Source organism: Condylostylus longicornis, unplaced genomic scaffold (assembly GCF_029603195.1).
Source record: "Condylostylus longicornis isolate FDR11 unplaced genomic scaffold, ASM2960319v2 ptg000249l, whole genome shotgun sequence".
Lineage (NCBI taxonomy): Eukaryota > Metazoa > Arthropoda > Insecta > Diptera > Dolichopodidae > Condylostylus > Condylostylus longicornis.
Genome location: NW_026578214.1, coordinates 1 through 68,787, shown reverse-complemented (window position 1 = coordinate 68,787; position 68,787 = coordinate 1). Strand labels below are relative to the sequence as shown.

Genomic DNA, 68,787 nt, shown 5'->3' with positions numbered 1-68,787 from the left:
TTATTAATAATAATAATAATAATAATAATAATAATAATAATAATAATAATAATAATAATAATAATAATAATAATAATAATAATAATAATAATAATAATAATAATAATAATAATAATAATAATAATAATAATAATAATAATAATAATAATAATAATAATAATAATAATAATAATAATAATAATAATAATAATAATAATAATAATAATAATAATAATAATAATAATAATAATAATAATAATAATAATAATAATAATAATAATAATAATAATAATAATAATAATAATAATAATAATAATAATAATAATAATAATAATAATAATAATAATAATAATAATAATAATAATAATAATAATAATAATAATAATAATAATAATAATAATAATAATAATAATAATAATAATAATAATAATAATAATAATAATAATAATAATAATAATAATAATAATAATAATAATAATAATAATAATAATAATAATAATAATAATAATAATAATAATAATAATAATAATAATAATAATAATAATAATAATAATAATAATAATAATAATAATAATAATAATAATAATAATAATAATAATAATAATAATAATAATAATAATAATAATAATAATAATAATAATAATAATAATAATAATAATAATAATAATAATAATATAATAATAATAATAATAATAATAATAATAATAATAATAATAATAATAATAATAATAATAATAATAATAATAATAATAATAATAATAATAATAATAATAATAATAATAATAATAATAATAATAATAATAATAATAATAATAATAATAATAATAATAATAATAATAATAATAATAATAATAATAATAATAATAATAATAATAATAATAATAATAATAATAATAATAATAATAATAATAATAATAATAATAATAATAATAATAATAATAATAATAATAATAATAATAATAATAATAATAATAATAATAATAATAATAATAATAATAATAATAATAATAATAATAATAATAATAATAATAATAATAATAATAATAATAATAATAATAATAATAATAATAATAATAATAATAATAATAATAATAATAATAATAATAATAATAATAATAATAATAATAATAATAATAATAATAATAATAATAATAATAATAATAATAATAATAATAATAATAATAATAATAATAATAATAATAATAATAATAATAATAATAATAATAATAATAATAATAATAATAATAATAATAATAATAATAATAATAATAATAATAATAATAATAATAATAATAATAATAATAATAATAATAATAATAATAATAATAATAATAATAATAATAATAGTAATAATAGCAATAATAGTAATAATAATAATAGTAATAATAGCAATAATAGTAATAATAATAATAATAATAAAAATAATAAATAATAATAATAATAAAAATAATATTAATAATATTACTATTATTATTATTAATAGCGAAGAAAATTTATCTATAAATTTTCTATAAAATTGTCTATAAAAATTTTCTAAATTGTCTATAGAAAATTTGTCTATAAAAATCTTCCAAAAACATACTTTTAAAATCTTTTATAATAGAATTATAACAAAATTTTTCAAACTAATTTATACAGAACATTAAAAACACGATAAAAAGCATACTTAAACCTCAATAATTAAAACAAGGGAAAGAAAAACCATCATTAAAACATTATATTTTTAGGGCAAAGAAAATAACAATTCACTTTCATTTTTCTTTGTTCTAAAATTATGAAAAACAGACTAAAAACAAATATTAAATCTAAAATTAAAATAAAAGTTTAATATAGCCAATATGAAACCATGTAGATAAAAAATGAAATATTGTAAAAATTATGGTATACGTATGTTTTCAGTTTTATACTGCATTATAGTTTAAAAAGAAACATTTAAGTAAAATTGTCATATTTTATACATATATAAAATATACATAAATATGAAAAACTAGAAACCAAATTTTTCCATTTTCAATTCGAAACTATTTTGCATGATGGCTAAAATCACCACAAATGGCACTGTAAAAACTCTTATTTGAAAAATAAGAAAAAAAGTTATTGTAACTATGACCGTTTTTTACAATTCAATATTATTTTTTTGTTATAATATGCAGAAAGTATTAATAATTTTCTAGTGTAACAATTTATTTTATGCTTAATTTATTTATTTAATTTATTTATTCAACTAATGTCTTTATATCTAACAAGTCCCAATACTCAATTTTTTTTACGAAATGTTACGAATTTTTGGCCTCGTTGTTGGTTTTTTCTTTAAATGCCACTGATCGTGTCATATTTTTTATTATTTTTTTCTTTTTTTTTACGTAAAAAAGAGATTAATATTTTAAAAAATCTCAGGATATTATACACATTTTTTAAAAAGCTTCCCATTTAAATTCTATTGCACGAAAAAGAAAGAAAGGTAGGAGGAAAGAAAAAATGAAAAAAAATTTCAAATTCATATTTCAGTATGGTTTCAAATGTTAATGAGGAAGGATGTATGATTTTTTATGCACATTTTGTATTTCCCAATAAGGTAAGTTGAGTAGTGTCGGATAACAAAAATGTTATTAAAAGTAATATAGGTTGACACATTTCAACAATTTGAATTATCTCATTTCGATTATTCATACGTTACTTATAAAATTGTTTCAAATAATTTCAGTTAGTTTTTAAATTATTAAAAATAAATATGTATGTACCTACTTCCAATAAATTTTTTTTTAAATAATTATTTTAAAACTATTTCAAACATGTTATATTGAGTGCTTCAAAAATTTTGCTGTGCTCTTTTTTCATATTTTATTAGCAGGTAAACAAGAGCAATCTATTTATAAAATGTCCCTGCATGTGTATGTATGACCTATCTTAATTTTAAACGGAAAGAATTTTAAAATACCTGAACAAAAATTTTAAAATACCTGTTATTTTACAGTCGGAATTTTTGAGTCATTTGGTAAAATACCATTTATTTCAAAAATAGAAAAATATTCAAATCCGGTCATAAAAATATATGATTGTTTTTTCCAAACATTTTAAATATTTTTTTTTTCTTAGGTAATTGATATAAATGATAGTAAGTTTTTAATATTTTTTTCAAATAAAAATAGAGGTAAAATTTTGAAGTTTATATGAAATTTGTATTTAACAAATAATATTTGATTGTATTTTAGATATTATTTTCTAATTCCCTCTTCAAATTTTTTCTTTACTATGTATTTATATCAATATTTAAGAATTATCTTTCATTAATTATATTTTCAACTTGACACCACAGGTACTTCCCATATCTTGCGTTAACTTACCCTATTAGAAAAAAAAGCTGTTCACTTAAAAATAATAAAATGCTTTCAGTAACATATAAAACGTTGAAGGTGAAGGATGTGCTTGTTGTTTTTCCGCTTTTTTTTTAAATTTTAAAATAATTATCAATGAAAATATTAATATATTTTTTTGATTTTTCAAATATATGTTCTAAATTTTACCTGCTTTATAATAAGTGTGAATTTATTTTAATATTTCTTCTCAAAAAATAGCCACTTCGATTTAAAAAAGGCCATATAAAATAAGGTGTGCTTTCAAGTTTCTCTCTGAGCATTGGGACTTGTTAGATATAAAGACATTAATTCAACTATTATGTCTAAAGAGAACGCATTTTATTGCTCTCATGTTAAGACTATCCATAAAGTGTAATGCTAATGTCTTTATATCTAACAAGTCCCAATACTCAATTTTTTTTACGAAATGTTACGAATTTTTGGCCTCGTTGTTGGTTTTTTCTTTAAATGCCACTGATCGTGTCATATTTTTTATTACTTTTTTCTTTTTTTTTACGTAAAAAAGAGATTAATATTTTAAAAAATCTCAGGATATTATACACATTTTTTAAAAAGCTTCCCATTTAAATTCTATTGCACGAAAAAGAAAGAAAGGTAGGGGGAAAGAAAAAATGAAAAAAAATTTCAAATTCATATTTCAGTATGGTTTCAAATGTTAATGAGGAAGGATGTATGATTTTTTATGCACATTTTGTATTTCCCAATAAGGTAAGTTGAGTAGTGTCGACTAACAAAAATGTTATTAAAAGTAATATAGGTTGACACATTTCAACAATTTGAATTATCTCATTTCGATTATTCATACGTTACTTATAAAATTGTTTCAAATAATTTCAGTTAGTTTTTAAATTATTAAAAATAAATATGTATGTACCTACTTCCAATAAATTTTTTTTTAAATAATTATTTTAAAACTATTTCAAACATGTTATATTGAGTGCTTCAAAAATTTTGCTGTGCTCTTTTTTCATATTTTATTAGCAGGTAAACAAGAGCAATCTATTTATAAAATGTCCCTGCATGTGTATGTATGACCTATCTTAATTCTAAACGGAAAGAATTTTAAAATACCTGAACAAAAATTTTAAAATACCTGTTATTTTACAGTCGGAATTTTCGAGTCATTTGGTAAAATACCATTTATTTCAAAAATAGAAAAATATTCAAATCCGGTCATAAAAATATATGATTGTTTTTTCCAAACATTTTAAATATTTTTTTTTTCTTAGGTAATTGATATAAATGATAGTAAGTTTTTAATATTTTTTCAAATAAAAATAGAGGTAAAATTTTGAAGTTTATATAAAATTTGTATTTAACAAATAATATTTGATTGTATTTTAGATATTATTTTCTAATTCCCTCTTCAAATTTTTTCTTTACTATGTATTTATATCAATATTTAAGAATTATCTTTCATTAATTATATTTTCAACTTGACACCACAGGTACTTCCCATATCTTGCGTTAACTTACCCTATTAGAAAAAAAAGCTGTTCACTTAAAAATAATAAAATGCTTTCAGTAACATATAAAACGTTGAAGGTGAAGGATGTGCTTGTTGTTTTTCCGCTTTTTTTTTAAATTTTAAAATAATTATCAATGAAAATATTAATATATTTTTTTGATTTTTCAAATATATGTTCTAAATTTTACCTGCTTTATAATAAGTGTGAATTTATTTTAATATTTCTTCTCAAAAAATAGCCACTTCGATTTAAAAAAGGCCATATAAAATAAGGTGTGCTTTCAAGTTTCTCTCTGAGCATTGGGACTTGTTAGATATAAAGACATTAATTCAACTATTATGTCTAAAGAGAACGCATTTTATTGCTCTCATGTTAAGACTATCCATAAAGTGTAATGCTAATGTCTTTATATCTAACAAGTCCCAATACTCAATTTTTTTTACGAAATGTTACGAATTTTTGGCCTCGTTGTTGGTTTTTTCTTTAAATGCCACTGATCGTGTCATATTTTTTATTACTTTTTTCTTTTTTTTTACGTAAAAAAGAGATTAATATTTTAAAAAATCTCAGGATATTATACACATTTTTTAAAAAGCTTCCCATTTAAATTCTATTGCACGAAAAAGAAAGAAAGGTAGGGGGAAAGAAAAAATGAAAAAAAATTTCAAATTCATATTTCAGTATGGTTTCAAATGTTAATGAGGAAGGATGTATGATTTTTTATGCACATTTTGTATTTCCCAATAAGGTAAGTTGAGTAGTGTCGACTAACAAAAATGTTATTAAAAGTAATATAGGTTGACACATTTCAACAATTTGAATTATCTCATTTCGATTATTCATACGTTACTTATAAAATTGTTTCAAATAATTTCAGTTAGTTTTTAAATTATTAAAAATAAATATGTATGTACCTACTTCCAATAAATTTTTTTTTAAATAATTATTTTAAAACTATTTCAAACATGTTATATTGAGTGCTTCAAAAATTTTGCTGTGCTCTTTTTTCATATTTTATTAGCAGGTAAACAAGAGCAATCTATTTATAAAATGTCCCTGCATGTGTATGTATGACCTATCTTAATTCTAAACGGAAAGAATTTTAAAATACCTGAACAAAAATTTTAAAATACCTGTTATTTTACAGTCGGAATTTTCGAGTCATTTGGTAAAATACCATTTATTTCAAAAATAGAAAAATATTCAAATCCGGTCATAAAAATATATGATTGTTTTTTCCAAACATTTTAAATATTTTTTTTTCTTAGGTAATTGATATAAATGATAGTAAGTTTTTAATATTTTTTCAAATAAAAATAGAGGTAAAATTTTGAAGTTTATATAAAATTTGTATTTAACAAATAATATTTGATTGTATTTTAGATATTATTTTCTAATTCCCTCTTCAATTTTTTTCTTTACTATGTATTTATATCAATATTTAAGAATTATCTTTCATTAATTATATTTTCAACTTGACACCACCGGTACTTCCCTAATCTTGCGTTAACTTACCCTATGAGAAAAAAAAGCTGTTCACTTAAAAATAATGAGATGCTTTCAGTAACAAACAAAACGTTGAAGGCGAAGGTTGCGTTTGTTGTTTTTCCGCTTTTTTTTAAATTTTAAAATAATTATCAATGAAAATATTAATATATTTTTTTGATTTTTAAAATATATGTTCTAAATTTTACCTGCTTTATAATAAGTGTGAATTTATTTTAATACTTCTTCTCAAAAAATAGCCACTTCGATTTAAAAAAGGCCATATAAAATAAGGTGTGCTTTCAAGTTTCTCTCTGAGCATTGGGACTTGTTAGATATAAAGACATTAGTAATGCTTATGTTTTTTTCTCTTTTTTTAATTTACTTTACATACATTTTCGCTCGCTTTTTCTTAGAAACCAAAAATATAGCACATCTTAGTACAGAATGTTGGTAGTTTATAAATATAGCTTATATTCTTTCTATATAAATATACGGAATATATTTTGTGTGTATGTATATATAGCCTATATATATTCATATAAGTAATAGTTAAAACATCAGTTACTACAAAATGGCTGGTAAATCGTTAACCGTCATCTGAAGTTTTTTGATATTGTTTTTCTTTTAGACCACAGGTTGTAAGAGTTCGAAATTTTTGAAGCTTTTAGACACTAATAAATAGTTTATTTCTTTGTAAGAAAAATTTTTTCCGCCTCCGTAAAATTTTAATTTTTGGCGGCTTATATTTCGTGCAAGTAAATAAGAAATAGAAACTGAAAGCTTTTCCAAATTTCTATAAGTGCAGAAAGCTAACGGTAAATGCCACTCATAACCGTTATGCATATTTTTTTTGTCTAATCTGAATTATATGCATTCTTTAAAATATTTTTTTTCCAAACACGACTCATTTGAGTACTTTGCGGCTCGGGATATTCACTAAAAATGCAAATCACTTTATCTATTGTGAAAAAATGAAGGCGAATGAAATAATTTTTTAAAAAATATTAAGTTTCTTTTTCTACGATTAAACAAAATTTTGTTCTTAATAAAAATTAATTCTTTGAATTTATAAGATTTTTATTTTGTTAGTCCTCGAAAAATTTCATGACAAAAACTGGCCCTTAATTATCAAAAACTTGGACAGCATTGATGCAGTGAAATTTTTTAAAGATGCTGTCCAGTTTTTAAAAGCAGTATTTTCCCTTGTTGAAGAGAAAAGTGCTCTATTATAAACAATTAGTTTGACCCAACTTCATTTACATTACGATGATTGTCATAATTTCGCCGGAAGCGTTAATATTAACAGTAGTATTTTTATATATTAACAGTAGAAAGTTTTTATAGATATTTTTGGTTCGACATTTGTGAGCGTTTTGACTGATTTTAAATCAATAATTGAATCAAAAATTTAACTAATAATAAATATCTTACTTTTGGTGATATTTCTCGCTAGTTGTGTTTTCTTTTTATTTTTCTTGTATTGTGATTATTGTACTTTTTTTCTGTTGTATCTTTTCACTTCGGATACTTATAGCTATATGAAACTGTAAAAATAAAAACCGTAATCTTTCTTTCAAGTTATTTAATTACATTATAGAGCTATTTTAGTACATGCTCTACTTTTGTCGAGCCATGCAAGAATTATTTACAAAATAACTTTTACTAAAATGAGTGCTATTTTTTACTGCCAAATATATTTTAGCAGTAAAACTTTTTCAATATATATATACTAAATATGTACTAAATGCAGACAGCAAGAAATATGCATATGTATATTATACAATGTATGTATTAAGATGTGTGCTATATCTTTCGCAAGATAATAAATGTAGAATTTCATCGAATTTCTGTTTGACATACATATTAATAATTATTTTTGAGTTTTCAAAATATAAGAATTCAAATTTATAATTGGCACAAAAATTTTCTTTAAATTTATATCATAATCCAAAAAAAAATTATTTTTTTTTTTTACATTAAGTTTTTATATAATATACGATAAAATTGTGATTTTAGAAATAAATTTCAGTACTTTTACTTATATTTCATAAATTTTCATTATTATGTGTATATATATTTACAAAAAATGTTCTCTTTTCATTTAAAAGTTTACTTATTCTATTTATTTGTTTTTTTTTATAATAAAATATTTAGCAATAATTTAATATTTTTTCTGCTAGAATTGATAAAATATTAAAATAAAGAGAGTTCCTTATAATACGCATATAATGCTCTCGCATATAGCTTAAAACTATAATATATATGTATATATATAATATCATACTACTATATATATATACATATGTATATTCTATAATATACAAATTATTAAAGAAATATGAAAACGAAATTAATAAATAAATTATCTCAAATGAAGTATGAAATATAATGAAAACTAACATTCATAATATTATAAAAAATATAAATTTTTTAACATTTGATGATAGTACTGCCATTTCCCTATTGTTTATAAAACATAGTTAATCACCAACTGAGAAAGAATTAAATATGAAATTCAAATTATAAAAAAATATAAAAATATGTTATAAAAATATAAAAATGACTTCAAGTAAAAAAAATCAAAATTATGTTTCATATTTTAAACATATGCAAAGTTCATATAAAAATATAAAGCATCTAATTTTGATATTTATTTCATATTTTTATATTATTCCAATATTAAATTATCAATTTTTCTTCCACAATATTTTTGCAATATTATCAAAAACTTTTGTTCATTCTATCTTTCACATTTCTCTTTCTATTTCATACTCTTTAAGCTTTTCCAATTCTTATTTATTTTCACGTTATATTTATAAATACTACTATTTATCATGAAATTTTATTGTACATAATTATATTCAATTGGTTGATTATTTTTTTTAATAACGCAATAACAGTAAAATAAATTTTCATATATATATATATATATATATATATATATATATATATATATATATATATATATATATATTTATTTATTTTTATTTTTCTTATATAATTTCATTTTACGATTCGTAATTATTATTTTATTTAACTCTTTTTATTTTGGGGGAAAAGAATAGACAAACTTTTACGTATAGTAGAAAAATTTACAAACTGGAACTCGCTAATACGGACAAATATTGTATAAATTTATAAAAAAATTAACCATAAGAAATATTTAAGAACAATATAAGGCTCGATTATACAAAAATGTTTAAAAATGCGAAACGTGGAAAAAAACATGTCTACAACAAAGCTCAACGATCTAAAACTAACTGATATACAAATTCTATACAAGCCAAATTCTAAATCACTTTAAAAGATAGAAAACAAAAGCTTTGTTAGATTTATCTTGCACAGCAGTTAAATTTATAAATTAATATGGTTCTGAAAAATTCCTAGTTTATTATACCTCCAAATATTTTTAAAATGTATGTATTTTGTGCGTAGAGATATTTATAATATCACATGTAAATTAAGTTTGTTCAGATATTAAAAAACATTCTAAAGTTCCACCTAAAATAATTCCATTTAAGATTTGAAAGTGCAATAGAACGTCCACCACATTAAGAACCTGACTTTTTTGTCCCTTAATAAAATCAATCTGCTGAAAGTAGTACTGATTTTAGTAGTATAAATCAAAATGTCAAACTAAAGTTCTATGCAAAACAAAGTGTAAACGCTTTTGTTTTTTTTCTTTCAGAAATTTGTAATTTCGGAAAAAGAGTTCACAATTTTTTATATTTCAATATGCAGTCAAACAATCAAAGCATGTCAAAAATTATTAAAACTTAAGGGTACCAAAATTATATGCAACAATCGAGATACATATGTACATATTCAGCAAACTATATGATTTGCTATACGAAGTGAAAATAATTAAATTAGTCAATTTAAATAATTAATTATAGTTTAAGTGGTTGAGAGAAAAAATTAAACTGAGCAATAAATTGATATCTGGTAAATCTATGTAAGAATGAATTCTATAAATCTACATATTCCTATTGTAACAGATTTACAAATATCTATCGCAAACTTATACTTTCACTAACGACACACACTTTTAATATTGTAAAATATCATATAACAGTGTTTATATTATATAAAATTTTAAAATTATCAAATCTTGACAAATACACAAAAATGCTAGAAAAAATATGCATTTCAGTCTTAAAATCAGTGTTAAAAATTATTTCTTTGTAAATTAATTAAATTATTTAAATTATTAACTCTGAAAATTATTTTCTATGAATTATTTAAATTATTAAATCCGTAAATTAATGTTTCTAAACATTGGGAAAAAAGGCATTCAACAAAAGTAAAACAGAGTTGCGAACAATTATCGCACCGAAAAATATATAAAAAATATACAAGAAATAAAAAAATATGAATATAATGCCATATACATATATCTATCAAGCCTCCAAGCTGAAAATATTTTCCGAAAATTTGAATCGGAAAAAAATATAAAAACAATTTTTTAAAGTTTTATGTTTTCGAACAATGCCGATTGAAATATTTTTTTTATTTTTGAGTATTCTTTATGAATCTCATTTTATTTAGTATATTTTCAAAAGCCTTCTAGATAATTATTATTTTTTTGCTTCTTCAATTTATTTTTAAATTATATTTCTTGTTCAAAAATTTTACTCTGTAATTCAGTACCCTTCCATTTGGAAGACAAAAAAGGATGTTAAAAATTGCAATTTTTTTTTTAAATGCATTTTTCAGAAGGAATTTACCAACCGATTTTTTTTAAATTTAAATCTTAAATTTCAAAAAATATGTAGAATCAGTAGAGCCAAAAGTATTGATCAATTTCCTTCACAAATAAATTCCGACACGCCTTCTTTTCACACTCATATAAATTTGGAACTTATTTTTGATTTGCTCTCTGAGCTTGATGACCTGATAGACATATATGGCATTATATGAAAATATTAAATTACCTAAAACGTATGAATTTGATTTGATTTTTTTCTACAAACCTGAAACGGCCTAGCAGACTCGCCTAATTTAATACAATACATTATTTTAAAAATAAAATCTGAAATTAAACAAGACTTTAGAGGCAAGTAAATCTGACATAATTTATGCAGTTATAAAATTTTAACAACAAACTGATAAAATTTTATGTTATTCAAAGTAAATAAAAGATTTTAAAAAAACTTGTGCAAAGAAACTAAAATAGTGGCCAATTTGGAAAATGTTAATATACCATTAATTAAAACTTACCAAAAAATTGTCTTTGAAAACAAGTTATAAAAAGTAAGAATTTCAGAATTCTAAACACAATACAAATGTTTGTATGTATGTACTTATGTACATTTCATAATTTTGCAGGAATACCATAAACAAACGAACATTCAAGTGTTGATTTCTATTTGATATTCTAAAACTGTATTTTATTGGAAATTTTTTTCAAAATTATTTAAAAAATATTATACTTTACTTAAAATAGTGAACTTATAATTTACTTAATAATACAATGACAGTATGTAATTAATATACATGCTGTCATTGTATCATTAAATAAACAAAGCGCAAATTTAAAAATTTTAACTGTAGTTGCAACAGCAGAAAAAATTTATTTGAACACGGTTTATTATTTATCAAAATTGTATTGTTAAAATTAAAAATTTAATTCGATTGCCATGAAAATCGAGCAATAATTAAAATACAAAAGCGATTAAAAATATAAAAATCAGACTTTGAAATTTTCTCAACAAAATCACATTAATTAGACTTCAGATAAATCAGAATTATTGTCATAATTATTTGTCATGGTTAATATGTAACCGAAACATTGACGTTTTGCAGTTTTTTCTAAATGCTTAATAAGCAGCAGGTTAATATTTTTTAAACTTGAGTAGTAAAAATTCGTATAGTAAATACTTATCCAAAATATAAGGCAAATTCAACTTCATTACTTTTTATCTAAAACTTTGATAATTACTTTGAATGTTAATTTATAATTTGTGAATAGCATTTATACTTTTTGGTATTTTAAAATAGATTTATTTTTTTAAAAAAATCGAAAGTATTTTTAACATATCCAAAGTATTTTTGACAACTTCTTCAAACATTTTCATTCACTTCACTTAAGAGCAAATGGAGACTCATTACAAAAAAAAAATCAAATTAAATTTTGCTTGCCAAATTTAACTTAGACAAATAAGTTACAAAAGTATTTTCATCTCAAAATATGGATTTATGCAATATGGGGTTACATGGGTTCTTCAAATTCTTTAAATTCATTAAATTTTCGTGTAGTAGAAAAATTTCACAAACTCATCAACACACATAGGTAAAATACTTGTATTAAACATAAAAAAGTGTGCTTTCAAAAATTTGTTTAGCTTCCTCATGCATCCGATTTTGTCAAATTCAACATCAATAATAATTGATCAATTGATTTCATTGTCGTCTCTAAAATTTTGATACTTAAGAATTCCAACACCAATTCATTGTGGTCATTGAATATGTAAATTTTCATATTCCTTGCACAATACTAAAAAGAAATTCAAAATCCAGCTCGAAAATTTCATCATAAGTGTATACCTTTCATAAAGATTTAAGCTAAAATTTTATTCATATTCCATATCCAATGTAAGTAAACATAATGAAATTAAAACTTAAATCTAAAATCTTACAATTATTATATAATCTTCGTTCTTCATTTTTTTTACTGTTAAGTTTCAAACTAAGTTTTATAAAACTTTTAACATTTCTATTTAGTGATAATGGCTGTTAGATAATTTATCAATTTATGTTCACTTGACACAACCGAATGCATGATCATTAACCCTTGTGTCAACAAGTGCTTGAAATGACGTAAACGAATTCGCTGTATTGTATTTAAACAAGAAATAGAAATATAGAATTATCATGTAGATTAATTCAATAATAATAGTACTTTAACATAATATACCATCGATCAAGGCATCAAAAATTAATAAAATTTTTGTTTGAAACTAGATGTCAAATCTTAACGATTTTCGAAATACGAGATTTCATAAAATTGTGATGTAGGATTTTTTGTACTCATATAAATTTGAAATGGAATTTTTTGGTCATTTCTCACTTTTAAAACAGAAGACCCACTTTTTCAACCACTTAAGGTTCCTTGGGCTAATCTTGATAAAACGCTCAGCTGCAAACACGTAGATAGTGGCGTGAGAAAAGGATGAAATTCCTCTTGGATGAGCAAATGTCTCTGCAGAAATATATGCGCTGTATTTAGGAAAATCTATGCAGGAAACAAAACTATCACAATTTTCGTAGACAATCATACTACTATATAAGTATGGAATCAGGTCGAAGTTAGTCTGAGAGGTTCTTTAGCTTATTGTAGATGGGTATGAAAAATAAAGTCGCCTTGTTGTGCATAAGACCTTCTAAGCTCCATCAAAATACGGAAGAAGTTTGTATGTCAATGGGCTTTTTGGCAGGTCACTGCAGTTTGAGCTTTCATATACACGAATTGGGACTACTGGCGGAAAAGTCTTCCAGGGCAACAATGGGGAATGGTTGTATCAGGAAAAGGTTCTGCAGCCTTCGGATCAGTGGAAAACGTCGCTTCAGCGGATAAATAATCTCTATATTTTGCTTTAGATTTTTTACCCAACTTATAGTTGCGGTTGGGTAAATTCCTTACCCAACTTGCACATACTGCAAATTTGTTGTGAAGATTATTCAGAATAGCTTTATAGAGGATGATTTAAATTTCAGTATAAAAGATCAGATTCTTTATTAAATCAATGTGTTAATATTTAAATTCGCAAACCTGAACCAATTTATTGAAATGAGGGTTAAAAAAATTATTTAGTCCAACTTAGCGAACAAACACGAAATTAGTTAAAGTTTTTTTCTTATATCCAATATTATATTTTTCATAATTTTTATTTTCTTTTCTTTCAATTTGTTTATTAATTGAATTCATTTATAATTAATATTTCTTTACTTTCTATTTTTAATTTTCATACTTTGAATATACATATGTATTGAATTTTTCATTTTAAACACTAACACTTAAAAAAAGGAACAAGTTTAACCAAAGAAAAAAAATTATATTGTAAATTTAAAATTTTTAAAACTGAAATTAAATTGAAATTAATTTTACTAATTTAAAGAAAAATAAATTTTATTGAATTTTTAAATAATTAATTTAAAAAAATTAAAAATATTCAAATTAAAATAAAACAAAAATAAATTTCATATAATAAATCCATTAAAAACTCAGAACATTTTCATTTAAAAAAACATATCACAATTCACTGCAATACATTTATTGTTCATGCTTCAACTTTTATTTTCATATTCTTATCATTGAAATTTTTTCTTCAAAAAATCATTTACAAATTATTTTCAAAATGAAATTTATTTACAAAAAAAAAGTTAAATAGTTTATTGTTCAAGTAAATGTTTAAAAAAATTTATATGAGAAACAAAACCAAAAAAAATTTTAATAAAAAAAAATTTATTAAAAATCAGTTGGACTTGGTCCTTGATCCTGAAAAAGAAGAAGGTGATCTAAGCGATTTTATAACAAATGGCGAATGGTATTTAATTGGTTAGTATATGTATAGCCTAACAATTTTCTAATTTTATATTTCTGTTATATTTGCGTGCTGTACTGTTTTGTGCTGTACTGTGTTACAAATTAAAAATTATATATATATTATATATATTATATATATATATATATATATATATATATATATATGTATAAAAATTACTCTAAAAATTATTTATATTTATTTTGTGAATTTATATTAGTCAATTAATATTAAAACTGTCACTAAATAATAACATTTTTTAAAAATTGTCCTCATATTTTCTAACTATCCCTTTTTTTATGTATACAATTAATAGTTATTTATGAATTATAAACCCATTCAAAGTAGTTTTGAAAAAGCAAGTTAATTCATTAATATAAAAAATCAATTCATTAATATATGTATCTATCATATTCAGTTTTCATATAATATGCTTTTATAACATAAAATGATTTAAAAAGAACTAAATAGTACTTTATTTACTCTGTTAAGAATTTGACTCTTTTAAAATAATTAACTTAGATTGAATATTCAATTAGAATCATATATGAAGATGCTTTGAATGGAACGAACTATACATATGTACTTCTTGTTTATTAATTAACAATTAATTTAGTTAATATTAATTTATAAAAATTGTAAAAAAAATTAATTGCACTTGCTCGTAATCACTTTCATATCGATACTAATATATACTACTCGCACCTTAATTTTTTTATTTTATTTCTGAAAAATATAAATTTCATAAAAAAAACCTTTTTTTTATAAAAATTATATAAATGAAAATGAAAAAAAAAATATATAAATAAGAAAAAAAAATATTTCTAATACACATATTAAAATATATCTATGTTTGTATAAAGCACATTGTTTAGCTACTTAAGCATATTATAATTTAATTATTAACGTGTTTTATAATCGTATGTCACATCAATGTAAGTATACTTATATATATGTCAAGACAAAAACAAGAAAACAAGAAAAAAAATTAATTTAACTTTAAAATCGGGTCCAGTAAGTAACACAGAGATTATTTTGTTTATATTTCCTTTTTCTACATAAAATTGTATTTAAATAAAAATGCCAAATTTAAGAGCAAAAATCAAATATGTAAAACACGACACATTAACAACATTGTTCTGTGCTTTAACAATTCAAAAAAGAATAGTAAATTAAATTATTTTTCTTGTATTTGTATGGACTGATCTACTGACATAACTAAATTTTTTATAAAACTGTTCAAGTTTTTATAAAAATAAAAACATGTTGTAGAAGACGTTTCGTATAAGGTGGCAAATAGTTCAGCAATGATTCTTTGATCAATTTCCATCAAAAAGTTGTATATATGGGAGGGGGGGCGGGGCTCGATGGAATGCAGATGCAGGTGCTGTAAGACAAGCAGCCCTATAATTATATGCAGCAAAAATCTGATATCTTTTTTTCAACAGGCTGTAACTCAAAACGAGTATATCTGCACGCCGCCCCCATTAGATAATTCAATTTTTTATAAACTAAAGTTTGATTGTTAAAAAGTTTTTAACATAAATGACAGTCCCCGGAAAATTGTTGCAGATAAGTTGGAAATTTCCAGGTGAATATTTGATATAAATTATAAAAGGATACAACTTTTTTTTGTTTAGAGAACAATAAACATGTTAAAAAAATTGGTATTGTGCATCAACACTTTTAAAAGCTTTAAGCAATTCTTGATCATTCTTATGTAAAGTAATTACATGTTTATACGTTAAAGTAATTACACGTTAAAACTTTCGTTACATGAATCAAAAATTTTAAATGTAAATTTAACAATGTTGCAGGTAAATTTTGAAAAACAAAAACTAAGAATTAAAATAGTTTATTTTCGAATAATTTTCACTTTTTATCAATTTTTAAGAAGCATTAAAAGAAAAGAAAATGCATTAATAAATTATCATCCAACGTAAATTGTATCTGATTTTTGCGATATCGTTTTAATTTTTATTGTAATTGCAAAAATGTTTACTGGTTTTTGTTAAACGAGAATTTTGTTTTGTATATTATATAACATAATATTTTACGCAAATATATTGAATTATGTTACATATTTATATATTTTATGTATATACATACATATATACAGCTTATGTCTGCAAACATATATAATAACATGGACATTTGCATATAGATATATGTATATATGTATATTATATAATAAATATATTTTTTTGTTATTTTATTTTCAAATATTTTATTTTCAATGCGATTGCTTTTTCACTAATTGAATATAATTTTACTTTCATATTAACGAAATAATACAAATGTATCGCATTTTAACCTGAAATGATATGAAAAATGAAAATAATGCTCAACAAAAAATATACGAACATCAAAAGGTATGCCTGGCAAAAAAAATACCATCGTTTATCAATGCTGCCCAGAACCATATGTTGATATCACGTTTACAATACAAATACGTCGAAGGACTTTATATTATTTTTTCAATTTAATAGTACCATGTGTTCTAATATCATCGATGGCTTTATTAGGATTTACCTTACCACCAGATTCCGGTGAAAAACTAACTCTAGGTATGCATAAATATATTTAAATTTATGTTATATAACGAATATCTTTTGTTACCATATTTTTTAATTATTTACAATTTATATATCTATATATAACAATTTTATAATGTTTTAATTTTAAAATAATGTAATTAAAAAAAAAAGAAATATTTCATATAATGTATATAAGTATTTATTTTCAGATAATTATTTTTTAATGAACCGGTTTTGTTTTTTTTTACATTCGTTGATTAATAATTTCAAAATTTGAGTAAGAACCACAAATCTGATAAATATGGAAAAGTGAAGCATACTCGTATTTGTTAACAATAATGTTATTAAAATAGAAACGTTAAATATCAAAATGCTAATGATTCAAAATGTTAATGATAATTAAAGCAAAAGCATCATATACGGCGGAGTTATGATAAGAGCACGTGATTATATGCAAACTGTTCAACTTAAATTTTAGCGTTCTACCGAATAGATGTGTTATACATATTACACATATATAATTGAATCACAAGAAGAATCACTAATTTGATTAATAAAAACATATATTTCAGTCTATTTAAATTCCCAATTCCAAATTTTTCTATATTTTACATAAAGAATAATTTTATATTTTATGTAAACTTACATGTTTCAAATCACATCTTTAAAATAATCGACCAGTAAATGGATTTTAATATAACAGCTTTTTCATAATGGCAATATTGTAATTATGCAAAATTTGTTAGTCATTTTAAAATTTCAAAAATATTAATAACATTTTGTTATGAAAAAACTGATACTGGTTTTCTGATACATGTATCTAAACTTGGTACATAGTTCACTTAACATAGAAATTAAAAGAAATTAAAAATATACATTAGTATAATTTACGAATAAATTTTAAATGATTTGTAAGTCTTGTATAATATATCTATAAGCTAAATTTTCTAATTGATTATTATTTATTTCAACTGATTTAATGAAAAATATGAACACATAATATTTTAGAACTAGTTTATTGAAAAAATTAATTTAATGATTTTTATAAAAAAAAACTATTTCCCTGACCTTCAAATTACAAAATTTAATTACATTGTTGTAATAATACAGCACTATTACACAATTATGCCAACAACTGCGTATAGTAATGCAGTGTTGTTGCTATCTGGATACCAGTGTTTAATATACATTTTTGATAGGAGAAATTATACTTAATAGAATCAAAACAAAAATTAATGAACCTAATGAACAGCATTTAATATATTTATATATTTTTAACACAAAATATTTCTACTATATGCCTTTATACAAATAATAAATTCATTAATGTATAATTAAGAATAATTTTTCAGGTTATTGACTTTAATTAGATTTAATGTACAACATTATATAAATAGTGGCTGAAAAATTCTTATAATTTTATATTATGTATTATTACATGCAACTTCATCGTATATAAAACAATATGAAAAATTCATGAAACGCACAGAATTTCATCATCTGTCATATAATAATAATAAAAATAATTGTTAAAAAACTGAAAATAACATTTTATATTCCAAAAAAAAAACGTTTAAACCAAAATATACAAAAATGTTAACACAAAAAAATTATGATTCTCTTCTCTAATATTTTTCAGGCGTTACTATACTTCTATCATTAACCGTTTTCCTAAATCTAGTTGCTGAATCTATGCCGACAACGTCGGATGCTGTTCCTCTTATAGGTACAAATCCAAAGATCATAAAAAGAAAACAAAAAATATAACATTGTTATAAAAATATTAGCATTTTTTTTTAATGAACATAAATTTACAAATCTATATTTATATACAAAGAGCCATATAATATTGTTAACCATGATAGAATTTAAAAAAAAAATTTGAGAGAAAAAAACGAAATATACCAACTTTTATATCTATACAAAAATAAATTTTCAAAATATAAAATAAAACAAATCTCGCAAAAGTATATACTATAAATATCTTACATATTTATATATATATATACATATGTTGCTTTATATGTACATACTATATACATATATATATATACATATGTATGGTGTAGTAATAAAGCAAAATAAGAGCAATATTTATTCTGTTTTCTTTTTGTTTTGTAATGTTTTAGTTCTTACTTTTTTTTAAATATTAAAAAATTTTATGTACTTGTTTAGTAAATATTTATTTTATATTCTTTGTCTATTGTGTTATTTTAATAAGCCCAATTAAAATTAATAAAACATAAAAAATCATATAAGCGTCAAATACTTATTCAAATTAATAAAAATTTATAATTCGCAGCAGAAAACATGATTTTCTATTTTATTGCAGCTAATACAAAAATTTATGTGTGTATTTGACACTTTGAAATTTTTTATTTTATCTTTTTCTTATTGAAATTTAATTTTAATTAACAAACCATTTTTATCTACATACATAGTTCTCGATTTTAATGGACAAATGTTTTTTTTTTTGAAAATTGTTTGTGTTAAAATAGAAAATATGTTAAATAGAAGTTTAGAAAAAATTTTGATTATGCAAAATTTAAAAAAAAATAAATGTGTATAAATTGGCATACATTTTTACTTAAAAATATTGGCATATTTGACTTAAAATTATTTTCTATAATTAAAAAAAATTAAAAATTTGCTTTAATAATTACAAAGCCATATTTATTAAAACCTAGCGAATTATTATTTGTTATGATTTAAATCGTGTGGGCGAGGGCGAGGTGACACAAAAAATAAAAACCAATCCATCGCCTGCAAAACAAGCTCCTAAGGATAACTATATTATATGGTTACGAAATTTTAACATTTATTTATATGTAAGAAAAGTCCGGTACCATTTTTTTCAACAGGCTGTAGCTCGAAAACAAGTATATCTCCACCTATTATAGTTACCTAATTGAAATAATTAATATTTACTTGTTAGCTGTAGTTCATTAACATTTTAATATATTATAAATTTATAACATATATATGTACATATACATATATTTATACTATTTACAGGAATTTGTGAAAAATATTTTATTGCTAATATTTACATATACATATGTAAGTGTTGGTATATTGCAACAAGTTTAGCAACATTTCCATGGCACATTACAAATCCATTCGTTCTCTTTTGGTAATGTTGTGATTTGAATACCGATAAGCTTGTGTCCATCGAAACATTTTATATTCAGGTACATTTTATTTTAAAAAACAAAAATAATTGTTCAAAAGAACAATTTATACACCTATAAAGTGCTATGCATTACATCACTTTTACCTTTATTTTATCCATATAATTGAAATAATTATAACCCGTTTGACTATAAGAAGAATTGAAATATGCAAACAATCTTTTCAACAATATGAAAATCAAAAAAAATTGTTCTTATTACTTTTTTACCTTGCATCTTTTCACTCCTTAAGATACAATACTCAAATTTTGTACACAATCTCAGGTAGAGAACTGAAATTCTGCAGACAAATGGATCTTACTAAGCAACACAAAACCCGTTGAAAGAAAATGGATGTTGAAATTAATCGTTATGTTAAACTTTTTTTTTCATATTTTTGACATCATTTAGCTTTTTGACGGTAATTTGTTGAAGTTTGAAGTTTTAGCAGCCTATAAACATTAATAAATGATTTTATTTTAAGAAATTTTTCAATTGGTTTCCCTTACGAGTTATTGATTCCCAAAATTAAGAAAATTTAAAATTTCAGCCTGATATTTTTTCATAAATATAACTTTTTCATAGTTCTATAAAAGCAAAATACTAACCATAAATGTCTTAAGATAAAAATATAATTATTTCTCTCAACTCACCTAATTATCTTTTTGATTTGGCCAATATTTCAACGCTTTTGAATATTGGTGCCATATATCACGTCATGTGATATATAGCACCAAATTTCACATGTCGAGTTTTCGGCGGAAGTATTTTTCTTCATGCTAAATAAAACGTAAGTTAACTTAAATAAGCCTAAATAAATTATTTTTAGAGATGTGTCTGCCGATCTGTCTGTCTGTCTGTGCAGATCAGTATCTCAAGTTCGGCAAAATAGATTTACACGAAAGTTTATATCTGAGTGTACTTCGAGGATGAGACGGTTTGATCAACTTTTGCGATATGTCAGATATCCGGAACTGGATTTTTACTACGGGCAGATTTTATTTTTTTCCTCATGTTGAGAGAAATATTCAACTAATTTATTTGAAATTTCATATTTATAATCTGGGTATTAAAAGAATGAATCAGTAAATTTTTCAGGAAAATCAAGGCTCGAAAACAGAACTTTCACTAAAAACCGATGTTATATATTTCATCATACCTCAAAAAGTAATTGGGGAAATTTCTTAAAATTTGTGTTCTTGTTGTTAACGAAGTTGACTGGGAAACCTTGCAGGAAAATTGTGTCATGGAAATGGGCCTCTACTAAGAACCAAACTACATTTTTCTGAGTAAATGAAAGTCTAATTTTCACCTTTCATAGAATTTTAAATAATTGAAAATTTGAAAGATATTTTCATAATCTAATGCCGTCGGTTATGTGCTGTTCACATCAGATTTTTTAGTTTTTGTTCTCGTCATAAAAGTACAGAATATTTTATTTATAAATTACAACATGTTTTTGATATGTTTTGGAATTATTGAGGTAAAAGATATTTTTTTTAAACAAAACATTTTAACTTTTTCAAAGCCAATTTCCTACTTGACAAATTTTTGATTTAATCTTAATTTACTGTACACTTAAATATATAATTTTTTTTTTTATAAAATTTTGCCATAAGTTTATTTATTAAATGCCATAAGTTTTATTACGAAAATATTCAATATGATTCAATATGAAAAATTTTAACAATTATTGAGTAAATAAAAAACTAAAATCAAAATTAAGATAAATCATAAAATCTTTGTATTTTACTAATTTTGTACTATCAAAATACAAAATAAATTTGAACAATAAGTAATTGAAAAAAAAACATTTTCTATTTGAAGAAAAAATTGCGACTTGTCTATTGCCACATCTAAAATTTGTATGCTAATTTATTATACATAAAATATTTATTACTTTATTTGTATGAAATAATATATTTCGACATTTTAAATTTAATTTAAATACTCTATTTCTTAAATTCATTTAGTTTTTTTTTCATTTTTGTTATTTTTTGGATTTTTCAATTTTATATTTCTTACTTTAATTTTGAATATTTGATGTTTACTTAAATTATTATACAACAACATTAATAACTCAATATTGTTATATTGATATTTAGTTTTATTTACAAAATTATGAATACTAGTTATGTAACATTATTTATTTATTTTTGTATTATCAAAGAATTTGACTAAAATTTAAAAATCGAATTCACTTTATATAATTGTCACAATATGCGTATTAATTTTGTGAAAAATAAATTGGTTTACCGTTCTACCATATACATTTACATATATTTTTAAAAACAATATGTTTACATTCCCCTTATTACCCTTATTTGACAACGGACAAATTAAACGCATGTAAAGTAATAAAATCTAATATAGGTTTTTCGTATTAAACATAAATTCAAAATTTACCGAGAAAAAAAATGCAAGAAAAAATAAATTAAATTTTAAAGACACATTTCGTTTTGGCTTCGTCAAAAAAAGGAAAGTTGTTAAACTCAAATCAACTCTGCAATTGTAGTGAACACAAAAATTAAAAGTATGGAAAATGATAAATGATAACAAAGGAAACCTGAATTTTTTTTTAACAATTAAAATTATTTTTTCTTTTAATTTGATTTCAGTCAATCAAATACGAAAAAGAAGAAAAAAATGTCGTTTGATACTTGGTACTACGAGGAAACAAAGATTTTTTCGAAAAGTAACCTTTTTTTGCATATAAATTATTTTTTTGTATATTTTGTTATATTTTCATGTATTTTAAAATTTATTAACATCATCCTAATGTTTGTGTATATAATTAGAATATTTTAAAAATTATGATTTATGTCAAATTTATTGTAACCTTATTACATATAGTTTTTTTTTCATTTTCGCCTCTTTAATGAAACTTCGACTAGTACTGGATCAGATTTAAAATTTTTTAAAAGTCAACTAAATCAGAAATAAATAAAATCGGTTTACATATTTAAATTTTTATACAGAATCTTAACAAGAAGAACTATAATTATATTTTTTGTAAAATTATTTATCTCACGCTCATATATTAAATTGATTGATATTTCCTTCAGTATAAGATTTACAATACATTTGAAGAAATCGTCTTAAACGTCATTTTGGTTAATACTTTAAAAAATCTACTTTTATCAGCAGAAGAATAAGTCACACTTGTAGGTAATTTCTATTTATTAGAAAAAACTTCATTATGTTTTTTTTTTAAATAATTTAACATTTTGCTTTTCATTAAAAGTTCTTAGCTTTCAAACGCTTTAAAAAAAAAAATTTTACACAGTACATTATAATAGAATATCATTAGGTCAGTTTTTTTTTCCAAAACAATTTATTCTAAATAAAATAATGCAAAAAAAAAATTTAGAATCAAAATTTAATAATGCTGAAATAAGAAGATATTTGAGTACAGTAAAAATTTTTATTCAATATTGGTTTTTCGCTTTTTAACAATGTTGGTATTTTGTTTTATACCTACAATATTAAATATACAAGATAATTCACCAACAATTTTGGAGCCATATACCATCGGGCAAAAGGTACAAAATAAGTAAAATTTTTATTCGGAACATAGTGTTGAATCGGAATCGTCTCTTAGCAACCGAGATTTTAAGAAAATTTGGTGAAATTTTAACATCATTTTTTTGCGTAATAACTTTCATTCCAAAAAAGATAAAAGTTTCAAGCAAATACTTTTTGAAAGAGCTTTAAGAGGGCTTTAAATAACAAATGGCGGTTAATTTGGTTTTAAACGTTTTTTTCGGAAATCCAAGCGTTAGAACTTTTTATCTTTTATTTTTTTTCTACCGACAATTTCTCATGAATTTTTTTGAAACTTCCAAAATTCTCTTTACAAAATTTTGCCCAGTTGCTTAAGCTTTAATTTAAGTCTTTAGGCGTTAAAAAAAAACTTTTACGGCACAGGAGATACAGCAAAAAACCATTTCTATGTTCAGTTCTTAAAGGCCATAATAAAATGTATAAACTCAAAATGTTATGACTATTTTTCACTCTTATTGATTTTAAGTAGCAAAATGTTAACCATTATTATTTTTTAGCACTTTTCCAAAAAATTTTTGAAAAAAAGTGCTTATTAGTTTCACTCTGTCCGTCCGTCAGTCCGTCGGTCCGTCCGACCGTCCGTCCGTCCATCCATCCGTCCGTCCGTCCGTCCGTCCGTCCGTCCGTCCGTCTGTCCGTGTGTCTGTTTACAAAACTTCTACACCCTTGAAGATAGAAAGCTGAAATTTTGTATGTACATAGATCTTTACTAGAGACTTATTTCCGTAGAACAAAATTTTTACCTATCTCCCCCCCTCTAGAAGTTATACCCCCCAAAACCTTAAAAAGGGCCTTTTTTAACTATTTGTTGCAATGAAACCATAAGCATTTTTGAAATTTTGCAAACGCACAAAGGCAGCGGCTTGCTTCCCCTAGCGCGATATACTATAGTTAAACTTTAGAAAAACAAAATGGCCGTTCAAATTTACCGTTATCTAAAGCCTTTTTTTTCCAAATTTTTGATTTCGTTTTTCTTCTAGACCCCAGCCTGTAGAAGCTTGAAATTTTAGGGGCTTATAGACCTTAACAAATAATTAATTTTGTTAGAAGAAAATTTTTTTCCATCTCCGGCCCCTCTCAAGTTATCTCCTCTTGAAATTTGTAAAATTTGAATTTTTGGCGCCTTATATTTCAAAACCCGCAAACGTTCTCAAATTTCTATAAACATAAAAAGCTAGCGGTAAATTCCGTAACATTAAAAAATATAATTATTTTTCTTAACTCACACAATTAACCCTTAAAATCGAGCATTATGTTAACCCCTCTTTATATTAATTTTTGCTTTATTTCAAAGACTGCATGAATACATCATCCGAAATATATGCAATCCTAGAAATAGTTAAATATGAATGAAAATAATTTTAATAGTGTGATAGGTACAAATAGACTGTATTTAAAAGCAGAATTTTCACTTGTTGAAGGGAAAAGTGCTACAATACAAACCATTGGTTTGACCCAACTTTATTGAATAAAAAAATCATTCCTAATCTTTTAGAGGAAAATCCTAATGGTTTTTCTTTTTTCCAACTTTTTGCTACAAATGTTAAATTTCTTAACCTTTTCTTAAGAAGTCAAAGAGCGATAAGAGCTGGATAGAAGTGAATATATGAAACTTGAAGGCCAAGAGATTAGCAGAGCCATCTCACTCTGAGAAGTATTCCAGAAGATTATGAAAATGCGTTTTAATTACTACTTTAAATTTAAAGGTCACTAATAAGCTTTTAGTTAACATACCTAGAAAAATGTGAATTTGACTCTTAGTAGAGATTCATTTTGTGCCGTCCGAATTATACGGAAAGCTTACGAGAAACTTCTGGTAACAACCAGAACTCAAATATTAAATTTTAAGAAATTCCATCAATTCGTTCCGTAAATATGGTAAAAAATGTAAAATCGGCTTCTAGATCAGTTTCAGCGCCCCGATATTCAATGATTTCGGTTGATTATTTCTCTTTATATACGCAAAATGTATATTTGACCCGTAGTAAACGTCCAGTTGGTGACACCTGATTTCTTCCAAAAGTAAGGAGGTTTCACGCAAGGTCGAATTAATCCGTATATAAAATTTCAAGTAAATCTGTTGAATATTTTCTTAAAAATTATCAAAAATGTAAAACAGGCCCGGTAAAAGGTCCAGTTCCCGAGGCTTGACATATCGCAAAAGTCGATCAATCCGTGACCTAGTCGAAATAAACTTACATATAAAATTTCATCAAAATCGGCTCAGCCGAACTTGAGATACTTGCGTGCACATACAGACCGACAGACAGGTTGCTAAAAATAGTTTATTTACACTTCCCTACCATGGAGAAGTGTGTTCCCATCGAAAGCTCGACATGAAAAATTTTATACCATCACATAACATACCCCATTATATACACAATGCGGTCGGTAAAAATATAAAACAATAGGAATTTTTCTCTAAAATGTGTTAGATTTTAATAAAATTCTGAAAATTCAATTTTTTTTTGCATTTTGCAACCGTTATTTGAACCGTTCCTAAAAATGTTATCTGCTTTTAAGAATGACTATTGTGATAAAAAAAATAGCAATAGTTAATAATTACAGGTTTTAATATCAATAAAAATGAAAAATAGTCACAATTTTTACATTAAATACATTTTATAAAGGCCTTTTAAATCTTGAAGTACAAATGGCTTTTTTACTATATCTTCTGTACCACAAAAGATTTCTTAACGCCTAATAACTTAAATTAAAGCTTAAGCAGCTGGTCAAAGAAAATTCTGATTTAATTCGGTTCCGATCTAACACTATGTTCCGAACAAAAAGCTTAGTCATTTTCGACCATGGTACATGGCTCCTAACTTGTTGGTGATTCACTCTGTATTTAAAACTGAAAAATTTTGGAACTGATCCAGTTTATAAAAAATATTCATTTTAAAAGCACTAAAGTCAAGTGATGACAATGCAATTATCAACAACGTGTTCATAATTTCTCAATGTTTATTTATTCCGAAAAGATTTGAGAGACCTGTTTCATAAACATATACATAATATGTACTTATATTATTTTGTATGCTATTTTTATTTAAAATTATAAAGTTTTGAAAATCTGTAATTAATTGTACAATAATGTTTTTCATACATTCTTTCCAGTTGGATTATGTTTTTATTCGTATCTCTATTTATTCATATCTGTTCTTTTAAGTATACTGTTTTTTCCAAAAAAATATGTAAATGGTCGTAAAATTTTAAATTTGCTACAATAAGCTCGACTCATTCGTCTATATAAATTCTGTTAAACGCATCTCTTGATTAAAAAATTTTGTAATTTGATATACTGAAACTTAAATTTCAAAATTTCGTATGATTAATAAAAAAATTTTGATAAAATACTGTTCTAATGAAAATGATAAATTTGTGTGTTCTTCCCGATTTAAAAGCGGATACAAATTTTTACGACAGACGATTTTTTTGTATAATCAAAAACTGGTGTAATTTAATTGTAACATTAAAACAATAAGTAATATTTCTAGGTTATTTGGTTTCAAAATTTAATTCATTTATGTTATAAAGAAGTAAAAACAAATTTCATTCCTAATCTGAAATTCTAAATAAATCTAAAACATACGCATGTACATTATTATGCAAATAAAATAAAATATGTACTTAAATTTACACTCTGTAGTCTTAATCAAACGGATTACTTAAATTTCTTATATATCGTATTTGAATTTTCAAAACACTTTTTTATACCCTGCACTTCGTGAAGGGTATATTAACTTTGGTATGGAGTTTGTAAATACTTGAAGGAGTCATCTGCGGTATGGACATATATATATATTCTTGCTCAGCGTAAAATTCTGCGTCGATTTAGACATGTCCGTCCGTCCGTCCGTCCGTCCGTCCGTCCGTCCGATCGCACGATAACTCAAAAACGAATAATGCTATCGACACCAAACTTTCACAAGTTTTTTCTTTTGTGCCAAGGACGAACCCTATTGTTATTGGACTAATTCGGACAACGGGTTCGGTTAGCTGCCATACAACTCAAAGAGTTTATTTTAAATATTTCGAAAACTAATAAAGCTATAAATGTAAAATTTTGTATACATGTGTCCAATTATATTCTACACATGCTCCAAAAATTATAATGGAATAGCTGTACCGGTTCGTGTGGCTGCCATACAACTCCAACAGCAAATTTTTTATATTCGTCAAAATAATAAACCCAGATTCATGAAACTTGGCAGTCATGTGTCCAATTATAGGTCAAATATATTTCTGAAGTTTTAGAAGAATTGCTAGACAGGTCCTGGTACCTGCCATACAACTCCAGAAGCTAATTTTAAATATTTGGAAAAATAATAAAGGCAGATTCATGAAACTTGGCAGTTGTGTGTCCGATTGTAGATCAGATATATTTGTGAAGTTTTAGTGGAATTGCTTGACAGGTTCGGGTACTTGCCATACAACTCCAAAAGCTTATTTTAAATATTTGGAAAAATAATAAAGTCAGATTCATGAAACTGGGCAGTTGTATGTCGAGTTATAGGTCAAATATATTTCTGAAGTTTTAGTGGGATTGCTTGGCAGGTTCGAGTAGCTCCCATACAAGTCTAAAAGCTTATTCTTAATATTTGGAAAAATAATAAAGTCGGATTCATGAGACTTGGCAGTCGTATGTAAAATTATAGGTCAGACATATTTCTAAAGTTTTGGTGGGATTGCTTGGCAGGTTCGAGTAGCTCCCATACAAGTCTAAAAGATTATTCTTAATATTTGGAAAAATAATAAAGTCAGATTCATGAAACTTGGCAGTGGTGTGTCCGATTATAGATCAGATATATTTGTGAAGTTTTAGTGGAATTGCTTGACAGGTTCGGGTACTTGCCATACAACTCCAAAAGCTTATTTTAAATATTTGGAAAAATAATAAAGTCAGGTTCATGAAACTTGGCAGTCGGATGTCCAATTATAAGTCAGACATATCCGTGAAGTTTTTATAGAATGACTTCACGGGTTCGAGTAATTGCTACACAATAACGAAAGGTGCAGGGTATAATTCAATCGGTTTATACCGACTGAAACGTTTTTACTTGTTTTTATATACATATGTATTTTTAAAACAAACTTTTAGCACGTCGAAAACAAATTCAAAACAATTTTTTTAAAAAAAGGTTTTTCTACAATTTACAAAAAGAAAAATTTATGAATAAAAAAACTTGTTTTAATCGATTTAAATTATATTATCAGTATCAGTTTATAATAAAGAACAAACTAAAATTCGATTAGCACTATTGATAATTTATCGGACGATACCAATGTTTATAAAAGAGGAGTGTGTACAATATCAATGATGTATCGCAAACAAATGCGTAATAACATACTAATGGGAAGAACACGATTTTCGTGAAACGTTTTTCCTCTTCATAATATATATATATGTGCATTTTCAATTTTTATTTTCACTGCTTATTTTTTAATTTTAATGTGAATTTTATTTTTTGAATTAAAAAAGGTTTTTTTTATTTATAAGTTTAATTCTCTGTTTACATAGGTTGATTCGGAACTGATGTAAAAGCAGCAATGAGGTGATTCCTTGGAGCTTTTTAGGAAAATAATACGTATATTATAACAACTGTGCTCTAACTTTAAGAGCTGCGATTTATTAATTCCGAGTCACCCCCGCGCCCCACACGGTTATTTTTTTCCTAGAAAACTTCGACGAATCATACACCACGAGAGCTTTAACACCACTTCCGATCCTCCCCATATATATTACATATATTTGTGGAAAAACAACAGCCCCTGACATCAAGGCATCGGCTTTTTACTGCATTTAGTATTAAGCTCATAATATCACCATACCACTTTTATCATTTATCATTATACCATTATTAAGTTTCATATATTATGTAGCGAAACAAATCATATTTCAACTTTATTTAATCAAAAATCATCATAGTTTTTGTTAAAAAACTTGCATAATTATACTCATTAAAATTGTTAATTTTTATAACTTACATATTAATTGTTTTGTTAAAAAACAAGAGTGCTCGCATTTTTGATTACAAGCAAAAATATTAATAAATCTATACAACACAAACTCTATAAATATGATTTTATTGTATGAGTGAATCATAACAGTATTAATATTCAAGGTTTTATGCGTATATAAAATACATTTACTTTAAGAAAAATTTTTAAATTATTGCGCAAAATTATATAAAACAACAAAAAATTCGTTTAACAATGTTCAACGTATGATGCAAAGGAAATAATAATAAAAATAACTTATGTAAGGAAATATGTGCTGATGTTTGTATCCAAACTTATATATCCAAACTTATATAATTATTCTTAAAATCAATAAAAATTAAAAAGATATTTGTGTAGAAAACAAAACTAGCAAAAATCATTTCACTCATAATATTATAAATAAACATATGTATATGTAAAAATATGAATGTAATTTAACAATTATTTTTACATGTATACTACTATATTACTACCTTGCATTTGTAATACAGTTTTTGTATGCAATAATATAAACAAATTGCAATAATTTTAGATACATATATAAGAAAACTATTCGAATTTTCATAGACATCTTGTGCTTTATACTTTACTATCGTTGTTAATTTAAAATTACTGAACTTAACTACATTACTTCCCACAAAAAAGTGAAGAATGAAATATAACTAAATATTATGACAGAAAATCAAGTAAGATTGAGTTTAAAATTTGTTTAATTAAGAAACAAAATATATATTTAAAATATAGTATTGATTTTAAGCACAATTTCCACAAAAATTAAAACAAAATATATTCACTGTTTCATTTGTCCGTCCGTTCCTCAATCTGTGCCTTTATTTACAAAATTTATACACCCTTAAAGCCAAAATATTGAAATTTTATATACAAAAAGATCTTGCAGAGAATCCGGATTTCTTGTTTCTTCAGAATATTTTTATCTACCTACTAAAACATAAAGTCCTACAAAAGTTTTAACTTACAGTTAAAAAATTCAATTTTTTTTATAATTTTCTGTTTCAAAACAACAAACAATTTTAAATTCTGCAAACCAAACCATATAATATGAATTTTGTCAGAACACATTTTTTTTACCATTTCTCATCACGAATTATCATCTCTGAAAGTTAGCGGTTTTGCATTTCTCGACAAGTAATTTTTTTGAAACTATAAACTTAACTAAATTATTGTAATTTTTTTCTTATCAGGAAATATAGCATACAATTTCATCAATTTGTTATGGCTACTTTTAATTATGTCATAACCCCAAACTTATACGAAAATTATCAAGGGAATAAGCTACCAAGTGAATTATTTTTTCACATGGAAATATGAAATTTTATACAAATCAGTTTATTTAAATTGTTAGAAAAATCCTGAACAAAAAGTTCTTATATTAAAATATATAGTCAACAAACCTAATTGTATATGCGTATAAAAATAATGCTGCCTTGTAAATATTAAATATCTGTACTGCTTGTTGAATTTTATTACAAGAAAAAAAACAAGTTACTTAAAAAATAACAGAATTCAAATGAATTTTAAAAATAATTTAGAAAATATAAAAAAAAGTTGAAGTTCATCACAAAATATATTATTTTTGTTCTTACAGGAGTTACAATTCTTCTATCACTCACTGTGTTTTTGAATCTTGTTGCAGAGACATTGCCCCAAGTATCTGATGCAATCCCTCTGTTAGGTATAGAGATTGCATTCTTTAACTTTTTTTTATGTAAATTTAATTTTTTGTTGAACGGAATTTTTTAAGAAACTTATTAATTAAAACAAAAACTAAAACAAAATTTTTAAAAACAACAACAAAAAATATACACTTTTGTTCACAATAAATTTTGAAAATACTACAAAAATATCTTAAAGCTGTTGTATACTTTTGCATATACCCTTTTATAGAATTTCAAACTTTAAAACAAGTATTAAATTGTTGCTTCACAAAAATTTACAGAAAATCATTTCAAATCTTTGTAGGTATACCGCTTATGTATATAAGATAATAAATTATATAATCTTACTAAATCTTATAGTGCATACGGTCGACAAAAATTCTTAAATTAAGTAGCGCTCTTACAAAGAGCTATAAATAAATTTTTATATATAATTACATAGGATTTTTTGCAAGGGACCTGACAAATCCAGAATGTGCACATATTCAAATTTTTGATCTTTATACATTTGATCAAAGTTTGGTTAAATTTTCTTTTGCATATGTTGTAATATTTTCTTGAATTCTTGTACATTTTCTTGTACGGATTTTATTCTATTTGTTCTTTATAATAGTCACACTAATAACTTATAAAATGCGGTGTACAAGACACGGGCATTGAATAAAATTTTCGGTGTAAATAGGTTTAAACATCTCATATAATATGTAATACAGAATATATATATTGCAATTTAGAATTTAAGCAAGAGTATATAATAGCTTATAATTTAAAAATCCAATAAACAAAATTTTATAAAAAGTAAAAAGTAACAATTATATAAAAAATTAATATAATATATTTTATTGCTGCCTATTATATATATTTATTATATAAATGTGTTGAATTTTCGTGCAACTTATATATTTTACAGTGTTTTTTAAAGAAATGAAATTTCTATATAATTAAATACTACTATATAATTATATATATATATTATATATGTATACTGTGTCTTATCGTTATAATAACCATTAATTTTGCAACCTAGCTACGTTAGATTTACTCTTTTGTTTGTTTTTCTTTAAAATAATTCAATATTCTATTTACATAAAAGGTTTTTTAAAAATATATACATAAATATAATTTTTTTTGTGATTTGAGAAAAACGATATATGTATATTTGTGTGTGTATATAATTATTAATTTTTTATAAATTTTCGTTTAACAAAAAGAAAGATTGCTTTATGGGTTAGTGATTTTTTCTTCATTTAATGTTTTATGTATAAAATAATTTAAGTTATAGCTATCACGAAAAAATAAGCAAGAAATAAAATATTATAATTATGTACCGTAACTATATAAAAGTCATTGGTTGTCATAAGAATAATTATTGTCATTTTTTAGGTCGTTTAATTATGGTCTAAACTCTATATAACGGTGTAGTGAAATTTTTAATATTGTTATATGTATATAACATTTGAATTGTATATTATGCTATAATTAACTTTAATATTTTTGATCATGTTATATTCTGAACAAAGCTTATAATAATGAAATGAATTATTAATGCGAAGTTGCTAAATACCAAATAATTTTTTCATAACAGTATATAAAGATATACTACTATAAAATAATTATAAATTTATATATTTTATAATAGTATATTTATAATTTTTTATATAAAATACTATATTATATAATATACAATATAATCCTATGTTATATAATTCATACAATCGTATAAAATCATATTATTTTTCATGACAGCTGATATCTGTGTTATAGTTTTACGGATAACAATATAAATTATATACCTAAACCCATATATAGGAGAGCTTATACTAAATTTTTGCAAATGTAACGTATGATTTTATTTATATACATACTTAACCTATTGACGAACATGTTATACAAATTTTATTTTAAGAAAAATTAAGGAAGTATATATGTATATACTTCATATATAGTTTTACTTATACAAAATTTTTTTGTTCTTTTTTTATATGTAAATATATATAATATTATGAGTTACCTTTTCATGTATATGTTTTCGTTTCTTATACATATACGTCCAATAATTAATTTTCAAACTTTGACCCATTTTGAAATGATATTTTTAGATTAAAGAATCCTTTTTTCTCTACTATAGGTTCAACATCGTGATCACCAAAAAGCGCTTACAATCAATGCACACATATACATACATATGTATATTATAAAAGTATTTAAAAAATTAAAATCATCTATATAATGTTATATAAATATTAACTTTTTTTGTGTAAAAAATTAATTTAAAGAAGAAGATAATTAATCAAATTTATTGGAAAAAGCAAAAAATCATTACAATGCATAATAAAAATGTGTAGATGATTGTAAAATGGTAGTAATCGTACGATCAATGATTAAACCAATAACTATATGTTTAATCTCACTTATTCTTAATCACCTGTTATTATTGTAAATTTTCATTTTGCATTACTTTTACTTTCTTATATATGTATTCAATTTAATTTTTTATTTTATTGCTTTGTTTTTAGCAACTATATGTCTCCTATTCTCAGAACTTATTTAATTTGCAAAAGTTTAATGCTGTAAAATGATTATTAAGAGATAATAAATTACTTATTAAAACCAAAATTACTTATGTTTTGAATAAAATATTTAAATAACATGCATATATCATATAAATAAAATCTTTATTTTAAAGTAATTTTTCCACATGTCACAAAGTCTTTGCAAAATTCTATATTTGCACATATTCTTAATTTTGTTTTAAATTGGAAATGTTCTAGGATTATGCCACTTCTTTTGAAATAGACATAACTTGTTTTTTAAAGTTTTTGTTAATACACATTATTATTTAAAAACAATGAAGTATTTTGACTTTTGCTAATGAGTTTACACATATTTCAAATATTAAATAAAAATTACATTTATCATCACTACTTCAAATGTCAATTATTTTACATCGTGTTTGCTAATAATTCTTATAATTTTTATGTGGCTTTCCGTATTCTATTTATATAGAATATTCTGTGTTTCAATTTAATAGTTATTAGGCGTAAAACATTGTATATGTATTATATTGTGTGAATATTCCACTTTTCTTTGATTTCATCTCTCTAATAACTGTGCATGTCTATATATTTTATATAACATCTACATACAAATAAACACAAATCTGACTGTCTCAAACTTATTTCTATCTTTCACTAATTTTTATCAATTAACTCTGAAATAGCTTAATATAATGATGATAGTAATATTTGTAGGTCTTCTGAATTAGAAATATATTATCGAAAAATACCGATCTCAATTCAATTCAATATTCTCCAAAAATTTTTCAATCTAAAGTTTACCATTCCGCAATAATTCTTAGACAAACGATTGATTTATTGCATTTTTGTAAATTACTTCTATCTAAAACCTATTGAATCGAATCCTTGCTTTGTTTTAGGCATCTGAGCCGACACTTAAATTTAAAAAAAAAAGATTTATAAGAGCCTCATGAGCGCAATAATGATCCAAAAAAAAGTAAGAAGCAGTAGAAAGTTGATTGCGAAATTTCAAAACGCCTTTCTAAGACAATTTTTTTAATTGTCTTTTTGTAATAATTCTAATCTCAAAAGTTGTAAGTATTACAATCACTTTTTTATTTTGTTTAGTGCGATGTTGAAATTCTCAAAAACTATATTTAAAAAATCTACTATTTTTAAAATCATACTTAAACAAATTTAATGCTACCTAAATAACGCAAAATATGTAACATAAATAAATAAAGCAATATATAACATAAAATTCATCAAACAATTTTATTTCATGATTACTCAAAATTTTATTTAACTACGTTTATAGTAGTATTCATTCTTCAAAATAGAGCCACACACGTGAAAATATATTAGAAGTGCAATAACGTCAAAAACAATTTAAGCGATATTCATTAAAAGTATTGAGTTTATTTCGATGATAAGTTTTTTATTTTCTATTAACAGAAGAAAAGTAATAGTTTCAATATGTGTTCGCTCTAGCCAATCGATAGTTTGTAGTAAAAAAACAAATTTGATACAATAGTGTGATCATGATCTTATCATCAAATATTATTGAAAATTGTTACACAAAAATTAAAAATATTAGTGAGGCATTTGCTTATCATTTTTAGCACTTTTCCAAAAATTTAAAAAAAAGTGTTTATTAATTTAACTCTTTTCATCTGTCCGGGTGTCAGTCCGTCCTTCCATTCATCTGTCCGTCCGTCCCCAATTCCATAAAAACTCCATTTTTTAACTATTTTTTGCAGAGAAACCACAAGCATTTTTCAAATTTTGTAAACGCAAAAAAGTAGTGACTGACTTCTTCTACCACGACATACCTTACTCCTAACTTATTCGTATCTTATTTCTATCTTATTCTTAGACTTCAGGTTGTAGGAGTCTGAAATTTTAGCAGCTTCTGCACACTAATAAATAGGTCATTTCGTTGCAAGAAAGTTTTTTTCCACCTCCACCCTTTTCAAATCACCGTTTCTTGAAAGTTGTAAAATTCGAAATTTCTCTGAATGCAAAAAGCTAATGGTAAATACCAAGCCATTAAAAAATATAATTATTTTTTTAACTCACGCATTTAACCGTTAAATTCGAGCATTACATTAACGCCTCTTTGAATTTTTTTTTTCGTTTTATTTCAAAGATAGCATACATTGCTCATCCGCAAGATATACAATCTTTGAATTATATACGTATATGAATAAAAGTAATTTTAATAAAGTAGTGCATACATAGCTAGATTGTTTTAAAGATCAGCATTTTCACTTGATGAAGAAAAACGTACTACATTACAAACCATCGGTTTGACCAAACTTTATTATATATTCAAACCCCCAAGAATCTAAATTTTATTTTTTTCCTATTTTATCAGATTTAACCAGAATACTTGCTATAACACAGCAATCGTCACGAGAATAATTAATATAATGAAAAGCGGAGAAAAAAAATTTTTGAATAAATTTTTAAATAATTTAGAGTTTGAATAAATAATGTCAAGAAACATAAACGAAATTAAGCAAATCTTGTCTTAATTAAAAATTAAAATATTTTACTCTTTAAAAACTACTTCCACTCTCTTTTACTATGATCGATATTTAACAAAATTTGTTTCAGTTAAACAAAACTAAACGTAAGTTAGTTTAATAAGAAATAATTACTCTATTATTACATTTTTTAACATTTTTATACACCCCAAAATTACGTTCAGAAATTGAATTCGGAAAATATTTAATGTTATAGCCTTAGTGGCTTTTATTTATGTAAAAATGCTTACACTACATATAATTATGTAAAGAAAAATAAAAACATTAGTCGTAATTAATTTTTATTGTGACTCCTATAACCATCATGAAATCATATAATAATCAGATAATTGATTGTTTTCCTATGGCGCAGTAATGTTGAACTTTTACAGCTAAACCTAAATGTTCAAATAGTTTTTTAGCTGTCTAGAAAGAAATCTCGAAATATCGTTTCAATTGAAAATGGGTCCCTTATGTAAAACTTCTTTACATGCAATTTCCTTTCATCATTTCACAAGTTTAAATTCTCATTTAAAATTTCGTTTTCATTTTTTGTATTTTTTATTTTAAATTAATTGAAGTTTTTTCTTTGTACTGTAATTTATATTTTACCATATCAAATAAAAAAACGCGTATTTTTTTAAATATCAGTTCAAATATACATATATATTTAACTAAAGCAATACAATAATTTAATATTTGTATATGAAAATATATACAAATATAAAACTTAAAAACAAAATAGGTTAAAGGAAAAATTTAAATCAAAGTGTAATTAATCAAATTGTATATATAATGTATAAATCTTTATATATTTTATAATATAAATTGAATAAAAAATTAAATTAAATGAATTTCTTATATTAATAAGTATAATAATTAACTAATTAAATATAATAATTTTTCATATATTTATATATTTAAATAAATTTTGTGTTACTATATATTTTAAGTAAATAACACTTCAATACATACGAGTAATTTATATGTTTTTAATATTCTTAAGCGATTTTCGAATTTTGGGAAGCTTGCACTTTATTTATAGTTAAGTTTTTTTTACATATTATAAAATCGTTGATTAAACGCATTCAATGTAAATTTGTATTATTTCGTATTTTATAATAGTATTTGATATATACATATATATGCATATATAGTCATATGTATATGTATATATATATACCTATTTTAAGAAAATTAAGCAATATATATCCATATATTTCTAATTTTGTATAATTTTTTTTTTATTTTTTTTTTTCAATTTTTACACCATAAACCTCAATTTATGTATAGTTTTGATAATTTTTTTATTACCTTCAAAATATTGTGTAGCACAAACTTTTAAAACAATCTTCTACTTTTAGTTTTAATATCGTGCGATTACTTCCGTGTTATCCAAAATATTTTACATAAAATTTATGTATAAATTTATTAATATAATATAAATTTAATGACATACGCAAGTATTAATTACTCACATATTATCTAGTAATGTTACTAATGGGACTCAAAGTTCAGCATCAATAAATTGTTATTTTATTTTTATATACATATTTATGTTTGTGCGAGTGTTAATACAAATTCTTTTTTAAAATTGTTTTCTTTAATATTCTTTTTACATACAAAAATAAGTTTAGCAAAGATGTCAATCAAGTATGATAAATAATTACTCAGTTATTTTACTTCGCACTATTTCAAAAGTATATTGTATTCAGCGTCGTGAGGAAATAAGAAAGTTTTTGCAAAACCTAATGCTTAAACACATAATGCAGGTATCAAAGAATATCGTAATATGTGCTTTTGAATGTTACAATATAATGCTGTACAATATTCATATAGGAAATATTTATTGTTGAAAAGTTTAAAACCAATGCAAAACTTGTAAAACCATTAAAAGAATTAAAACATTAATTTGCTTTAAATACAATATTTTAATGAACTAAAAAACAAATTGTGTACTTTTAATTACAGGTATAACTATACTGCTTTCGCAAACAGTTTTTTCATTGTTGATTGGTCATGTTATTACAAAATCGAGTGAAGCAGTACCATTATTAGGTACAAGTTTAGTTACAGACACAGATCAAAAAACTTTTTCTTTCGTTTGAAACAAAATTAAATAAGTATTAAATTAACCTTTTACAAAAATAATCTACATTTTAAATAACAAGAAAAAACAATAGTCGCCTTCATTTCGATTATAAAAAGGAAAATTCCATACACGTGAGCAAAAACGAATTAGCAATCTATCTCCTCGGCACATTAAATCATTTTTAAAATCATTGGTATAATTTTCAATTTACTAAAAGCATTAATTTATTAATTTGATCTAAAAATCAAAAGCTAACATTGAACTGAATCAATATGTTATACTAATAAATATAATAAATATAATTGAAAATATTTTAATTTTAACTTTGGTTCACCGAATTTTAAAAATTTAAATTTAAAAACAATTTTTACCATTTCATTTTAGTTTTTTCATCCTCTTTTTTATGAAAATTCAATATAACTTTTAAAGAATTTCTTTAAATTATAAATTAAATATTAAGGTTATTTTGCCTAATATTATGAAAAATAATGAAAAAGTGTTACCGCTCAAAAACAATATATACAGCTACATATTTTATAAGTTGTAATCCTAAATATTTTATGTTTTACAATGCTATGTTATTTTCTTTTATATCGATATGAAGATGATTAATGTACAAATTAAATTAAGAAAAATTAAAATAGTTACAAAAGTTATATATGCATATTAAATACTTACATAAGTAAATGTACATTATTTATATATTTATACGTATCACATATTTATATAAATGTATTTACAAAATGAACATAAATCTATTCATTCTTTTCATTTTAGATTCCTTCCTTTAAAGGGAAAACCTTTCCAAAAAATTATGTATATAATAATATACATACAATATATAGATATTCTTACTATATAAATGTTTTATCCATTATCATTTAAATCAAATAATGTTATATTTAGGATAATTACAGCAATGTACTTTTAATGTATATAATAAAAATCGAACTAAAATTCATCACGTTTTTAACTAGATGCGCGTATATTCAAAACATTGCAGCTAAAATATGAAATATTTTAAAACTAGATTCGAAATTTTGGACGTTTGAATGTCAATGTGTTACACTGCATAATTATATTATAATGCTTTGAATATACAAACAAAAACGAGAACTCTTAAATTCAATTAATTTATTTTTCAATAAATTTTGATAGATAATATATTGAAATCCTTGCAATTCTTAAAAGAAGCATGTGAATAAAATCTTAATTACAATAATTTTTCAACAATTTTATTTTTATAAAAATTATATTATGTATGCAACAATATTTAATATTAAAGCTTCAAGTATAATTCTGCTGTCTATAACTCAACCTTCCCGTTTTAAAATTGATATTTAATATAGTAATATTAAGTTAATTAAGGTTTCTTATTTTGAATATTATTCTAGGGAAAATATTTCAAATATAAGTTCAAAAGTTTGTGCTACAACGAATGTTAATTTATGTTTCTTTATTTTTATTTTCCTTCTACTTTATGCCTTATTTTCTTTCTATTTTATTAATAAGTAAAAAAATTCACTACTTTTGCAGTTCTAGTTGAAATAAACTTAAGCAAAATCATTAAGAGGTGTATGTTTTTTTTTTAATAATTTGAACATTTTCTAAAATTTATTCAAATATATGTTTAATTTTCTAGTTAAATAAAATGTTAAAAATATATTATTAAGTTTTATTTTATAATTTTAAACTGCGATTAACAAAAAAGGTGTTTATGTAAACGCACTTCTAACTAAAACACTTTACTTAGTTATTTATAACGCTTAGGTCTAAAATTTTTCCTAAATCTCAATTACATAAACCTCGTTAGTGTTAATAAATTTGTAGAGGAGTTTATAAATTCCCCGGAAAGATCTAGGCAGCATGATACCATGATCAGTGTCGCTACTTTGCCCAAAATGAGGCAAAACTGGTCCATTTTTCTTGTTTAAAATCATTTTGACACCACGGGTGTATGTTTTTTTATTTCAAAACTTTAATTTTTTTCATTATGAACAGTTCTATATAAAACTTGATTATAAAAATGGAACAAGACCTTAACATTAAGTTATAGATTGTGTATAAATTAACATTAAGTTATAGATGTTGTTAGTATTGGGGGTTCAATATTACAATTTCCTTATTAGACTGTATTTTTAGTTGTAAAATACTGAAAACATGACGAATGCTTCTGCTTCAGCATTATATTTTTATTTTTGTATATATGTACATTATGTTTTTCCATTTTCACTTAAAATTTTATACATATGCTGAAAATTTTTCAGACTCCACAACATAGACTAATAACGTAACCTAATCTAAAATTTAAAAAAAAAATTTAAATTTGAAATACATTAATTATTAGCCTAGAAAAAAGTGTTTTCACTTCAAAAGTAAGCATATTATTAATTTTGACCCTTTTCTTGAGGAAAAGTGAAATCGTTCGTATACAATGTGGGCAACTACATTTTTAAAATTTTTTAATAATTTTATCAAAATAGATTTCTAATCTGTGGTTAAATTAAAAGTGTTTACATATCGAAAGTATCCTCGCAAATCGCATTTAAGAATACAGCTATTCTTATTTTATCGGATTTTTTTTTATTTCAGTAGCTTCCCAAATATGCTATAACTTTCTAAAAATATTCTACAATTCTCAGAATTTTCCCCATTTTTTTCCAAATTTAAGTTTGAAACCCGATTTGATTTAATTGAAATTCTTCTGTTAATTTAAATAGAAATTATGTTATCTGTGACTGTACTTTTTATTTCATCAATTTCTGGTTTTCTTTCAAAATCTTTTTCCTTCAATTTGCTGGACTTACTTGATTGGTACAATGTACCTACCAGTTTGGTTTTCCTACCAGTCGACAACAGTTTGTGTCTTTTCACTTTTTTTTAATATTTATTTTCAATAAATTTTTAAATAGTTTTCAATAAATTTTTATTTTACAATGGCGGCTGTGCTATGTGGTATAACTTTTATATATTTGAATATTAATAATAATAAAGCTTCATACATACGATCTATTTGAGAACTAAAGGTTATTTTAATTTTAACTACAATAGACAATTTACAGTTATAATGAGAATTATTAAATAATAAAAACAAAACTAAAACAAAGTAATAATTAATGTGCTATGTTAAATTAGATATACAACAATATGTGTACGTAATGTAATAAATTTAGTACAAAAATATAATTAGAAGAGATTACTTCACTACAATTATTATTATTTAAAGGTCTTTTAATCATCCTTTATAACCCTTTTTGGATTTTTTCAGGCTCTGTTAATTAATTTTCATAAATTATTTTACAATATGTAATTATGATAAAGTTATACAATAAATAATTTACTAAAATATCATAATATTTTAAAAAAGTTAATTTCTTTTAAAAATTTAAAAATATTTGGCTCTGATACTTGAAATTTTGTAACAATCACCAAAAATGTGTTGGATGGTTAAACTAATGCCATATATATCTATCAGGCTATCAAGCTCAGAGAGCTTAAAATTTCAGAGAAATCGGTTGATATATTCCATCTGAAAAAGGTATTTAAAAATTTTTAACAAATATTAACGTTAAAATATTAAAAAAAGCTTTAAATTCTGAGCTTGATTTCGTTAGGAGGCAAGGGTGAGCCATACACAACCTGTATCAAATGTTTTAAACCATCCCACATTTTCCAATTAAATTCTACAAATGAAAAAATTTCATAGACTAAATTATCAATGTAATTTACCACTCTAATTTCTGTTTTAGAAATTTATCAGTATATATGCCAGTAAATATTTTTTATTAATTTTAGGTTAGCTAAGTTTTCAACAGTATGCTATTTTGATATTTGCTTTTTCAAACATCTATCTGTCATTTTTCTTCTATCTGTACAAAATAATTTCGTATTCTATGTAATTGTTCCATTTTTAATGTTTTAGTAATGTCTTTATATCTAACAAGTCCCAGTACTCAATTTTTTTTACGAAATATTACGAATTTTTGGCTTCGTTGCTGGTTTTTTCTTTAAATGCTAATGATCGTGTCATATTTCTTATTATTTTTTTTCTTTTTTTTACGTAAAAAAGAGTTTAATATTTTAAAAAATCTCAGGATGTTATACACGTTTTTTAAAAAGCTTCCCATTTGTTAGATGTAAACACATTAGTACAAAGGTTTTTCAGAATTAGAATTTTTTACAGTTTCTTTCATATTTTCTAAAGCTCACAAAATTCAAACCAAAAACTCAATTTAATAGATAACGCATGGTAGCATTACTTCCTTAATAGAAAATTTTTAATATTCTCTTTGCAATTAATTCTACATTAATCGACTGGGCGCACTAACGAAATGCACATATGTCTTTAACACCACTGTGTATATCATTAGTTGGAATATTGAAACCGAATTGAAATAAAGATATTTGTGCTTTCCATTTTTTTCAATTGAACTTCTAATGAAGATCTCGCAGGGTTCGGGCGAATTTTTTTTGTCAAATCTTCGAAATGAAGATTGTTTTTAAAAAAAGAAGCTATCCGTGCTAATCTGTTTAGAAGCACTAACGACAACACTGCGTTTTTTCTATAAATTGAGGAACAGCGAAACTGCTTATAAAAAAAATGTAAAGCTTATAGGAACTGCTTCTAGGAAGTGAGGTGTAAAGGAGTCGGCGCATAGAACAATTGACATTCAAAGAATTGAAATTGACAAGCAATAATTTCAGCAATATATTTTAAAAATTTAGTTAGAAGAGTATTTTAAAAACACCTAAAGATAACATATTTTTTTATTATTATTTATTTTATATTTACATGCTATTGCAGATTAATTTTTTAGTTTTTTGTTATTAAATAAAAAATTATTATATAAAAAAATATATATAAACAGAAACTAATAAAGAAAAATTGTTTAAATTTATTTGCATTAAAATTTACAAGTGCAGAACAAAAACAAATTAGAGACGTAACATAAAACCTAAACGTAAAACAATAAATAAAAAATTGTAAATACCAAATTTTAAAATAAATTCATACGTGCTACATATGTACCCGTATACCTGTAAAGTTTAAATCAAAAATACTGTAATTAAAAATTATTTGAATATTATTAAGACGCTACATTTTCTTCCTGGGCTGTACTTTTAATGGCTACAAGTGCACTCTTAATTTATTTCACTTTTAAAAAGTAACATAAGTTCATTTTTTTTTCATGTAACAAAAAGGTACACATATAATAATGTTTCAGAAAATATTTAAACAAATATAATAACAGCATTCGAAATTGTTTGGAAATTATTTGAAATTAAGTAAAAAATGAAATAAAAATTGACTGTAATTGTTTACTAACAAAAACCATTCTAATGTTATCCAAACGTTTGAATTTAAAAACTCGTTTTTATATATTTTAAAAATTTTTCTTTGCATTAAACCAATGTGAAAATTTACGAACTTTAGTACAACACGTAAAATATATTAAAGATACTTGAATTGAAAAAAATCATTTTGTATATACCGCAAAAACTACATTTTACAAATTGGGCTAATCTTCTGTACTTGACGGCTTTTCCTGTGGGCAGTATAGTAAAGTCTCGGAAAATATATAAGTTATCTATAATTGCTGTGCAGTTCAAGAAAGCAACTTTCATTTCCGCAAATGCTATTCTTCTCTTATGTGATATTTGTCATTTTAAATTATTTTAAAACTGCAATCAATTTTTTGTCCTAAAACAGTAAATTTTTTAATATCATTTTAATTGCATTAAATATTCTATTGACATTGTCATTTTACATTTTATCTAAGCCTAAATTAAGATATTTGACCTAAGCCATTGTGGATGCATATATTACATTTTATTTTATTGAAAATAAAAACTCAAAAATTGTTCCTATTTGCCTGTTGCTTACTATACATATACGCTATTATATACCAAATAAAATTAAACATAAATTATAATTGTTGCTTTAAAAAACTTACAATTTAAACAAAGCATTGGGTCCACAAACGCACACACTTGCACGTACTTGTGAATAAAAATTGGACTTTTTAATTTTACTTAATGACACAATAGCTTTTTAAACTACTCGTTCGTATCATGCAATCAATGTAAAAAAGAAATTATCTAAGAGTATTAGAGTATTGAAAATAACAAAAATTACCCACAGGTAGGAGAAATCAGCCTAAATATTTTCTTAAAAATTGGAAATCTTTTCAACTATGTACATATAATATATGTAATATGTATATAACTCTTGTTTAATGTTAACATTTTTTTTAGAAATATAATGTAGTTAGTATCTCGGATGGTGTACAAGTTTGTCATCATTGTTTTCACTTTTTGCCATTCACTTTTTGTGAACCTGCATAATATATATCCCTCATCGATTGTGTATTGTATTTGTATATAGCAAAATTTTTGGTGTCATCATTAAAAAAAATAAATGATATAGCCCTTTATTGTTCATTAATTTTTTATTTATAAAAGTAGTTTTTGTTGTTTCTTTTTGACTTTAATACGGTTTTAAATAAACTTAAAAAAAATTAAACATAAACGGATTACAATTAAAATCCATAAGAGTTTTAAACGAAAAATTTAAATTAAAGAAACATATTGAGAGTAGCACACTAAGGGTAATAACATTTTACGTCTGAGAAGAGGCAAGTACTTATGTGTTTCTTCAGATTTTTTACAATCGAACTTCAAGACTTCATTCATCCACAATTTTCAGAGACTGAAATATTCATAAACTTATGATTCTCAAACAATCGATTAGTTTTTTTTTCACCATTCTCTCTCACTCACTTTCAGCGACAATGATGACCTATAACAAAGATGACGTTACAACATAATTAGCGAAAACTTATACTCCAACCTAATTCAAATTCTATTTAAAAATAATATGTTGAAACTGAAAACTAATTAAATTTTAAAATCTGCATAATTTAACATTTGCTTATATCATAAAATTTTATTATTTTTTATGGATATTTGTAATATTTCAAAAACTTTAAACTACATATGTAATCCGAATATAAAATATGTAAAAATTGTTGCTTTTTTAATTTCATGTGTAGAAATTGTTAAGTTTAAAAATCCAAAATCTGTCATTAATCATTAAAAATTTTTACATTATTTCTTATTTGATTTTTTAGTTTAATTTTTGATTTCTAATTTTGTCTTTTTCTTGTTCGTTTTTGTTTTTGTTTTGTAATGGAAAGTGCATAGAGAAGCCGAATTTCAAATTCGATCAAATTGGCAAATCATCCATATTTGTTATTAATTATTAATTAAATTATAAACAAACAAAAAAATCTTCAAGAAAAACTCTGCATCTCTATTTAGTACTACAACAAATCAAAGACATAACATTCAGTTAACTTAGATTCATAAACATAATGCATATATCAAAAAAAGTTATTATAAAATAAAAAATGTACACAAATTTCAAAATTCATATTATTTAATTTTATTTATATATATATACAATTATAATATACAGGGTGTTTTTTCCTGCCTATAAATAATCATTTATTTATGGGCAGGAAAAATCTGGAACCTTTTTTTTCAACAGACTGTAGCTCGAAAAGAAGTATAACTGCGAGTCCCCTCTCACCTATCGATACAATTTTTTGCAGGAAATTGATCAAAAAATCATTCCTGAAATTAGCTGCCACTTTATGAGGAACACCCTGTATACATAACATACATTAAAAATTCACATAATCAATAATATTTTCTCACTAAAACTTAACTATACAACATTCGAATCATGTTTGCTAAACAGTACAATTAAAAATAAGAAAATAAATAAGTTTGCGGTTACACATATTGGTATGTTAATATGTTTTACTCTCTAATACGTATACAAAAGTACACACTACGAAAATGATACAAAATTGTACAATTCTATCCTTTATTTAAAATATAGACTTCGAAGTCTCTCATTACAATATATCATTATGTTTAATTAGAGATGGCATTACAAACATGCACGTGAATTTACATAAATAAGTTAAAAATTTAAAATAAATAAGTTAATATGTAGTAATTTAATATGTTCAACCAAATTTTTACAATTACTGAATTATGTAAAGTGTTGATCTTTCTTTTTAATTCAACTAAAGTTTGGAAAATTGTTATGCTATTAAGACAAAATTTTTTAATTTCTAATTTACAGCAAAATTACAATTCTATTATAACCATATCTTGGCATTCCCATTCTCATTAACTTAATCCTTATCAATTATGACGATTGTAATCACTTGTCTGTTAAAGAAAACAAACGTTCTTATAACCATCCATATAGATATCCATATTCTGATAGTCGTGTCGCATGCAAATATCGCATGAACTGATACTATTACGTCTATGTATTATTCAACTAGTCACAGATGTGATAATTAAAACTGGTATCAATTTTGAAGTGATGGCAAATGTCAAAATCATAACGTGTGTTTTTTCTGAAAATTTTTCATAGGATGTGATAGTCATTTTTTATAAACTTAATATTTTCACTCTACCTAGCTGTTTCTGGGTTTTCCTAGCTGTTAAATGCATAAATAATTTGGAAAAATCGGCCTGGTTAATAATTACAAAAATTATTTAATTAATATTATAGCAAAAATTTTACTCTACTGAATTTCATAGGTAGTAAAAATTTTACTCTATTAATTTTCGTGGTATTGGTAATCGTTGTTTTTGTATTTTGCAGAACTGCTGTCAAATTGCTTATTATGAGCTTCTAATAAAATTAATAGTAGAAAATGCTGATATAGCCGAAGGTTTTTCGAGATACTCACAGAGCCTAAGCAATTTTATTAAATAAAAGCGTTCAATAAATTATTAAATAAAATTCTTTTATCGAAATTTTGAAGAACTTTGGAAATCTAAAAAAATTAACATATGTTTTATTTTAATATTTAAATATATGTATACAAAATTACTTTGAAATGCAAGCGATTTATAAAACCGTTAAATATTGTTTTAAAACTTTGTTTGTTTTTATTTATATGCAAACTACCAAATTATTTTTAAAAATATTTTTTATCGTGTCTACAAACATGTCCACCAGAAAGGTATATTTGGGGAGACGTGACATGATAGTTTTTATTAAACGCGACTAACAGAATATGGGTGTGTGGCTGTAATAGTAACGCTCTTACTTTTCATAACATATTATGTTATTAAGTATTGCAATATTGTAATATTAAATAATAATCTTCCGTGTTGAACACGTATCTTTTCTGATGGTGTTTTAATCTATATGTTATGTTTTAAACAATTGAAACAGAACCTATACGGGACTATATAGTGCCATTTCTGAATTAACAACTAATGTAGTCATTATCAGAACATAAATTAAGAAGGAAAGAAAAAATTAAATCCTGCATATCTAATTAATTTAGAAAGATATTAGAAGAGTTGTATTAAAATTTAATAATTTTTGAAATACCACACAATTAAATAATAATTTAAGTAGCAAATGAAAACAAAAACTGAGATAAAATACTGCCCTGATTATTTTTATTGACAAATTTCCTAATAAAATAAACTTAAATAAATTAAATTTGTTTTTTTTTTATTTCACATATTGCATATAATCAGAAAGTTACTTAATATTTTAGAAACTTCAAATTGAAATGAACATATGTGACATAACGATCTTCCTTTATAAATTTTCTTAGTGATTAATATAAGATAACATACTCAATATAATGAGAATTCGGCGTCAGAATAAGTTAACAGTAAAGTTTTAATATAAAATATTTAGTAAAACAATAATATTTGATATTCATTAAACTTATTTATTTTCTTTAACAGATTGAGTTCAGTTAAGTATAGAAGTATGTATAAGCAAAATAATTATTTTTGACCATCATGTTTTACAAAAGTTAATTAACAATCTTAAACTATCAATTTAACACAATTAAATTGTTTTCTTTTTGGTTAATTATAATAGCTTTTTTCATTAATCGATTTATATGTATAACATTTAGAAAATAAAATATTATACTTGAAAATAAACTAAGATCACATAAATATATATATAATTCTTCCTCTTTTCCAAGTATCAAAGACGAAAATGGTGACCATAAAACATGCAATAAATAATAAAAAAATAAATAAAATCAAAAACAAATTGTATAAATAAACATTCACTGGCGTTATAAAAACTAATCTTTATTATTTTTATCCTTAAATAATGAAAAATACAATTAAATTACAAAGTAAATATTTTCCTTAAAGAAAGTCAAGTGTATCTAAGTTATCTTTAAATAAAAAAATAATTAAAATTAGTTATTTTAAATAAATATTTTACGATAATTGCGATAAATAAAGATTATTTGTTTAAAAATATTTTAAATTAGACAAAAAACACGAAAGGGATATTCATTGCAAATCAAAAAAAAAATAACGAGTTTACTTAATGGGTAATAAAATGGATTTGAAAATATTTTCAGACTATTCTTTATTAACTATAAAGACTAGCGTAATATTTTATATTTATATGACGACAACTGAACCAAATAAAACATTGAATAACCCTACCTTAATTCACGATATACAATTTTGTTAAAAAAGTTTCTAAAAACAAACATACTTTATTAAAAAAATAATTAAATTTATGAAATATACAATTTATAATTAATATAATTTATTTTAAAATAAAAAAAGTACATTATTAAACTGGTAGCAAACAATATTGAATAATTAATATAAAGTAATCGCTTGAGCAAAAGTATTTATAACCTACATTAAATGCACCGCTCTTCTAAAAGCAAATGCTAAAAAAATGAAATAATGTACTTTATAAACAAAAATATCCAATACGAATCCAGCAAAAATATTTTATAATTTTAACTTTTTACAATTTAAAAATACAATAATTAAAATTTTATTAGATTTCAAATCTACAAATTTTAATTGTCAAAATTTATCTTTATTTACCAGAGCTTGAACTCTTCTCCATTTTTTTTGACAACTAAAGCAAAAGCTTACGCACCTCATAAAGTTTCCCACTTGAGTCTTTTGTAGACAACAGAATGTATTAATTATCACTATTTGGAAATTGATAGACATTTACATTTTGTCAACAATAGTTATATTTCAAGCTATTTTACTGATTTTGTATAGATATACATATAATCAGACAATATATCATTATGCAGAAATACACAGATATATGTCTCGACGGTTGCCTAAAACATATTCAATTTTCTTTAATGAATAAATTATCATATAATTGTCAAAAATTTTTCAGACCAATGTTTTTATTGAAATTAATATAACACCAAAATTTAGTAATCTGAGTTTATATGGATAACTATACAAACTATTTAACACAAAATTATGTTTTATAAAAATTTTCTACAATATATAAAAAAAATCTTCCAAAAAATATATTCCTAACTTTTTAAAGACATCGTTTCTCATAAAAAAGCATAAGCCATTAAATATTTTTATACATAAATATTAAAACTATAAATAAATCTATTCTTTTAAAATAATATTGATTAACATAAAATTATTTCACTATCCAAAAAAATACCTAAAAAAATACTTAAAAACAAATATTCTAAATTTCATTAATTATTTATTAAATATTTTATATATCTATAGAATAAATAAGTTAAAACTGAAAAATATATTATATTTTGTATTTAAAATTTTTAATCACTTACATATATTATAAAAGTTATATTATTTGAATTCTTCAGTTGAACTATAATTAATGTTTATTATTAATCTACTATACACCAGACAAATTCCTTATAAGATAATATTTTTGAAACATATTTATATTTTTACTAATACATTTATATGTTATATTAACATACACAATATTTATTTATAAACTCTAAAATGTATTGTAATAAAAAAACAAACGCTTCGCATTATTAACTATAATTGTGAGTATGTAATATTTATATAGTTCTTTGTTAGATGAATGTTGTATTCTGATATAATATATTTATACATATACATATAACTATATATAAAACTATATATAAAAAACACATCTATTTAATCTACTAATTACTAAAATATACATTCATACGAACTTATACATATAGATATATATGTAGAGCTCCAACAACCGCTATATTTAATTTGATTTACTTAAAATTTTTTTTCTTTTTATGTTTTTTTAGTTTTACTTTATAAAAAATTTACAATTTAATTTGGGTTATATAAATAAATTTCAAATTCATTTTAAGCATTTGATATATATGCACCTATACAAAATTATATATGAAAACATATACAAAATACAAGTTTTCAAAAAATATACACTCATATAAACATAAAGGTCCTGTAACCCCATAACAAATATTAAAGTTTTTCCTAAACAAGAATAAAAATTAATTGAATTCCTTACTACAAAAACAGAACTATTACTTTAATTACATATATACCTTGTAAATTAAAAAAAAATATTAGTAATATAATCACCCTTATTATGAATCTCATAATTTCTCCAAATTTTAGTGCTACGAGTGTGATTTACAATAAGGGTGGATATGTATATTATGTGTATTATTTTATAGATCTAACGCAATATTCTGCTTATTAAAACATTATAACATTACAGTTTTACCATTTTACTAAAATATAGTATTCTCTTACAAAATTTGTCCTTTTACAATAATATTCATATAATATACTTCTTTTCTAATATTTTTTATAATCTAAATTGTTTTTTGATATTTACATATCATATTCTACTATACTATCTACGTACTAGCATAATGAAAAATCAATCAGGAACTTTATTCGTTCCCTGTTTCCACACCAGTTGCGTTCTTCTTCCGTCTTTTTAATTTTTGCCCTATTCCCCCGAAATTAATTTTCGTCTCCTCCCCCGAAATTAAGTTTATTGTTATGAAGTTTTTGTCTTCCCTTTTGAACCCAAAGTTTTTTATGGTACGTGCATTATACAATTTTTTTAAGTTTCTTCTTAGTAAAATGTACCATTTTTAGAACTTTTAGAAAAAAATTTTTAAGAAAATCATTTTACTTATTTTACTTACAAATTTCATTCTGCCCGTCGGTCCGTCCGTCCGTGAACATGTTTACAAAACTACTACACCCTTGAAGATAAAAAAAATAAAATGCCCGCTACCTAAAATCTGTTTTCTCAAATTTTTTCTTTTAGACCCCAGGTTGTAGAATTCTAAAATATAACCAGCTTTTAAATATTAATAAATACTTCATTTCTTTTCAAGAAAATTTTTTTCCAATTCCACTCCCTCTCAAGTTATCGCCTCTTAAAATTTCGCAAATTTGAATTTTTGGTACCTTATATTTCCGAAACTGCAAGTTTTCCCAAATTTGTATTAATACAGAAATCTAACAGCAAATGCCATGTCATTGAAAAATGTACATTTTTCAATGGCATAGCATTTTTTTTACACACAATTATCCCTTAAACTCGAATATTAGGTTAACGCCCCTTAAATTTTTTCTGTTTTCTTTCAAAAATTGCATACACTGCTCATCACAAATGTATGCAATTTTTCAAATATATTCCTATATTAATGAAAGGAGTAATTTGAATAATGTAGTACGTAGCTAAATTGTTTTTTAAAGCAGTATTTTCACTTGCTTAAGGAAAAAGCGCTACATTAAAACTATAGGTTACCTTATCTTTATTTAATTGAACTTTAAACTTTTTGAATATTGTTATTTTTTCTCAAAAGAAATGTTATTGAGGAGCAATATAGAATACAATTAAAACAACAACAAACATGATAAAGATACATAACTACATGATGTCCATCACCATGATCGATATCGCAATGTAAAATAATTTCCAATATAAACTAGTCGAGTGTTCCTGAATTGCAAGCATTGCAATATCAGAGTTTTCAAAATCACCTATTCGTTTAATATATTAAAAATATATTTTTTATTGCTTTAAAATTCTTACAAATAGTTGTGTGCGAGGTATTTACTTTTTAAGCACTTTTCTAAAAAATTTTTGAAAAAAAGTGCTTATTAGTTTTACTCTTTCCGTCCGTCATTCCGTGGAAATTGTCGGATTTAGAAACTAAGTTCGAATGCCTGGTATTCCGAAAGTATATAAAATTTAAAATGAATGTTGTTTTAAAGTCCTTTACTAGCCTTTTCAGAATATGTTTTACAGTATTTAAGCAATTTGGAAGAGAGCAAATATTTAGAAACACATCATGGCGCAGTTCCTGGGTAGAAACATTTTTTGAAATCATTTACGATTTGATTTAGCAAAATACGCCAAAAACTTATGATATTAATAAGGCATACAGTTTAATAATTAAAAAAATATATGTATTTCAATTATAGATTTTTATATTGAGAATGGCTTAGTGTACTTAAAATGTACGGATCCTTTTGTTTCCGGTACCATAATTTTAGATTTATTGTACAATTTTCTGAGATTAAATTTATGGCAGCCCTGGCAAAACCTATACAGTATAAAGTATTGCAAGTAGTATATAGTCTATACTACTTGTAATACAAAGAGATTTTTTTCTACTCTCTTTATTTATTATATTTTTAACTGTTTACTTCATATAAGAAAGCATTCTCATAATAAAGCGGAAAATTGTTCACTTGTATTCTATATTCGTTTTTCTTCAAAATTTAATTTCAAATACACATACATACATATAACTCTACTTTTTAAAAAATAATGTAGAAAAGGTATTGAAAAGTAAAAAGAAAAAAGAGGAATACGAACAGCGTGGAAAAAGTCATTGTTAATATTATTATTTAAAAGTAATGTTAATGCTTCTTCTTATTTCCATATTCTTGGTGTATTGAATTAACATTTGTATATGGCTGTTGTTATAAACAAATATAATATAAAATTCAGGAATAAAAGTTCAAATTATTTGTTTAATTCAAAATATACATAATATACAGATATAAAATAATTCTATATTATATGCAACATTTTTATTAATTTATTTTAATTGAACATGAAGATTTTAGATTGAAAAATATAATTTTAATACATTAAATACAATTTGCTATGTTAATGCTCAAAAAGAAAAAAAATTCCCATTTCAAAAAAAAATAAACCAAACGGAAAAGTTGAAAAAACTTTCAAAAATTTTTTAAATACGTGATAAATATCAAATTTAAAATATTTATCAAACATAAATAAATATTTTTTGGTTAAAAAAAACCGAAAATTTTGGTTTTATATTATGAAAGTGTAAAACTATTTGTCTATTTAGTTTGTTTTATAAGAGAAACAAATTAATATTTGTTTATAGAGAAACTATTTCAATCTATTTTGTTTATTTTATTTTACTTTTAATTGAAAGTTTTTGAAAAAAGAATTTATTATTGCGAAAAAATTTTTTCAGAAAAATAAAACCTTCTGACATAATCAAGAAAAACAATGTTTTGGCAGCATTACAATTTTAAAAATTTCTGAAACATTAAATTTTACTTCACAAAACTTGAAAAAACTTTAAACATTGAGCAAGTGTCAGATATTTTAAAAAAATCAACAAAAAACAATACAGGAGCGATACAGAAAACAATCAATACAGTATGCAAAATATATAGAGTTATTATCAATGTAATAAAGAAACGAACATACACACATGCCATGTACTTAATAATCGTAACATAACAATACTTTCTTACAATAACTTTATACTATTTTTACAATTTTCATGCTTTATTCATGACTTTATTTATTTTTATTGACAATTACAATTATTATTATAAAATATAAAATATAAAAAATATATTTAATTGATTTTATTATTTTATTTGTTTTTAAAATAGTTTATTTAGATTTTCTTAGTATAAGTATATTTGATTCTATATTTTATACGATTTTCATGACAAATATTTTATATAACTGTTTTAAAATTTTAAAAATAAATCTATTTGTTTTGGCTTTAATACAAGAGTGCGTATTCTAAATTAAATGAATTTAGCATAACTTATTTTATTTTTTATTTTACTTTTGTGTTTTTTTTTTTGTTTTTCATTTTTGAAAACAAAAATTTAATCTGAATAATATAAAAAGAAATTAATAAAATTAAACGCCAAACTTTAAACTGAGAACCAAATATAAAATGCAGTGATTAAACAACAATATTTAAATAAATAATGTAATATATATACTTTAATTTTTTTGTTTACATACATATAGTTAAACAAAACATTTTAATTCTAAAATAGCTAAATAAGAACAAATATAAAGAAAGAAACAAATAAAAAATAAACCTAAAAAGATAAATTTAAAAATAAGAAAATAAAAACAACAATAAAAAAAATTTATATCTTTCTTTAAAATATGGAATGTGTTATGTTGAATGCCTCCCAGTTTTGGATATGGATGTGCCTCTTCTCAATGTATTGGTAAATGTGATTAATTTTTTCGTTAATTTCTTTTCTTCTTTTCTTTTCTTCTTTTTCTTAATTATTGTTTACGTTTCCTAGTTTTTTCACCATCTTTTTTTTTATTGTACAATATTAAAGTTATATAACATTAATAAATTTTGTTATTGTACATTTATATATATATTTAACTTTTTTATATAAAATAAAACTGTGTAATCATAAACTGATCATTTTATAATCAAAAATTGTAATCTACAAATCCAATAATAGAATATAAAAAAATAAGCTTAATTTTTTCTTTTTAATACTCATAGCAATTTCAAATATTTAATTAACCTATTTAGTAATCGTATTATTAAATTTTCATGTATATACTTTACTATTTAAAGTAAAGCCAAAGTTTATAAAATTACCAAAATTATGACAAAAAAAAAACTATCTTACCAAATATATAGTTTAGTTTTCAACCTTTAAATATTGAAAAAACATGCAAATTTATTGTATGTATTTATTTGTATGCCGTAGAAATTTTAACAACTATATGTATTCACATACCTACATACATATTATATAGTTCATCCTGATTTAAGTTTCATCCTCAAATAGTTTCATTTGTTTCGAAAGTTTTCCATTTCTCAGATAAAAGTCATTTAGAAAACATCATTCATTATTAGATATTCATAAAAATGCAAATATTAACATAACTTCGGTAAAAAATAGAATAAATTAATTTTTTTTTTAAATTTCATTATATCTTTTAAAATTCAGAAAACTTTGTGTCTTTTTTACGATTGTCTAATATTCATGCCAAATTAATATTTGATTCAAAAAATTACAACCCAGTTTACTTTGGCTTTGATACAGGCTTTTACAAAAATTACGAGTTTATTTTGATTTGACTCAGATCGATCAACTTTTGAGAGTATCGGATCTCGTCCTTTTGCGAGTCAATTTTACATTTTTGCGTTTATAAAGAGAAATAATCAACCAATTTCCTTGAAATTCAATATTTGAATTTGAGTCGTCAAAACAATAAACTTAGAAATTTTTTGGAAAGATCAGGGCTCGGTCCCCCGGGGGCCGATTTTACATTTTTTATCATATCTGCGGCACTAAATGATAAAATTTTGTGAAATTTAATATTTGAATTCTGAGTTAGTTTCGGAAACAACAAACCAGCTGCCGAAGCTTTTCAGGGAATTCGAATAGGAAAAAACGAAACTCTTCTAAGAGCCAAATTTTCATATTTTTTTTAAATTATAATTGCGTTTCAGCGTCCTTAAAAGTGTTCAAAACGCATTTTTATAATCTTATGTAGTGCTTTCATTAAAAACTTTACAATAACTATTGCGATCAAATCGGATTTTTTATAATATTTTTAATATTTATAATATTTTTAGCTGCTGTTGTATCAGCGTTTTTTTTACAAATGATTCAATTCACTATTGACATGAAAAATTCTTTTCGAATTCTTAAAGAGTTTTATCAAAAGATTTCAATATCGTAATGAGGAAAAGCGTAAAAGTGTATGTTGAATGATATGGGAAGGTTTTGTAAGGGTTTACTTGTTCTTTGTTATTTTAAGGGTTTAAATTCTTTGACATTTTAAATATTTTTATATATTTTAATAGCTAACTTTGTTTTCTTGGCCCTTATTCACTTAAAATACAATCGTGTTTTTCTATTCCTATCAACATGTTCTTTCCCTTTCATTTATTTTGTTAGTAAATGAATCTTAAATGAAAACACAGCTAAATCAGCAACCAGCGAAATCAGTAATTAATAGCTAATTAAACTTTTTTTCATGAAATCATTCATTTATACTTTTCATAAATCATACACATATATTCATTATATATATTCATACATATATATTAACTTCGGTATGGAGTTTGTAACTACTTGAAGGAGTCATCTGCTGTGTGGACATATATATATATATTCTTGTTCAGCGTACAATTCTGCGTTGATTTAGACATGTTCGTCCGGCCGTCCGTCCGTCCGATCGCACGATAACTTAAATAGGAATAATGCAATCGACACCAAACTTTCACATGCTGTTTCTTTTGTGCCAAGGCCGAACCCTATTTTAATTTGACTAATTCGGACAACGGGTTCGGGTAGCTGCCACAAAACTCCAAAAGCTAATTTTAAACATTTGGAAAAATAATTAAGTCAGATTCATGAAACTTTGGCAGTCGTGTATCCAATTATAGATCAGATATATTTGTGAAGTTTTAGTGGAATTCCTTTACAGGTTCGGGTACCGGCCATACAACGGCCATATTCAAAAGCTAATTTTAAATATTTGGAAAAATAATAAAACAGACTCGTGAAGCTTGGCAGTTGTGTGTCCAGTTATAGGTCAGACATATCCGTGAAGTTTCTATAGAATGGTTTCACAAGTTCGAGTAATTGCTTTACAACAACGAAAGGTGTAAGGTATAATTCAATCGGTTCATACCGACTGAAACGTTTTTACTTGTTTTATACTTTCTTTGTTACAATCTTAAAAGTAAAAAAAAATTTAGATTTCTTATTAAAAGAATAAGAAATCGTTTACATATTTCAATATAAAAAAATATTATCAAAAGAGACTTTATTTGCATTTTAAATTAAAGGCTGTTATGACTTATTTATTGTTGTTTATACAAATACACACGTAACAAAAATAAATATTTTTAGCCCTATGATAAAACTTACCTTTTCACTTTATAGTCTGAAAATTTAAATGTCACGTCAAACTAAAGTATCTAAGAATTAACGAAAGTTATTTTTTAGCATTTTTCCAAAAATTTTTTGAAAAAAAGTGCTTATTAGTTTCACTCTGTCCGTCCGTCCGTCCGTCTGTCCGTCCGTCCGTCCGTCCGTCCGTGGACACTTTTTTTGTTTACAAAACTTCCATATCCTTGAAGATAGAAAGCTGAAATTTTATATGTACATAGATCTTTACTAGAAACTTACATCTGTAAAACAAAATTTTTACCTATCTCCCCCCCTTTAGAAGTTATACCCCCCCAAAACCCTAAAAATGGCCTTTTTTAACTATTTGTTGCAAACCATAAGCATTTCTGAAATTTTGCAAACTCATAAAGGCAGCGGCTTGCTTCCCCTAGCGCAGTATACTATAGTTAAACTTTAGAAAAACAAATTGACCGTTATCTAAAGTCCTTTTTTCCCAAATTTTTGATGTCGTTTTTCTTCTAGATCCCCCGTTTTTCTTCTCATAGAAGCTTGAAGTTTTAGGGGCTTTTAGATACAAAAAGTTAACGGTAAATTCCATGACATTAAAAAATATAATTATTTTTCTTAACTCACACAATTAACCCTTAAAAACGAGCATTCAGTTACCTCTTTATATTAATTTTTGCTTTATTTCAAAGACTGCATATATGCGTCATCCTAAATATATGCAATCCTAGAAATAGTTTTGTATATGAATGAAAATAATTTTAATAGTGTGATAGGTATACATAGACTGTATTTAAAAGCAGAACTTTCACTTGTTGAAGGGAAAAGTGCTACAATACAAACCATTGGTTTGACCCAAATTTATTATATAGTTTAATTCTGTCTATGACTTTCTCATTACTTTTATTATATTACGCAAGTTTTTCAAAAATAACACATAAATTGGTATTATTACTACATCACAATTTGTATATTATTTTGTGATTTAATAATATTCCTAATTCAAAAATTTAAAAAAATATTCATTTAAGATCAGAATACATTACAAAAAAATTACAGGGACTAAATAGTTTTAAAAAGGTACTGTTAAAACACCTACTCATATTTAAAATATCTCACTGTTGCTTGTCTGAATATCGATATTGTCCAAATAGAAAATATATAAGTGCGTGCACCAAACTAAAATAAATAAAGGCGAAACAAACTTTATTTTTTTCGCCTTTATTTATTTGCTTGCACATTTACTAAACTAGTCAACAGATAATGAAATGTTTTTAGTTTGCCAAAAATATATTATGTACGATAAGGAAAAATTCCTGAATATACAAACTAGTGTACACTATATGGATAAATATAAACTTTATGGAATTTTATACATATGCAGCTTTTCGAGTAATCCATCCGATAAGAGATTGATTAATATTTTCATCAATCAATACTGCTTTCATTTTACATACTTCATAAAATATCATATTCACATAAAAACAAATATATTATACAAAATAGATAATCATGGTGATAATTTTACTTTAATTCTATTAACAAAGGTGATTGAAAACGTGCAATTTATAATGGATGCACAAATTGAAATTTTTAAGTAGATTGTGAAACTTTTCCCAAAGGTTATTTTATACAGATCAAAGATTAGCTTTCAATTAATTAAAACGATCATCATTGATTCGTAATTGATGTTAATTTCTTTCCAAAATGAACATTAATGCTCCAAACATTCTGATTATATTTAACCATTTACTGATCAATTACACAAAATTTATAATTAATCAGATTAAACATTTTTTTAATCGCTTTTTGATTAGTTATATTAAAATTCTTCATAATAATTTAATTTTGATCAAACAAAACTATAAGATCGATCAAAGAAATGTGATAAAAGCTCTGTATCCTTTGAACCGGAAGTTCTACGACCGTGATTCAGAAAACATACTTCCGGATTTTGACGAAGAACTTTTATCAAAAAAAATATGAAAACTGCAGATATTAACCCCCGCCACATGTTCTTATATACTTCGAAATATATATCTGCTTATTATATATATAATTGTATATATATAATTCTATACACTTACTATAATTCTAAAAATACAATAGGAGTATAATACTATACTCCTATTATAAATGTACAAAAAACGCAACTTAATTCGAAAAACGTAGTCAGCAATTATGTAATAGAAGCTAAAATAAAATAAAAAAAGACCGAAAAACTGGCAAGGTTTTTTGGAACCCTATTTTATAGAGCGGAGTTAACCGCTCTATATTTTTCATTTTATTCAATTCAAGTTCTTCAGCGAAATCCGAAAGCAATTTTTTGCATCACGTCACAACTACCAGTTCCCAAAATACAGACCTTTAATTTAACACTTTGTAAAAAGAAATATGATCTGAAAGTCATCAAATAATGATTTCAAACATCTGGATATGATATTTTGATCATATCAAAAATATGATCAAACTAATTTTTGATTAATCGTGGTTGATAATGATAACTTGGGGCGCTGATGTACATAAAAATATTGTAAACAATCATTTCAGTTTTCGAGAATCCGGTTTTTTTAGATGCAAAAATGGAGAATTATTCCCATATCAAAGTTTATTGAATTTTAATAATAGGATACTCGTAAAAACAATTTGCTTTCTAAATCTCAAAACAATGCAATTGAGATTATGAATAAGTAAATTTAGAAATTTTAGAGGAGGCTTGCCATTTTTCTGTTTTCTGTTGCTTCTCTTGAAATGCTTATTAAGTAGAAAATACGACAGAAATAGCTGAAATTTTTAAAATGATATATTGGAATTAAAACTTCATTCTTTTCAAAGAAATAAAAACAAGCAAAAACATATTAAATAAAAATTTTGGAAAAATAGCAATTAAAATTAAAAAGAAAAATATAGTTTTAAAATGTCGCTATGCGGAAATCAGTTTTTATATTGTATTTGTATTCTCATTATTTTTTTGTTTTTTATATGTAAATGTTTTAAAAATTTAAATATTTGCAATATATGTAAATGCATCTATAAATATTCTCGTTTGTAATTAAAAACACTAAATTTGTATTATAAATAAGATAATATGTGCTTTAAGTATTTCTTTTTATTATTTTTCATTATTCTTAGAAACTTTGTGTAATCGTTCGAATGGATTACTTTCACTTTGTGCAAATATATTTTTAATTTACATATTAGTTTGCATGTTTAAATACATTTGTATAATAACAAAACTTTTTACCTTATATTAGTTAGTTTTTATAAATCAGTTTATACTGCATAGTTAACATATATACGTAAAATGGTGTGTTAAAAATAATAATAAAGGAAAATCCGCAGGGGATTGTTGGATAAATAACTCTGAAAAAGTAAATTTAACTTGTAACAAAAAAGTCATAAGTTACGTAAGATTTCTAAATATTGAAGCAACGGAAACTTTTAAGGAAAAGATGTTTTGTAGCAAATCAATTGCCTTTCGAAACCGATTCATATTTTGTGACCTATAAGCTCCCATGGAGAAAGAGTTTCTATTTTCGGTGATGATTACTCTAAAACAAATAAAAAATTTTTTTTTCTAAGAGAAAAAATTTTACGTTTAACTTTTAATTAAGCTTGAAAGCTTTAAAAAATAGGTTTTAAAAATTGTACAAATGTTTATTTTAACTTTTTTCGTCGTATAGACTTTTGCAACGTGCTAGAACAAAAATCTTTTACAGCGTCACAAAATATAACTTTTATTTGAAAAGGCAAATTTTTACAACAATCATTACTATAATAAAAATCATTTTGATATCAGAGTTTTTAATTTAAAATATTAAATTTATTTTTATAACATTCTTAAAATCTAATTTTGTTTTATTAAATTTACTTTTTATTATAGCTCTTCCCTTTCTTATTTTTGTATTAACATTATTTTTTATTAAATGCGTTTTGCATGAACAAAATGAAACATTAAAATTACAACATATAAGCATTTTTCTTTACTTGTCTTTATTTCAACATTGAACCGAAATCAATCGAATATAATAATTATTTATTTATTAATATTTTATTTTATTAAAAAGTAATTTTAAAGCACAATCAAATTAGTTACACAAACAAACACATACACATTAATTACAAAAAAATTGAAAACTTTCAATCTCTCTAATCTATAAGAAAGAAGTAATCAAAATTGTTATAAAAAATATATTATACATTTTAAAATCAAACATGTATTTTACAATATGTATGAACATTCTAAACATCATAAATACAATAACTGAAAAGAATCACGAATAAATTTATATTAAAATGCGCACATAAAAAGTTAAATAAATTATGCAAAAAAATCTCCATGTATGATTTTAAAACTATATAATATATCACATATATTCATCATGTAATATTTATATACAACACATTTAATACATTAAAAAATATTTCAAAAAAAAATACTTTTAAAACTCATGTAATTTATTATTAACAACACATTTCCAAATAAATAAAAACTAAAACAAAATTGTTAAAAAATTAATTAAAAAGAAAAAATATTTATATTTTATTTAAATCGTCACATTTTAAAACGAACTTATATATTATATATTAATTATATCTTACTAAATAAAATATTAATTTTTTTATTTTATTTTAAAACAAAGTTTATAAATATTATGTAGCTAATTTACATTTTCTTTCCTCCTATTCCAAACAAAACAAAAACTAAAACCCTTATGAAATTTCTTAAAACTAAAACAAAACCACGGCGCAACCAATGCATTATGCTGCATCTTCAATATCTAGGTACATATTTTAATTGCATTATGTTTATGGTAGCATCATCAGTTGTATTAACGGTAGTGGTGCTAAATTACCATCATAGGACAGCCGACATTCACGAAATGCCTCCATGGGTAATGTAAAAATTATTTTTTTTATGTATTTTCTGCTTATTTTATTATAATTTATTAACAAATTTTATAATATTTGTATGACTTTTAAGTTTTCTAATATATGTACTTCAAAATGTTTGTATAAACAAAATTAATAATTTGTAAGTTCAGAATTGTAGTTTTGAACACGTGCTACGAATTTCGCATGTTTTTTGAATTCATTTAACGCGTTTTATTGGCAAATCTATGAGAGATAGAGAATATTATATGGGTTAACTCTTAGATCTCATCGCAGAGCATCGAAAAAAATAAAAAAAAAATCATTACAAAAATTTTCGAGAAATTTCGAGTTTTGTAAAAAAAATTTAAAAAAAAAAAGACTAAAATTATAACTTTGACGAGTCGTATCTCGGAAACTGTGACTTAAATCAAATTAATTGTAACACTAAAAATTAAATTAATTTTCAGTCTAAAAGAACAATCAATCATTTGTAAAACAAGCTACTAATGACTACTCTGTGTTTCATGGTTCCGAAGTTATAAGCATTTATTTATATGCAGGAAGAGTCCGGTACTTTTTTTTCAACTCGAAAACGAGTAAATCTATCTAGTAAACAATTCGCTTTGACAAAATTGTAATTCATTTTTAATGAAATTTGCAATGCCGAACGCTTGGCATTGTTCACTTATTTTTATTAATCCGTTTGTGCTATAGCCAGATTTACTTTTAACGCAATTTTTACTTTCAAGCAGAATATCGGGGCCCTATTGCACCAACCACTTATCACTTATACTTTTCAACTATTATCAAAAAATTTGCAAAATTTTCGTTGCACCAAAAGTGAAAATGATAAGTACTCAATAAGCTTATTAAAATTAAAAAGAACTCACTTATCAGATTAGCGTTGCACCAAAAAAAAAAAATCTGATGTGGTTAGCACATAATCGACCGCAATGTGTATTGTCTAGTTAAGTGAACGTGTTACAGAATTTTATAAAAATGTCAATTTGGCCCTTAGAAATGCTCGCCAATTAGTTTCGGTAACAACCAGAACTCAAATATCAAATTTTAAGAATTCCATCAATTCGTTCCGTAGGCATGGTGAAAAATGTAAGATCGGCCCTTAGATCAGTTTTCGACCCCTGATCTTTCCAAAAAATTTATATGTTATTGTTTTAACATAATACGAAGAATTCAAATATTAAATTTCAATTAAATCGGTTGATTATTTATCTTTATATACGCAAAAACGTATATTTGGCGAAATTCGGCGGAAGCGGTTGAGATACACGCGTGCACATACATATCGAAAGATCGACAAGTTGCTACAAATAGTTTATTTACACTTTCCCACCGAAAGCTCGATATGCAAAATTTTTTGCCATCACATAACCTACCTACTGTATACACAATACGGTCGGTAAAAAGAATACAAAGCTAATCTAACATATTAAAGCCAAAACATTTTTGAAAATGTTTTTCTGTATTAGTAAAAGAATGCCTTTAACAAAACTAAAAAACCTTTCAACGCCTTTTTGTAGTGAACGTGCTTCAAAAAATTCTCTTCTCCATTTAATTTAAGGCAAGATATAAGAATCTTTATACAAGTTGCTGCACAAGCAAAAACTCTTTTTCATTTCATTTTTAGTTATAAGATTATAATCATTTTTATACCCCGCACCTTCGTGAAGGGTATATTCACTTTGGTACGGAGTTTGTAACCACTAGAAGTAGTCGTCTTAGGTATGGACGTGTATATATGTATATACATTCTTGCTCGACGTGAAATTGTGCGTTTATTTTGACATGTCTGTCCGTCCGATCGCACTATAACTCAAACACGAATAATGCAATAGACACAAAATTTTCACAAGTTGTTTTTTTTCCACCAAGGACGACTGCTGTTGTAATTGGGCCAATTCAACAACTCAAAGAATTTTTTTTAAATACTTCAAAAACTAATAAATATTTCTATCAAATTTGCAAAGATGTGTCCAATTATACTTTACATATTTTCTGAAGATTTTAATGGAATGGCTGCACTGGTTCGGGTAGCTGCCATACAACTCAAAAAGCTAATTTTAAATATTCGGAAAACAAAAAGTGAAATTTCTATAGAGTGGTTTAATGGGTTCAAATATTTGATATATAACAGTTATAAAACAAGCTAATTCTAGATATTTCAAAAACAAATTTTTAGACGCAGATTGTCTAGGTGCAGGGTATAATTCGGTCGGTTTATACCGATTGAAACGTTTTTACTTGTTAATTATAATTTAAGACTATAAGTGATTTTTTTTTTATTATATACAGATTAAATCAGTTTTTTTACAATGGCTGCCATGGATGCTACGAATGAATCGACCTGGGAGAAAAATAACTAGAAAAACAATTTTGCTAAGTAATCGCATGAAGGAACTAGAATTGAAAGAAAGATCATCTAAGTCGTTACTAGCAAATGTATTAGATATTGATGATGATTTTCGTCATACGATATCAGGATCGCAAACAGCGATTGGATCGTCGGCGTATGTGCTTTCGTTTCTGTTATTTTTCTTACTTAAAAAATAAATAAAACAAATTTTAACCTAACTGTTTTTTATACGCATATATAACAATACAATGATACAATCAGAATAATACAATTTAAGTGATATATATACAATTTTCTAACAGGAGTTTCGGTAGACCAACAACTGTTGAAGAGCATCATGCAACTATAGGTTGTAATCATAAAGACTTACATTTAATATTAAAAGAATTGCAATTTATCACAGCGCGGATGAGAAAAGCAGATGAAGAAGCTGAATTAATTAGTGATTGGAAATTTGCTGCCATGGTTGTGGATAGGTAAAGTCTTTAGTTATCTATAATCTTATAAAATGCTGTATCGATACAAGCATTAAAAATTGATTTGATGAAAAAATGTCTTAAAATTTTAAGTATTTCTTGGAAACTTTATTTCAAAAAATACTGTAAAATATGCAAATGTGAAGTTAGTCTTTATATTGGAAACAACTAATAATGTTAATATAATTAAAATATTTTTTTTCAAATTCTTGATGCACAATTCAATATATAATTTAAAAGCAAAGCCTAATTACTAATAGTTTCAGCTTAATGTTTATAATTTCGTTTTAAAAATTGTACAAATTAAAAGTTTATACAATATTTTAAAAAATGAACGTATATTCTACGAATTTTTTATTAAAAAACTATAAAAAAAATGGTCATCATATTCAGTAATTTAAAATTTTAAGTTTAGTACGAGTTGTAAGTCTTTAAATTAACCAAAACATAGTTTGCGTGATATCATAACAAACTGCAGAGTTTCATCACTCTTTTTATATACAAACTATATTATGTTACAGCATAGTAACGAGCTTCTATCTATTACAATAAGTTGTTGAAAAGAACAAAAAAGCCGATTAAAGATTAAATCTCATAAAATATTTAAATCGGGGTATTTAGATTTTCATATGAGCTACATGTTACTAATTATTATATTGCAAATTTATTTGTGTAAATAATTCTTTTATTTTTTTTAACGTTAACCTTAATTTTTAAATCACTGAATATTAGAACAACTTGCTGAATTTCTCATTCCACGTTTTCATAACACTACTACAAATTATGGTATTATTGGGATTAAGCACAACTATTAAAATTCTAATTGCAATATACTAAATACATATATATTTTACAAATATATATAGATATATTGTCTGTGAATGTTATTTGTTCGCTTGAAATATTACATATCGATAATAAATTAATTTGGACAAAATTTTTGATTTCTTTTCAGATTTTGTTTAATAGTTTTTACACTATTTACAATAATTGCTACAGTTACCGTTCTGTTATCAGCTCCACATATTATAGTACAATAAAAATAAGTGCAAATAAAATAACCCATTCTTAATTTAGAAAGAAACAAGAATAATAAAATAATAAAGAAGATACTGCAGAAAATATAACATTATAAAAATAACTAACAACTTCTTATAATTTATCGAAAACTTAAAAAGAGATAATAAAATATCATTTGATGTTATACACATAAATGCACATCTACGCATTAACGTATGTATATGGATTCTCAAACGAAAAATATACAACATTAACAGAATGGAAGACAACTTTTTTTACATTTAGATACTAATTTACAGACTAAAATGTAAAACTTATTTTTTAAAAAACCCAGATGCAAAATATAAAATTTACCATTTAAAACCGACAAAAAAATAACTACTTTAGAGTAAACAGAATAAAATAAGAAAAAAAATCAAACGCAAAATAAATTCGTATGTCATAAAGCCATAAGACAATAAGTGCTTTACAAAATTAGAAAAAAATAAAGTCATGAAAATAACAAATGAAATGAAATGAAGTAAAAAAAAATATCTCTGGAAAATTAAAGGTAATTTAAAATATTTTTCCTTAAAGGATCAAATATAAATAAAAATGAAAATTAAATATGCCTTATGTATCGTATGTTGTGTAACTTTTCTAAGGCGAATATTACAAAATTTTAGGGATCATATTTGAAATTAAAGTAGTACATAAATAAAGAAAATTAAATGCGTAGAAAATAAGTGTTACAACAAGAAAAAATTTATATATTTCCAATAGTAATATCAAAATAAAATTAAATTACCTTTATTCGAATATAATATATAAAACTTGTGACTTTAAAAAGGCGAATCAAGACAAAAAAAAGAAACGGAACAGGTTTAATCGCCCACATGGCTCATATCAATTTTAAATGATCAAAACCAAATTTACTTAAATTTAACGTAATTTCTTTTTTCTAACATTCAACTAGTTTATACTTTTAGAACAATCAATAAAATATTGTTATATGGTTTTATTACATATGGCTTTAACTGGCGCATCCCTTTATCTACATATATATTTAATAGGTACATTATATTTAATAAAATATATTATTTATAAATAGATAAAAAACATACTTTATTATAAGAGTAGATAAATTATTCAACAATAAATAAATTTAAGAATATTTAGTAAAAAAAAATAAAGATCGTGTTGCTACATTAAATTAAAGTTATCTTGAAAGTTGTAATTATATAATTAAATATATTTTACAAAAAAAACTCTTCATTAAAAAAACGAAAGAAGCAAAATTTAATAAAACTGGTAATTTAAAACTGCCAAAATTTAAAAACACACAAAAACAAATATAACCTTATTAAAATTACTTTTATTAAAAAAAAAACAAACATTATATTTAAACAAAAGCGACGTTTTTAAAAACAAGCTGCTTATTTAAATGAAAAAAAAAGCCAAATTAAATTAAAAAAGTAAATTAATATTATTATTATAATAATTATTATTCTTATTTTAATTATTATTATTATTATTATTATTATTATTATTATTATTATTATTATTATTATTATTATTACTATTATTATTATTATTATAATTATTATTATTATTATTATTATTAGCCAAATTAAATTAAGAAAGTAAATTAATATTATTATTATAATAATTATTATTCTTATTTTAATTAATTATTATTATTATTATTATTATTATTATTATTATTATTATTATTATTATTATTATTATGATTATTATTATTATTATTATAATTATTATTATTATTATTATTATTATTATGATTATGATTATGATTATTATTATTATTATTATTATTATTATTATTATTATTATTATTATTATTATTATTATTATTTTATTATTATTATTTTTATTATTATTATTATTATTATTTATTATTATTATTATTATTATTATTATTATTATTATTATTATTATTATTATTATTATTATTATTATTATTATTATTATTATTATTATTATTATTATTATTATTATTATTATTATTATTATTATTATTATTATTATATTATTATTATTATTATTATATTATTATTATTATTATTATTATTATTATTATTAT

At 23.4% G+C, this 68,787-nt stretch overlaps 1 protein-coding gene across 2 annotated transcripts; it reads left to right on the top strand.

The window, feature by feature from the left end:
* Positions 1 to 14,751: 14,751 nt before the first annotated feature.
* LOC129616607 (acetylcholine receptor subunit alpha-type acr-16) lies at positions 14,752 to 68,046 on the top strand. Of its 2 annotated transcripts, none has more exons than XM_055532237.1 (7): positions 14,752 to 14,870; positions 17,229 to 17,423; positions 19,033 to 19,119; positions 62,745 to 62,854; positions 65,148 to 65,362; positions 65,511 to 65,684; positions 66,640 to 68,046. In XM_055532237.1, the coding sequence occupies exons 2-7, from the start codon at positions 17,231 to 17,233 to the stop codon at positions 66,722 to 66,724; spliced, it is 864 nt and encodes a 287-aa protein (XP_055388212.1). In that variant the 5' UTR covers positions 14,752 to 14,870; positions 17,229 to 17,230; the 3' UTR covers positions 66,725 to 68,046. The 2 variants fall into 2 exon arrangements, with proteins under 2 accessions (XP_055388212.1, XP_055388211.1); XM_055532236.1 differs by lacking the exon at positions 14,752 to 14,870 and adding an exon at positions 16,236 to 16,447.
* Positions 68,047 to 68,787: the final 741 nt, after the last annotated feature.

Coding starts and splice junctions, on each gene's coding strand:
- LOC129616607 (XM_055532236.1), top strand. CDS start 16,402: ATGACAGTCCCCGGAAAATTGTTGCAGATAAGTTGGAAATTTCCAG. Junction 16,448..17,228: donor GATAAGTTGGAAATTTCCAG/GTGAATATTTGA, acceptor GAACATCAAAAG/GTATGCCTGGCAAAAAAAAT. Junction 62,855..65,147: donor TTCACGAAATGCCTCCATGG/GTAATGTAAAAA, acceptor TATTATATACAG/ATTAAATCAGTTTTTTTACA.